General features: G+C 42.2%; 1 protein-coding gene across 1 annotated transcript; it reads right to left on the bottom strand.

Moving 5' to 3' along the window:
• Positions 1-5,209: 5,209 nt before the first annotated feature.
• Positions 5,210-42,953, bottom strand: bco2l (beta-carotene 15, 15-dioxygenase 2, like; the record flags this gene model as incomplete). The annotated part of the gene is made up of 12 exons (XM_079516853.1): positions 5,210-5,326; positions 9,558-9,668; positions 10,008-10,190; positions 15,982-16,119; positions 18,224-18,394; positions 19,926-20,086; positions 22,257-22,397; positions 23,241-23,343; positions 31,729-31,844; positions 36,921-37,132; positions 38,375-38,552; positions 42,920-42,953. The coding sequence occupies 12 exons, from the start codon at positions 42,951-42,953 to the stop codon at positions 5,210-5,212; spliced, it is 1,665 nt and encodes a 554-aa protein (XP_079372979.1).
• Positions 42,954-72,089: the final 29,136 nt, after the last annotated feature.

Below are 72,089 nucleotides of genomic sequence, written 5' to 3' on the forward strand. Positions count from 1 at the left end.
TCCAGGGCAAGGATAGTCTAAGAAGGATGAGACGCGAAGACCGTACGGGCGACGCCATGTTGCTTTGGAAGGAAAGAAACATGCGCAATGGGCTATATGCAGCCAACACTTCCGCGTTCAGCTTCCTTGGTCTCAACTGCGCATGTTTCTTTCCTTCCAAAGCAACATGGCGTCGCCCGTACGGTCTTCGCGTCTCATCCTTCTTAGACTATCCTTGGTCCAGGGTAGGAGGCGGGACTGCGATGCTCTATGACCTCCCCCAACCTCCTTATGTGGGGAATAGGCCTGGCTGTTTCCCCTGGTTTTCCACAGTGTGTGTGTGTGTGTGTGTGTGTGTGTTCAGATTTTTATAATAATAAATATCTTCACTATGTTATAATACCGGTAATTCTATTATTTTGTTAAAATAACTGTTAAATACAGTAGCTCTATATTCTCATGGTATTCATAGAGTCTTTGTTCAGTAACAGGAGTCTCCATGCCTGTCAGACAGAGCCCAGAGCTCTTCAGAAAATGCATTTTCAGGCTGCGATACCAATTTTTTCCAATCAGGATGGAGAACTCACACAGGATACAGATTAAACAATTGGAATTGTAAAGTGACACAATTGGAGCTGGAACACAATTTGAAGCTCACAAATGGGTACTCTCTCCTGATTGGCTGAAATGAAAATGAAAATGAAATGAAAATGTATTTTCTGCTCACTAAAGAGCTGGAGAGACACAAATGAAATAGCAATGATCACTAAAAGCAAAGGAAGCCAAAGTTCTGCTTGTGGTGATGCAGATTGCAGACTGTAGCGAGGGAAAAAAGCAATGATCACTATCAGAGTATATAGTGCTAGATGATAGATGCTTTACGAAAGAAGAAAGAAAGAAAGAAAGAAAGAAAGAAAGAAAGAAAGAAAGAAAGAAAGAAAGAAAGAAAGAAAGAAATTCACTTGCCCTACCTTTATATTATAGCTTGTTGGTGCGTGGTTTTGCCATCTGGAGAGAACATGACTCATTACTACTAACATGGGAACATCCAACATAGATGATAGATCTGACCATGACTGACACAGGGTTTGGCAAGCATACTGTAGATCTGTGGAATATAGACCATCTGTAGATCTGTGGAATATAGACCAGGGGTAGGCAACCTTAGGCACGGGTGCCAACATTGGCACAGGGGAGGGTGATCACTGGCACGCTGGCATACGTGTGTGAGAGAGACGTTTTTTTTCTTTTAAAATTATCAGTTATCTTCAAATTACATCCTGCACATAATTGTGCATTCATTCAAACTCCTAACTCATGACTGAGGAGGGATTCTGGGGGATAGGTGGGTTATTAATTATTGCTTGACTTTAATGATCATTACATCCTGATGTGAAAGAAAATATTTCTAAAGGTTATGTGTATCCTATGGACAATCAAAATCAGTTGGGAATATTTAATTTTGATGTGGTGTCAGACCCCTGATATAGACCATCTGTGGTCAGTATATGTGGAATATAGACCAACAATATGATATACATACAATGATGGTCAGACAATAGGCTGATCCTTTTCCCACGAATTACAACCGCCCACTTGGTGTTTATGTTTGCGTCAACTCGGGTTGTGTTGAGCTGTTCAACGTTGCTAAGATGTATACTACTTAAGTTGTAACGTAGCATATGGTGAGTATTATTTCTACATTGCGGTATTGATACTTTTACTTCGGTAAAACGTGCAAGCACTTATCACTGTTTATTATGTTTGTGATGTCAACTTGGGTCTGCATGGGTAGCGTTGATGCCGCCATAATATGGGCGTTTGCTTGTAGATTCTGATGTGACCTCTCGCAGACTCTCCGGAGGCCATCGACCCGCTCGCATCAATTTGTTTTCCAGCCATTTCAGACACAATGTCCATTTTCTATCACATTAACGTTGACAGAAAATTGAATTTCCTCTGATGCATTTTCGTGTATCCTAAGTGCTGCTCCGATCTCGTCGGGGGTGTAGCGTTTCATTCGGGCTTGATGTTTTTGCAAAAACACTTTAGCAGTTTGAATCATAATAGTAAAAGAAAAAGCATGCATGTGAAAGCGATTCCACTGTAATCGCTTCGATGGCTTTTATTTTTTTCCCCTTTTTTCCACACAATGATTATCCTCCCCACCTAAAGTATTATTTAAACCAATATTTACACTGCTCACGAGTATAAAGCAGGCATTATGTGGGGGGATTTTGGACTCCGTCCAAAGGATGGATTCTAAATCCTTCCACACTTCAGTGAAAACATGCAGAGGACAAACTCAGTGTTAAACCTGCACTATGTAATGGAGCTCTTCATATCTGTCTGTTCTTGTCCCTTTTATGTCCACATATGGAGATCCCTGATGTTAGCAGTAGGCTATGGACATAATGGGCCTGGCCAGGGCATATGGTGTGTGTTTGGGGGGGGGGGGGGGGGGGGGGGGGTGGAAACTGGAAAGTCCATGTGCAGTGGTCTGTGGAGAATGTGTGGAGAATGTCTAAAGAGTGCAAACTGACTGCGAAAAGTGGACTGACTATGTAATCAAATGGCAGGTGTGGGGAGTTCGGCAGGTGTAGGCTGGGGTTGCCATGCCAATCAATTGGACAGGTGTGGGGTCTAAGGCTCATTTGGTCTACTGGTAGAGCTTGACCTTGGTCGTGTATCCGACCGACTCAAGGCCGCGGGCACTGCTCTCCCTGTGGTGGTATGGAGCGCGTGTTGAATTTGAAGTCGGTGGGGTGAACGGTTCTCGAGTTACATGTATTACGTAAGGGATAATGTAGGGCTGAATGGTCATTGTTGATAGATAAATCACTGACTGAAGGTGATTTATCTAACATTATCCCGCTTATTACATGGCTACTTAATACACAAATTAATAAATTAACCCAAAATGAAAAAACATCGAATGGATGCAACTGGGACATATCCTCAGTGATGTATCCCAAGGTCATCGGGGTTTCGGGTCTCGCGAACATCATACCCCTCACTCGGGTGACCCAGCCGGGGTGATCAAGTCCCGACTTACGTCCCAGTAGCTACCCTCGATCAGACCCACTAGGGAAAGACAGGGCCGCACAATCCGTTGGAACCACTCCGGAACTACTATTCCGGGACTGAGAGGTACAATTCTGGCATGTGGAGGGACTAGGCTATGTGGGTTGCCTCCTGTCCGGGCCCCTCCTACGTCTCACCAGGTCCACTCCTGCTCTCACCAGGAGTACCGCGAGGACCTGTGCGTTGCACCAGACTCCCAGCACCAGACACTTCATTCAGGAGTGGTGGATTCTTGAGCCGCAATGGTTCTGCAGGCTCCACCGCTGGGCAACGGTAGTACTGCAGGCTCCACTTGCGGCTCGAATGGCCCTCCTAAAGGCCTCATCGAAGGTTTTTGGGCTTCCTCCTCACGGAGGATGCAGGCTGGGGCGCTAACCCACACTGCTCCCGGGGTGCCGTCTACATTCCGGCTGTCATCCGTCTCTCCGGTGGTCACCAGACTATACCTGGTTGTCACATAGTCTATTCCTATGAGTCACTATAAATAGAACGAAAATACATCGCATGGATGCAACTGGGACGTATCCTCAGTGACAACAAAACAAATATGTCCTTGCTTACGGTAATGAAAGTATTCCAAAGTTGGCACGCAGAGCGCAACGAGTCACCTTGGTAACAAGGAAGTGAGTGTTGATCAGTATCAAGAAATAACACACCGCTGAATTCGGCGATTGACCAATCAGAATCAAGCATTCAACCAAGCCGTGTAATAAAGACGTATATACACACATACACATGTACAGAGAGTTGGTGCATTTATTGTAAGTATTTGCTTGTATTAACACATGAAACATTTGCCATATTGTGCAGTAAGTTAGAAATGTGAGATGCATCAAAATGATTTGTATAATTATTTTCTAATAGAATTGTAACAATAGCATTGTTAAGAGGTGAATTGTAACAATAGCATTGTTAAGAGGTGAATTGTATCGAATCATGAGGTCAGTGCCAATGAACACCTCTACTTTAGAGTGAGTACCAGTGTTGATTTTGACAGCACTTTTTGATTTAGTTGTAGTCATAGTCTTTTGAATACAGATGTTAGTGATCTGAAATGTTTTAGTTTGAGTCTAGTTTGAGTTGACTAAATATCGCCAAATATTTTTGACAGGCCTTGATGGGGTCGTAAAGGCAGCTCTTACACTTGGTTGCATGCTGAAAATATCAGATCTGCAAGTTCGCAACGTGTCACAGCACGATGCGTTGTGAGCTTATAGATCTGCTATTTTCAATGTGCAACACCCAAGCGCAACCAAACCACCAGTCCCTCACTAACATTTTAGTGAAGTTTTTATATGTTGACAAAATTGTCAATAATTTTATTTAGTCTTTAGTTTTAGTCCTCATAGCTTATAGTTTCGATTTAATTTTCGTCATTTTCAAAAGGTAGTCGACAAACATATTTCGTCATAGACAACATTTTACTCTCTAGGCCGAGTCAACACTAGTGTGTACTCTCTAGGCCGAGTCAACACTAGTGTGTACTCTCTAGGCCGAGTCAACACTAGTGTGTACTCACTACTCTCTAGGCTGAGTCAACACTAGTGTGTACTCACTACTCTCTAGGCTGAGTCAACACTAGTGTGTACTCTCTAGGCCGAGTCAACACTAGTGTGTACTCTCTAGGCTGAGTCAACACTAGTGTGTACTCTCTAGGCCGAGTCAACACTAGTGTGTACTCACTACTCTCTAGGCTGAGTCAACACTAGTGTGTACTCTCTAGGCTGAGTCAACACTAGTGTGTACTCTCTAGGCTGAGTCAACACTAGTGTGTACTCTCTAGGCCGAGTCAACACTAGTGTGTACTCTCTAGGCCGAGTCAACACTAGTGTGTACTCTCTAGGCCGAGTCAACACTAGTGTGTACTCTCTAGGCCGAGTCAACACTAGTGTGTACTCTCTAGGCCGAGTCAACACTAGTGTGTACTCTCTAGGCTGAGTCAACACTAGTGTGTACTCTCTAGGCCGAGTCAACACTGGTGTGTACTCTCTAGGCTGAGTCAACACTGGTGTGTACTCACTACTCTCTAGGCTGAGTCAACACTAGTGTGTACTCTCTAGGCTGAGTCAACACTAGTGTGTACTCTCTAGGCTGAGTCAACACTAGTGTGTACTCTCTAGGCTGAGTCAACACTAGTGTGTACTCTCTAGGCTGAGTTGTTGAACACGCCGTGCGTTCCGTAGGGAATGTCAACGGGCACCTCGGCTCTGCCCAGCTCTGTGAAGGTCTTTGCATCCAGAACCAGCAGGAAGGAACTCTTGTCCTACAGACAGAAACAAAAACATACACATTTAAGCTGAGGTTATTTATATGGTTACGGTTAGGAATACGAATAAGGTTAGGTTTAGGCATAGTTTTACTCAGGTTACGTTTAGGAACAAGGTTAGGTTTAGTTAGTTTACTGAGGGTTATGGTTAGGGTATGGTGGTGACTTTTCCGAGGTGGCCAGATTTATTTTTTAATTAAAAATGTCAAATTGATTTCACTATTTTTATTAGACTGGTGATGTATCTGGAAATCACAATTCACATTAATATAGCATAAAGAACCATGTTTTAAACTAAAGTGGATCTTTGTCTCTCATGGCCTGAGAGAGTGACATGACGTGTTTAGACAGAATGCATGGGCAGCTGCAGGAGGGACCCTAAAGATCTGGCTTGCTGATAGTAGGCCAGGACACCTACTGTGCCTCCTGGGCTTGTTTCCTGGTGACCACTACCTTATTTAGACATGACCATTTGGTATAGGGGGGTAGGGTAACTTGGGACCACCTTTGCATTCTTCCTTTGTTGTCTCTGTCTAAGTTGTATAAAGGTCTACAGAAAATGCCTAGTTAGTGTGTGTTAGTCTGGAAGCCGAGAGGCTGAAGGATCCATGGGGCTCTGTCCCCATGGCTGATGCTGTATTCTCCTGAACTCTGCAAATAAAATGGGACTCCGGAACAACTTTCATCTGCTTGCCTGTGCTCCTTCATCTATCTGTCTGCAGAACTTCTCCGTATTTTTGCCTGAGTATTTTCTAGTCTAAGTATCTAAAGGTCTGTGTATGGGCCTTTGATGTTAGTTCAGATTCTTCAAAGTGGTGCCGAGCTCGGTCGTGTTGATGCATTTTTGCGTCAGGCGAGAGAACCAGTGGACAATTGACAATTCAGTCTAATAGATATTTCGGTCGGCAATTTTTTTGGACGGAGGGGAACGGCGACGACGACGGCGCTATGCGCACTGCAGTCGAACCAGCGAGACAATGGCGACGGCCTGCCCGGCGCGGTGGGGGGGGTTTCATCACCACCACGACGGAGGCGACCTGCACGGAGGAGCGGCGATGGGCGACGGCTTGATGCTCTCGGCGATCGTGACCAGAGGGCGATGGACAGCGGCTGGACGGCGGGGAGAGGGGTGCTACGGAGCACAGCGTGCCCCGGCCCGAGGGCGTTCATCGGCGGTCTGCGGTCCAAGGGAGGCGATGGCCACTTCATTGACTCTTCTCGGCGCGTCTCGACTCGACAGGCGCCGGCGGCGAGGCGTCGTGGTTTCGTTCCATTCAGCGGCTCGACAGAGCTGATCTACAAGCTCGCAACGCGGCGAATCGCAAGTTTCTGCCTCGCGGAGGCCTACAGGCTCCTGTGATGACGCTGATTCACTTTCTCGTTTTTTTAGTCATGTTGTATTGTCATGACTGAAAGGGAGGAGGTGATAAAGTGAATTCAGATCAGAATTCAGAATGAAAGTTTCCGGACGGGACAATGGGCAACTCTACAACAGAGCGGCCTACGCCATGCGGTGCATAAGTGTACTGCACAATCACAACCTCGTTTGGCCCGTGTGCGCTGACTGATGACGAAGGTGAGACAAAAGGAGAAGAAACGTTACAGAGGATTTTATTATATCACATGGATATCGTTCCATTTGATTCCAAATGTATGTCTACGTTTGTCTAGTTCAACATAGTAATGGGCATGTATGTTGATTTTATGTGTCAGTATTTAATTAGATAAGTTGGCTTAATGGGGATGATATGCCTAAGGGAGATTTGAAATTCTGAATAGAAATATTTACCGGAGTAAAATTAGTTAGATGTTTCTTTGTCAGGCGAAAGACAGCGCTCCTGTCGTACGCATAAGTGTTAATCGTCCTAATTGTGCATAACGTTCTTATTTTTGTTCGAATAAATTTGTGAATGGGAAAAGTCAACGAAAGTATTTCTGCTATGACATGTGTGGAAAACTCTAAAGTTATATAAATTACTCTAGGATTTTAACGTAAGTGAATAATAGTAGCATGCACGTTTTTTATATGTTGTTTCGTGGGTGTGAATCACAAAGAGGTGGTCAGGTCTCGCATTGGTCCGTCCATGACCTAAGGGGTCATGAAGTGAATGTTGTAAGTGCCGCAGTGCTGTTATTTGTACGAGCCTTGGGAAATCTAGAGTGTTGAAATAATTATAGATGATTTCTGCATGTCCTAAAAAGATGAGTTAACTAAACAAAAATGAATCATTTTATGGATGACTATGGTAAAATTTATCCTTAACATTAACTGATGCTAAGAGCATCAGATGTAAAGTTTGAAGAACCGTAACACACTTTGTATTCAATAATTGGGTGCTTTGGAGTGAAGCAAAAGGGGTTGGATTCAGCGACGGTGTATTGTGTTTAAATGTCAGATATATGTTTACGGGTTATCATTTATGTCAATGATCATGTTTTGAGTTATGTAAAGGTTTACATAACACAGAAGGGAGTTCTATAAGCACACCGATGATAATACTGTAATGGAATGAGAACACTGGTAACAAGTTATGTGATTTGAATGCCTAGAAGTTTGTAAGCCATTTTTCTACTGTAATTGTTGATTTCTTTGTCATATTTTTTATGTTCCAGTCAGTGCCAAAGGGAGGACGAGGGTCAATTGTGTTTCCATATTCGTTTTATGAGGCATGGTTGCCTCAAAGGGAGGTCTGATGTATCTGGAAATCACAATTCACATTAATATAGCATAAAGAACCATGTTTTAAACTAAAGTGGATCTTTGTCTCTCATGGCCTGAGAGAGTGACATGACGTGTTTAGACAGAATGCATGGGCAGCTGCAGGAGGGACCCTAAAGATCTGGCTTGCTGATAGTAGGCCAGGACACCTACTGTGCCTCCTGGGCTTGTTTCCTGGTGACCACTACCTTATTTAGACATGACCATTTGGTATAGGGGGGTAGGGTAACTTGGGACCACCTTTGCATTCTTCCTTTGTTGTCTCTGTCTAAGTTGTATAAAGGTCTACAGAAAATGCCTAGTTAGTGTGTGTTAGTCTGGAAGCCGAGAGGCTGAAGGATCCATGGGGCTCTGTCCCCATGGCTGATGCTGTATTCTCCTGAACTCTGCAAATAAAATGGGACTCCGGAACAACTTTCATCTGCTTGCCTGTGCTCCTTCATCTATCTGTCTGCAGAACTTCTCCGTATTTTTGCCTGAGTATTTTCTAGTCTAAGTATCTAAAGGTCTGTGTATGGGCCTTTGATGTTAGTTCAGATTCTTCACTGGCTCTGTGGATCTGGATCTTCAAAAATCAGCAGGACGTTTTTGTGATGTTATTGTCTGACTCGGCTACTCAACAACTGATCTGCTGGCTCACAGTGTGTCACAATGCAACGCGTTGTGAGTTTGTACATCGTTTATTTTGTAAAAAATCTATAATAAAATAAAAATCGTAATTTTGTAAAAATCTATAGTAAAATAAAAATCGTAAATTTGATCACTGTGAACACTGTGATCACTGTGAATCTCTTCTTTTTGGGGGGTCACTGGCACAAAATCGTTTCAGATGGGGTGTCCAATTTGAGTGTCATAGGCCTATCTCACAGCCCGCTTTTCACGCCCACTTCCGGTAAATAGTGTTGTCTTTAACATTAGCATTTACACGTTTTTTTCTCTGGAGAATCTAAGTACATTTTCTAATGTAAAAATGTGACAGACCAATATTATTATGAAGCAAACAAGATGGTAAATCAGCTCGAACAGATAGAACAAACCTTACCTTGAGAAAACAAAAGTTGTAGACTTCTTAAATTACCTCTGTTAACATGTAGCGTCTATGGAGTGACGTCACTCTATCACCACTAACCCCAAAAGGGGGCGTATTAAGGGGGGCGGGGAAATTCTGTGAGATAGGCTTATTGACATGAAAATGTTTGAGAATAGTGGTCTATAATCTATATCATGTCAAAAGGTTTCATGCCACAATAGCACATGTTAACATGCCATGCTGTACAGTACGTTGCTATGGTTACATACTAGTGTGACATACAGTACAGTAATAATGTATGCACTCATTCATACTGACTAATCAGTCTGCCAAATCAAAACTCTACTTTCTTCCAGCCATTAAGTGGCGCAGACGCACAGAAGAATACCGTACACTCATGGAACAATGTCATTGTTTCAATTTCATTGGGTCGTGACATTGTCGCGCTCAAGGTTTTGGATTGCGATTGTTGTACTGACATGTCTGGGTGTGATGACGACAGACATGACCACTCCGTCATCCTCCTCGGTGGCGTTGGGCGCCGCCACAAACACAGGCTCGGACGGGTACAGTCCCGGGTAGCGCCACGTCTGGACAGGAGACATTAGGGGTCACAAAACAAGTTCTCACATTTGGGGGTATTTTGCTTTAATTAGTTTTGGTTAGTTCTGGAATCTGTGTAACATTAGTGGAGATGGCTGCGGAGGCCCAACGAGGCCTATTAGTGCTTAAATGACTGTTTTCATTAGCAGGAGGCTGGATTAATGATTTATTACGCACAAATCATGCCTATTTCATCTCGTTTTGAGCCATAGTGCCAATAAAGATGGCGTGCACGCACATGCTATTTGGGATCAATATAAATAGGAAAATGAGCCTATGTTATTTAGTCTGGAGTTGTCCTTTAAGCTCTTTGGTGTGTTACGGACCTTAAGCTCTTTGGTGTGGGTGTCCATCTTGAGCAGGGAGTCGCTGAAGACGTGTCCGAAGCCGCAGGCGTAGAAGTAGCGGTAGGGCCTGCCGTTGTGCTTCTCGTAGTTGATGTGAGGGAACTCACAGCCGCCCAGCTTACACAGCTCCTCGTTATACAGCTCCTCGTGAGTCAAGAACACCTGACAGGACGCAAAGCGCAGCAGATTTTATTTGAGAAGCATTGAAACCACATTGGTACAGAATTTCGAGGATTACACATGAGAGTGCTGAGACTTATTTCCATTGTATTTGGTCCTAAATACAATATATAAGCGATGATGACTATATCATGACTATATACTGACAATTCTGTCAACAAATAAAAACTAGGCAAAAATGTTAGGGAGGGACTAGTGTTAGGGAGAACAACAGAGATCCAGTAGAACTGAGACAAGGCATGTTATGCTTGGTTGTGTACGAGAGTCGTGCAGAAATAGAAGAATAGAATAGTATGTATTCTACATGTATTTGCATGTACCAGCTTTGTTACCAGTGATTAATGTTAATTTGGTCATGAACCCCCATCTGAAAATATTTTGTGCCAGGGACCCTGATAAGAGAAGCTTTGTGCTATTATTTTTATTTTTATATATAAATATCCAAAGTATGAAATACAGTAAAGCGGTTAAACTGGTTGGTCCCCGGGCCACACTTTGAGAACCACTGTCATATACTGTACAGTATAGAAAGTCACGCTGATCTGCTGTATCAAATGATATGAAATAATAACACAGATTAGATGGGGATTCACTGAGACATGATGCAATCAAAAGGGGATCTGCGGGTATTTAAGACTCTAGGAGCTGCTTGACATGAAAAGATTTATAGAAGCTTTGCCTGAAAACATTACAAATATCCATGGAATAGTATTTCATTCTTTAGGTTCTCAATGGGTTCCGCAGTGTACACATTTGTACCCTCACAGAGTTAGACCGATGATAGATGGGGGTCCCCGATAAAGAACAACAAATAAATAAATGAAACAATTGGGGTCTGTGACCTACTGGCCTAATGGATACAGAAGTCCTGATGTTTCTCGCTCATCCCCTGGGTCACGTTAGTAATTTCTCTATGGGAAATAACATCTTAGAATCGTCTCATATAAGAAAAAAACTGTCCTGGTGCTATTGTCAGGAAGGTGGCTCTGTATCGTTTACGATAGTCAGTCACTCATATTCAATATAGTCTGTTTCTGTCAAAAAATATATATAAATTCGGCAGCGGTAACGTTTTTTTGTGCAGAAGATCCACAGATGGCAACAAACCGCTCCACTCCCATTGAAAAGCATTGGCAGAATCTGCACATAGAATCAAAGTTCGGTGCAACCGTGGTCAGCTACACATATACATTTTGGGGTCCTTGACATGAAAAAGTTTGAGAACCACTGGCATAAGGGGTTTAAAGGAATAGACTAGTATTTGATCAATACACACCCCATGAAGGCCTGAATTCATGGAGATTTTTGTGGCATTCCTAAGCCAATAATTTAATGACCGGTGGAGTCTCCAGTAGTTGAGCCACCCGGACCGGTAATCAAATTATTGGCTCACGGATGTCAGAAAAACAAAGAAATCTCAAGGCTTCATGGGGTGTGTAATTGATAGTAAATAAGTCATTTTTGGGTGAACTACTCCTTCAAGACCGCCACCATCAGCACACACACACACACACACACACACACACACACACACACACACACACACACACACACACACACACACACACACACACACACACACACACACACACACACACACACACACACACACACACACACACACACACACACACACACACACACACACACACACACACATTTTAACCATTTATTTATGTCCACACAGAGGATATGCATACAAGGACACAAATATTATAGGTGCATTAGAGTTACATCTGCACAATCATGGCATGTGTTTTTATGACACACACACACACACACACACACACACACACACACACACACACACACACACACACACACACACACACACACACACACACACACACACACACACACACACACACACACACACACACACAGGCTCTTCACTCTAAGGCAGCCAGGTAGCCATGACAACCCAATCATTACCTTCCCTTTCATCAACACATGCGTCAATCTGTGGCAGAAGAAATAATCGTGCAACTGTGTGTGTGTATGTGTATGTGTATGTGTATGTGTATGTGTATGTGTATGTGTTTGTGTATGTGTTTGTGTATGTGTATGTGTATGTGTATGTGTATGTGTATGTGTATGTGTATGTGTTTGTGTTTGTGTCTGTCTGTCTGTCTGTCTGTCTGTCTGTCTGTCTGTCTGTCTGTCTGTCTGTCTGTCTGTCTGTCTGTCTGTCTGTCTGTCTGTCTGACTGAATGTGTGTCTGTCTGAATGTGTGTGTGTGTGTGTGTGGGCATTTTGAGGTATGGCTTAGGCCAGGTTTGGGGGTTTTCCCTAGGACCCTAGCCCTCAAACATTATGACATGTCTTCACCCTGTTTTACTTGCTCCGTTCAGATTTCCAATATAAAGTGCTTACCCCGCCTGTGGGCCACAAATTGTTATAATTTTGTTCGGGCGGGTATTAGCACCCGTCCGTGCCTTCTGTATTGTTCAAAAAAAATCATTTTAATCTGATTGTCGGACATTTTCTAAAATGTTTCACCATGTGCTTTCAACTATGCAATATCAGTTGGGAGGTGTATTTGTGTGTGTGTGTGTGTGTGTGTGTGTGTGTGTGTGTGTGTGTGTGTGTGTGTGTGTGTGTGTGTGTGTGTGTGTGTGCGTGCGTGCGTGCGTGCGTGCGTGCGTGCGTGCGTGCGTGCGTGCGTGCGTGCGTGCGTGCGTAAGAGCGTTTCACGGTGGATTGGGTACGGGGACATCGCCAGTTCAATGGCAGTTGTTGCTTGACATGGCAGCACACGTCAAATTCACCTCCCCTCCGAGACATCAAAATTGGCGTCTTTGTGTAAAATTCCATCAGGGAATTATCAAGGAGCATAATTGCATGAAATAAGCAGATAGTAAGGACCAGATTGAGCCTCAGTACAGTCTTTCACTCTGTCACCCCTACCTGTGAGGTTGAGGACATTGTGACATGCACACAGTGGCGTGCACAGACATTTAGAGGGGCAGGTGCTCAAGTTAAAAAAGGGCACCTTGTGCAGCGCGTGGAACCGGCCGGTTGCCTTAATCCATTTTGGGCGGGAACCCCTTTTGGTGTTAGCATTATGTTATCCTTTAGCTATTGAAAAATAGCAGATCTACAAGCTCATAGCGCGCCACCGAGTGGCGCGCTACGAGCTTGTAGGTCTGCTATTTTTGAAAAATCAAAAAAAAAGAAGAAAAAAAAAAGTTTTTTTTCCTTTTTTTTTCAAAAGGGCACATTGCCAAAAGGGCAGGGGGTGCTCTAGCACCCCCTAGTGTCTATCTGTGCACGCCACTGCATGCACACATTATGCACAGTGCAATCAGCGGTGGAAGTACTGTTATTTTCACTTAAAGGTGGGGTAGAAGGGATATTCCTTTGTTAAATTTAGTGTTAAATAACTATATATTCTGATAGTAATCATTGCTATAGTGTTACAGTATGTCTGCCTGTCTCTGCAGCTTTTTAGCAAACAGAAAATGCATAGTTTGGGATGCGAGTTTTATCCAATCAGGAGAGAGAACTCATACAGGATACCTGATAAGTGAAATTGGAACTGTTTATGAAAGAGCTGGAGATATGTTATTGAACAAACCATATACTGTAGCAATCCTTATCCTTTTAACACTTTTTGTTTTGACCAACCAAATCACTTACCCTACCTTTAAGTAAGAGCAGCAATATATAAAATATAATATTTTCCGAAATTGGTCCAACTTTTGGGTAATTTCGAATAGCCCAAGTATAAAACGGGGCTTAAAGGGGCATTCCACTCATTTTCAACATTTTACTATGCCATAAATATACCTTAGAGCTGTTGTGTAGACATAATAAAAAAGTCCCCCTATTCTGTGTTTCCTAGAACTGGAGGTCTGAAAAAAATCATTAACATGGTGAATCACATCTTGATGACATCATCAAGATGTGATTCACCATGTTAATGATTTTTCTAGGAAGCACAGAATGGGGGGGACTAACTCTATTTTGTATTGATTATCTCATACAAGAAAACTAATAACTTGGTTGAGGTGCTGGGTCGGAAAACATCATAAAGAAAGAATACATCTGCAATCATCTGTTACTACTGTATGTAATTTAATGACGTTTTGTTTTGAAGGCTCTTCATCGGGTCAAAACAATGACCTTTGACCTGATGAAGAGCCTTGGCTCGAAGCATTGTCATTAAATTACATTGTGGAGCAGATGAGTGTGTGGGTTTATTCTTTCTTGTATAAATTATCTAAAATCTGCATTGTCACTATAAAGCTTTCAAAAATATTTGTAGAGTAACAATGTTTGCCTCTGAGATGTAGTGGAGTAGAAGTTCAAAGTATCGAAAAACTGAGATACTCAAGTAAAGTAAAAGTACCAAATTGTACTCGAGTACTTCATATGTACAAAACTGTTACTTTTCAGGATTCAAATAAAAAAAACAAAAGATACCAGCGTTGCTGCGTTAGGGTTAGAAAGAAAAGTTAGATGGTTACCTCCCGACAGCAACAAGTGGAATATCCCTTTAAAACGAGCTTGCAGATCTGCTACTTTTGATGCTTTCGTGTAACGCTGTAGTATGATCAAGTAGGGCGACACAGGTGTAAAGGAGTGACTTGGACACTCATGCATGAAGGAAGCATGAGTTCAAGTCCATTGCTCTCCCCACGTTGGCGAAGGGTGTGTAGAGACCAGGATCACATTAGATAATTGACACAGGGGTGAAAAATGGGTTACAAAATCATGGGACAAAAATGATAGAGAAAAAAAGTAGGGCGACACAGAAGGTTATAGAATATGGAGATCAGACGTTTCTGCCTGACAGTGACGAAATGTAGGATACTCAGTAAGTTTGCAGCAGCACCATCCCACCTCTCCAGGTACATGTACTGTAGGCTATACTCAGTAAGTTTGCAGCAGCACCATCCTACCTCTCCAGGTACATGTAATGTAGGCTACTCAGTAAGTTTGCAGCAGCACCATCCTACCTCTCCAGGTACATGTACTGTAGGCTATACTCAGTAAGTTTGCAGCAGCACCATCCTACCTCTCCAGGTACATGTACTGTAGGCTACTCAGTAAGTTTGCAGCAGCACCATCCTACCTCTCCAGGTACATGTACTGTAGGCTATACTCAGTAAGTTTGCAGCAGCACCATCCTACCTCTCCAGGTACATGTACTGTAGGATACTCAGTAAGTTTGCAGCAGCACCATCCTACCTCTCCAGGTGCATGTACTGTAGGCTACTCAGTAAGTTTGCAGCAGCACCATCCTACCTCTCCAGGTACATGTACTGTAGGATACTCAGTAAGTTTGCAGCAGCACCATCCCACCTCTCCAGGTACATGTACTGTAGGCTATACTCAGTAAGTTTGCAGCAGCACCATCCTACCTCTCCAGGTACATGTACTGTAGGATACTCAGTAAGTTTGCAGCAGCACCATCCTACCTCTCCAGGTACATGTACTGTAGGCTATACTCAGTAAGTTTGCAGCAGCACCATCCTACCTCTCCAGGTACATGTACTGTAGGCTATACTCAGTAAGTTTGCAGCAGCACCATCCTACCTCTCCAGGTACATGTACTGTAGGCTACTCAGTAAGTTTGCAGCAGCACCATCCTACCTCTCCAGGTACATGTACTGTAGGCTATACTCAGTAAGTTTGCAGCAGCACCATCCTACCTCTCCAGGTACATGTACTGTAGGCTATACTCAGTAAGTTTGCAGCAGCACCATCCTACCTCTCCAGGTACATGTACTGTAGGCTACTCAGTAAGTTTGCAGCAGCACCATCCTACCTCTCCAGGTGCGGTCTTCACAGCGGTGGCTTTGAGGTAAGGCAGAGTGATGAGGTTCTGGTCCAGGGGCGTGTCCTCATCCACGTTGAGTGGCAGGGCATATCTCCGCGGGAGGTTTCTACACATTGAGTTGTACCACTGAAAAGGAAATGACAATGCTGCATATTAAGTTAACCCTTTAAGACCTGAGGGTTGCTACAGTATATCAGTGGTGCTCAAGGACCCCCACAATTATGTAGCGGCCCTCACATCTACACTGCACCGTTGCACCGATCCAAATGATATGGCCATATAGGCCTATGGAGCTCTCTGTATCTGTCAGTCATTGTCGCTTGTATGGACATAAATCGAGATGGCCATATATTATATGGACATTTCCCCTTTTGTGGCCATATACAGTATGGAGCTGAGTGATTTATTGTGCCTGATGCCAAGATGACACGTTGAGGTTAGAGTCTAACCTCATGGGTTGACAGTGGCGTGCACAGATAGACACTAGGGGGTGCTAGAGCACCCCCTGCCCTTTTGGCAATGTGCCCTTTTGAAAAAAAAAGGAAAAAAAAAACTTGTTTTTTCAAAAATAGCAGACCTACAAGCTCATAGCGCGCCACTCGGTGGCGCGCTATGAGCTTGTAGATCTGCTATTTTTCAATAGCTAAAGCATAACATAATGCTAACACCAAAAGGGGTTCCCGCCCAAAATGGGTTAAGGCAACCGGCCGGTTCCACGCGCTGCACAAGGTGCCCTTTTTTAACTTGAGCACCTGCCCCTCTAAATGTCTGTGCACGCCACTGTGGGTTGAGAATCCCTGGGTTAGACAACACACTCCATATGTGGGCTTAGCTCCATCGGCAACTCCTATATGGTTATGGCCGAGTCATGGTGACATGAGTGTGATGGCGTGGCCTCCAAAAAAAAAAAAACATACTGTATCAGAACTGTTGTGATATTAGCCCATGCACAGTACATCTTAGTCTATGTACTTGAACTTGAGATACAGTGTACTTGATATGTATTGTGTACTGCCGGTACTGTAGCATTCTTTATAGATAGGCTACGAGAGACATCTAGGCGACAGCAAGGTCAGCCTTGCTGCAGTAGGCACGTTCTTCTGTCTCATATCTTATTGTTACGTCATTATGATCCAGCACTATATATGTTTCATGTTTGTGTAATAAACTTTGTGAACCTTAGCGTGATACTGTCTCGTGTCTCGTTAATTTGTTCTCCCGGGTACCCGCCGGCCGCCGCCGTAGTCGCCGTACCAAAGTAATACTTCAACAGGATTGTCACACACCACCCAGCCTGCACACACTACCTGTCTGTCAACCCAGACGAGGGTCCCGTATTTAGATTACAACAGTATGTACAGTAGCTAAATCAGTGGCGCTCAAACGTATTCATGTCATGACCCCCATAATTATATTAATTTGACTGCGAATATGCTGTTCCAGGGACCCCCAGAAGTTTGCTTAAAAAAAAAGTACACACTGTATAGGCCAGGGTTCCCCAATAGGTGGCCTGCGGGCCATTTGCGGGCCGCGAAGCACCCGTTGTGGCCCCCGGAAGAATACAAAAAATAAAATAAAAAAGTTACGACATGAAGAACCAAATGGACCATAACAGGTCCATTTGGTTCCATTTGTACTCTCTCAGAATTAAGTTGACATGGATTTTACGAAATAAATAAAAAATTGAGGTCCCAGATATGAATGGCATTAAATGGGGGTCAGTAGCCTATGCATGTTAAACTGGGCATCCTTCAAATTAAAATTATGAGAATCACTGCTAGAGCCCTGTCATATCTTTTCAAATGGGGTCTTGCCCTGAAAATCAATTCAATTTTACAACCTCAAGAGTTAAAGATCTATAAGGGTCCATTTGGTTACCAACTCTCCATCATTTAGCTGGGGATCACCTGGAACCCCCTCAAGGACCACTGGTGGTCCCCGGACCACTGGTTGAGAACCACTGTTCTACATCTATTCTAAGATTAATTAGTTCATGAAAAAATTAAAATAAACATTTTTTTGCACGTGCGGACTCGGCTCCCAGCCTGGTACCCTAGTCAAAATATGGCCCTTGAGGAAAGTTAATTGGGGAACCTTGGTATAGGCTATACAATTACCTTATGGTGAAATGATACTGACATTATTCTGACCCCCACAGTTTGAGAACTACTGATTGTAGAATGGGCCCTCATGGGGTCTTAATGGTCTTAATGGGCTAATAGTGATTCACCTTGTCCATCTCCTCCCCTCCGGGTCTGCGCAGGTTCTCCAAGGTGAAGTCTGCGATGACCGCGCCGTCGTCACCGCAGCACATGTCCATGACCAGCACGCCGTTGTCCTCGAAGGCGTTGATCTGGTGCAGCGCGAACATCGGCACCCCACTGTATTTCACCTTACTGATCTGTTATAGGTCATGCACGCACACACGCACACACACACGCACACACGCGCACACACACACGCACACACGCATGTGCGCGCACGCAAGGATGGACATGCACTGCATGTGAAAAACAATCTTTTTTTGTTTTTCATTTAGCAGTGTGTGACAAGCTGTTGCACAACTATATCCATAAATCAGGCAAAACTCCAAGCCTACTAACTTAACCTTAATGTTTAATCACAACCCTAACCCCCAACCTGCATTTTTTTTTAATTATAAGCCTACCCATATTTGTTTATTAGTATTATCATTTTTAAAATAAAACAACCATTTCTATGGTGAGTACCAGGAAAATTGTCCTCACAATGGCCCGGTTTCCCAAAGGACATGGTGTAAAAAAATATATAAATACATAGGAGTAAAGAGAGCCTACTGTCAGCTGTCCAGCAGTCCAAATATTATTAAATTAAATTTCAGAATGGTAGACCTGAGGCCTGAGGCCTACCATACCAGGCCTGAGGCCTGAGGCCTACCATTGAGTGGCACATCTATGCACGGAATGTCTATGTTCACAGGCTTCTGTGTGCGGCCTAGAGGGCATCTGAGCATGTGCAGCACTACAACTCTTACACCATTTGCGTTTGGGAAACCCAGCCATTTGGCTATTTCTCAAATACTACTAATAAACATTTAAACATTCTGCGGTGCCCACTCTACTTCCTGTATCATGCATGTAATAAAAAGGCACTTCCTGCTGTTCACATAACACTATAGGCTGATGGAGCTGTCTGTTGGTCCTGGTGCGCAAAAAAAAGAAAAAAAGCCTTTTGAAAGGACATAATTGACAGCTGGCAAGAATCTCCTTTGGTTGAATTGTTTTGGCCTTGCACCTAAAGCCTATCACCTCTATCGCCACTTTATTTTGGGAGTGTCGCATGTAGGCCTACTGTGGTTTCACCAGGACCACATCAAATACCTCGCCTATTTTCCGCACGCAATGGGGCTAAACTGAGTCAGGAGGATATCATCACACTTGTCAGTAAATGTCAGGACAAAACGATAAAGGTTACCTGAGCGTTTTGAAAGACAACGGGCACCAACACACAAAGAAAAGGAAGTACACCTATTTTTTTAAATGTCACATGGAGTCTGTTGTGCCCTGTTGGCCAAGAAGAAATTGCTTTAGCTTTTGATTTTGGCAAGGTGAAATGACACAAGTGTTTATGTGTGCAATGTGCATTTTAATTACATTATTGTCCCGTTTAATGTTACATTTCTCTTTGACTTCACTTTGGAGGAAAATCACATGCACACCGAAGCTCCACTGCTCTAACAAATGTTCAACCTTTCCAATTTAGCGTGCGTGCGTGCGTGCGTGCGTGCGTGCGTGCGTGCGTGTGTTGCTGTCAGGTGGAAACCCTGCAAACTCTGCATGCAAGGAAAGGAGTAGAGGTGGCGAAGGCGAAGGAGTTAAAATACCTGCGTCGCCTACAGTATGCAAAGTAACGGGGAGTGTGTGAGTGTTGCATCTATTTATATGTGGGTGTACCTGACCGGTGTGTCTGTTGACCAGGTGGAAGATGGTGTTGGTGTGGGGCTCCCACACCATCATCTTGTTCCAGCCTTTGTTCTGCACTCGTAACAGCAACGCCTTCAGCATGTCCATCTTGATGGCCTGCTCCACAAACACCACGTAGTTCTCAGACATGACTGCAAGGCAGAGAGAGGGAGAGAGAGAGAGAGAGGGGGGGGGGGGGGGGGGGGGGGATAGACACACACACACACACACACACACACACACACACACACACACACACACACACACACACACACACACACACACACACACACACACACACACACACACACACACACACACACACACACACACACACACACACAGGATCCTTGAACATAGGTTGTGCACGTGTAGGCACATACTGTACTGTGTAGGGTATAGCCTCTGGGCAGGAAGACAGACACACGCACGCACGCACGCACGCACGCACGCACGCAAGCACGCACGCACGCACGCACGCACGCACGCACGCACGCACGCACGCACGCACGCACGCACGCACGCACACAGAGGGATGCACTGACATTTGCATATATATTATATTTTATACATGGTCTTTTCATTCCTTTACTGATTGTGTTCGAGCCGATTTACTTCTGTTTTGATTATGAAGTGCTTCATAAATACATTTTATTCAAGTATTTTATTATTGTACAGTACATACTGTAACCTCCCCCCCCCCCAGTGGCCCGGCCCACACACACACACACACGCACGCACGCATGCACGCACGCACGCACGTACGCACGCACGCATGCTCACATCTACATATTATATTTTATAAATGTCATGGTGATTTTATTCTGTTGCTGATTTTGCTTTATTTTACTGTGTTTACTTTTGTTGATGAGTGGTCCAAAAATAAATGTTATTATATTATCTATTATAAGCTTCAGTACCCCCTTCCCCTCACCCAGCCACACAGTCTTGCTGTGAACCTTGTATTTCAAACTTTTTATGCCCACCCCCTACTTGCAAATGCTTTACTTTGCCATTATAGTGAGTACAGAGAGGGGGAAAAAACTACCAAATTCCTGAAAATAATACGTTTTGTAAATGAAATGATGTGGTGGTAAGTGGTTTAAGTGTGTCTGTGGGTTTTATAAATATTGAACCAATAAAATGTTTTATCTTCTTCTTTTACATTCCCTGAAAAGTACTGTAACAAATTGTGGACAACTTTTTAAGGTTTCCAGTGACAATTACAATATCGTTGCTGTCTGGCAGAAACCTTGTATCTCCATATTTCAACTTTTAATGTTTTGTTAGTAGTGAAAAGGTAGTGAAAATAGCCGATCCACAAGCTCACGACGCACCACGATGCACCACGTTGTCCACACGTTGTGAGCTGACAAGGCAGCTCTACTGTACTGCACTACTGTGTCTATGTTTAGACTTGTGATTGGACAGCTAAACTAATTACAGTTGTATTCTATTGGTCTAACTGGTTGTTCAGCAACAAACAGTTGCACCATGGGAGATTAGTTTGGTGCCAGACAGTCTGACGGTGTACTGTAGACCATGGTCTGGACAGCACAGCACTGCACAGGGAAGGGGGAGTAACTAAGTACATTTACTTGAGGGCAAATCTTCAGTTGCCCTCTCTCCCAATAAGAAGACAATTTACAATTATTTAGGAAATAGCAGATGCTCTTTATCCAGCGCAACTCACACAATAAGCAACGTAAACAGTAAAACACATGCATCAAATTCAGGTAGACTATATATAGTGTATATGTGCCTAAGTAAACTAGGATCACAGGCGAAAGCATCACTATGTAACTTTATTTTTAATGAATAAAATGTAATCGTGTCAAATCTGAGTATACAATAATACAATGTAACGTATACAATTGAGGTGGTTGTATTTTGTCACTTCAAATGTAGACTTTACTGTCCTCAATACCTTAAACAACTTCTAGGATTTGCACCACTCGGTTCACACAGAAACATCATCGTCCGACATATTTTATCATGTTTGTTTACATGCTAGTAGCGCTTGTTGACCATGTTTAGTTACATTGACAAAGACGTCATCTGCTACTATTTACTATACTATACTATACTATACTATACGGACGGACGGACGGACGGACGGACGGACGGACGGACGGACGGACGGACGGACGGACGGACGGACGGACGGACGGACGGACGGACGGACGGACGGACAGACAGACAGACAGACAGACAGACAGACAGACAGACAGACAGACAGACAGACAGACAGACAGACAGACAGACAGACAGACAGACAGACAGACAGACAGACAGACAGACAGACAGACAGACAGAGTGTACCAAAGCTGTGGTAGTAGGAGGGTTTCCGGGGGTCAGTAGAAGGGATGGTACAGATGACCTCTGCCCCCGCCAGGTCCGCTGCGTCCCGGAGCTCGTCTGTCTCGTCGGGCGCAGGCACGCGGATGATGTTGTAGAAGAAGCCTGGCGCAACGCACGCACGCACACACGCAAACATGCACACACACATACACATGTTGGACACAGGGTAAACACATGGCAGGTTGCCATGCAACACAGCTGCAGCAATTTCCGTCTGCCGGAAGCCAAACTAATATAAGTTTTACTCTTACACAAGATAAACAATAAAGAGCAACCTTGGAGTATTAATACTAGTTGAGTTAGATTTTACATTAATTGGCCCTTTTTTATCCCACGATTTTGCACGCATTTCTTCACCCAGTGTCAATTATCTAATGTAATCCTGGGCGCTACACTTCCTCTGCCAACCTGGGGGGGCAGCGGACTGACCTCATGCTCCCTTCTATGCATGAGGAGTCCAATCTGCTTCTTTTCACCTGGGAGAGAGGGGGGAGTTTCCCCAGCTGGACATAACGGAGGAACACGTTATTCTGACCAGTTCCTTTCCCCTCCATCAGGCGCCCCGACTGTCCAGGGGGAGGTAGTTTAGAGACCAGGATTACTATGTTTTTTGTGAGGGTACCTACCCTAGGGGACACGCGGAGAACATGCAAACTCCACACAGAAGGGCCCTTTCACCAACCCCGCCTCGGGGATAGGCACCTCCTATCTGATGACGCGGAGGAGAGAACACACCCCCAGCTCCCACGAACCCAGGACCTTCTAGCTGTGAGGCGACAGCATTACCGACTGTGCCACCGTGCCCCAAACACACTCAGTATTGTCCTGTGTCCCTTAATCCCTTAATTGAGACAGACAGACAGACAGACAGACAGACAGACAGACAGACAGACAGACAGACAGGCAGGCAGGCAGGCAGGCAGGCAGGCAGGCATTAGCGTATACCATTTTTGCCATAGGAGTTGCCCATGTTGTATGTGGCTCCTTCACGGTCGTAGTGAGGGTGAGCCGTAGCAGAGTTCACAGCAATGTACTTGGTCCAGTCCACCTGAAAATCCACATGCGTATCGCCATTAGTGCTAGTGCCTCATTATTAGGTGCCTCATTTAATAAATGAATGCCCTACTTTGTCATACTACAGTGACACACACAAGTATAGCAAAAACAGCCCATCTCCAGCTCAAAATGTGTTGCGATGCGACAAATGTTGAGCTTGTATGGCTTGGCTGTTTTCACTGCTTTTGAATTGGAATCATGGAAGCTTACTTTTTTATTTCTTTTTGGACATATGAGGTTTCCACTCGACAGCTATAACGACTTACAATGTGAGACTATAAGCTCTTCATCCCGGGTCATTCCAAAGCCTGGGGGCTGGGATGTGGAACATTTAAGTGTGAAGTCTAGACGTTATAGGATGGGCCAGGGATGGCCTTGTCTGGATCTGCGGATCTACGCCAACTCTCAGTGAGTTGAAAAGGTTGCCCATATAGCTCGGGGACAGATTTAAACCATATTAAGTGAGATCACCTGACAGGTAATATCCGCGTTAAAAACCTATGGGGAACTTGACTACACTTCCAAAGTGGTTCAGAGTGTAATATAGTGTGTGTGCATTGGTGGACAAAGTACTCAACCCCAGTACTTGAGTAAAAGTATAGACGAATCCACAGAGGGGTGCCCTGGGAGCAGCCATTACTGAGCTTTACACCTCAGCACTGATTAGCAACACCTGGCCTACAGGGCACTGCTCCATGGATTTGTCTATAGGGCATATTGCCGTGGCGGCCGTTTTCTGGTTCCATCGATCCCATTAATTTTTCCCATAGAGATTTCCAAAAATATGTATATAAATTATTTTAACTCTAGAATCAAGCCATCCAGGATCATGGAATCATGACCCATAAAACATTTGATTCTGTGAAAAATAAATAATAATCATTATATGATATTAATACCTACCTTGGCTTAGTAATACAAAAGAAAGAAAAATATTATATTCATGTAAAATATTCAAAATATATTATGGGAAATCTAAAGTGTGCACTCACAAGTACATCCCCTGCACAATGTAAATATCTAATTTGGTTTAGAAGCAATACAATAATTACAATACAAATAAAGTTGAGTACTTTGTTGACGGTCCGTATAGCTTACTAGGCTGTGTATGTTGTGTTGTGGTTACTGTTGAAGGTAGTGACTTATAGGGTACAGTATACAATTGTGCTTTCTTTCTTTCTTTCTTTCTTTCTTTCTTGCATGGTGTTGCTCCCAACCTACTCTGGACATCCACGCAAGCCCTGCTCTTCCCTGCAGCCGGATGCTGTGCCCCAGCCTGGTGTAGAAGCCCACATGCCAGAAAGGTTGATGCTGCCATCAACAACGCGCTCCGGATCATAATTGGTTTCCTCAATCTCACCCCTGTGTTCTACCTGCCAGTCCATCGGGAATTGCCACGGCCAACATGACTGGCATATCCTGCATGACACCACTATGACAGCATTGCCTCTAAACAGATAAAGTCCCACCATCAATACCACAACGCGGCACAAGATATGCTCAATTCTATATCTGAGGACAAAGGCAAGGATGGCGGCATCCTGGAAGCAGGAGTGGGAGTCAGCGGCTCCGGTCTCCGGCGTCATAGGAGAAGACCTGCCATCATTTCATTTTCATTTGGAATAGAAGACTTATGTGGATGGATCTGCAGTATGTCTGCTCAGTGCTGCGTTGTGGCTATGTGATAGGGCTGCTGATTTTGGTTCATGACTTGGCTTGGTGTCAACACTTATGTAGGCCTATTTCTCATTGCCATTATTCTCTCTTATCTTATCCTATCTTCTAAACGTCATTTACAATGATTTTTTTGCAAAAAGGGTGAAGTGTCCCTTTAAGGGGAATCTTAGATCGCTACATATAAGAACTGTGTTCCAAATACCTTGGCGATTTTGAAAAAGTACTAATTCATTCAAATGTGTTTCCTCCAAACACAGACGTAATCAAATATAACTCGATATCATGACACATAGTCACATACTTGACAAAAATACCCGAGTGGTTTGTTTAATTCTGGAATACAGTGCTTATATGACATGATCTAAGATTTGCCTACAATGGGAATTCCAATACAAACCCCAGGGGTAGCAGGAGTGACGTCAGGACTTTGGTACTTTTGTACTCAAGTATACATTTTGAATACCATAGGACTTGTAGGCTACTTTAATACTTTTACTTTGGTAAAAAAGTTGAGTACTTTTTTCCACCACTGCTTATTAGTGCTACCAGAATTGCATGTAGAGCATGACATGAACATATAGATGGCCACGCAGCACAGTACAAATTAAGGGGTAATGCACTGCAGGCAATAAGATATTTCTGGTCTGTGCTGCCTGAGGAAGTGCACTGACCTCAAAACGCATGACTTATCTGCATGTTATATGTAGCCTACAGGGCAGTATGTTCATCACCTGCTCTGCTATCCACCTCTGTTTATGTGCATTTCACACTTCATACAAGTCTAACTTTTTGCAATGAACAATCTCTTGTAACAGGTCAACATGCAAGGGATGGCGGTACCAATTTAGATCAAGCCATGTTTTTATATTATTTTATTTATTTTATTTGGACTGTTGGTACTGCACATGCCAGTAATTATCTATTGCATTTTGTACCGAAGACTAGAAAGAGTATATTTACAAAGAGACCATGAGCAGATAAAAGCATCTCATCTTCAGACTTCTAATTAAATGATGTTTTGAAAATTATTCTCAGCTGAACGAAGCATGACTCAACCACTCTACAGATGCTGTTATCCTAGTTATCCTAGTAACCCCTTGAAGCCCTATTTAATTTAATAGTAAAAAAAAAAAAGCAGATCTATAAGCATGGATATTATTCTTATTACCAGTATTTTGGAAAACAAATCTGAAATGGATTTGAACAATGTTTTATTGATTTTTTTTCTTTTTCTTTCTGCAGAAATAGTAATTTTATATTATTTGTAGAAAACCAAAGGGGATGTTTACTCATATTCATCTTTTCAATTTGTAGGGGCACTATAAGGGCACAATATACATAATATGGTGTTTTTAACCTACATGTCAGTATGATTGGTTACATGCAATCCAACTAAACTAAACAAATCTAAATAGATGGTTAAGGAGTGAAGGACAAGGTTCAAGCAAATGGACGATACGATAATCAATAATTCTCTTGGATCTGGCCTGGTGGGGCCACATTCTTTTATCTTTTGGCAGTAATGACAGCCTTGACAGGTCAATGTCGTCTGTAAGTGTCCAGCCTTTTATCAAAGGCTGTGTCTGACTAAAGATGTTTCATTTGAACTATATTAGCTTTTATGAGTCAAAACATAAAAGTGATCTGCCTGTAGACTTGGGGGAGGTGCTGGACTCACAGGCTCTGCACACTCAGATCAGTGCAAAATCTGATTGCTTTTATTTATTTTCAAGATAACAAGCTTCCCGTAGTTAGACCAGGCATGAGTAAAAACATAAAAATAGAATGTATCTGCTGACGCACAAGCAATGAGCAACTATCGGTACTGTAATTTATTTGACGGAGGCTGAATTCGTCATTCTAGGGGAGCCATTACTCTTTTGAACAATATGAATTGAATGTAATAGTGTATTATATTGCAGTGGTTATCAAAGTGAGGTCCCGGGGTTCTTGGTGGGGTGTTGAATTGGATAATAGTGTAAATTAGGCTCATACACTGACTATTTGAAAACAGAAGATCTACAATAGATGTGCTACTTTCAAAATAATCTAGAACATTTGGGATTTGTTTATTTTTTAAACATTTTAGTGACACAGATCTTATATGGGGGTCCCTGGCACAAAATCTTTTCAGATGGGGGTCTGCGGCCAAGTACACATAGATTAAAACAAAATAAAATGTCACAACCGATTTATTTTGTTGTATATGGCATATGTGCGATTTCTTGTGAAACAGTGTGAAAGGAGGCGCCCCGGCCCACTAGCGCTTTTTCCTAAATAATGGACAGAATACTAGTTAATATTGTTCCTGCTGTACTACATACTGCCAACCAAGTGCAGAAATAAGATTATTTAAAGAAGCTTTAACCTTTGCTTTTTTATAAAATATCCAAGACTGTAAAGATTTTATGGAAGATGCTTCTGAACATAATTGCTAGTTTGATTAGTCTAGATTAGCCTACTTCAAATGATCTAATCTTAAAATAATAACCAAAAATAGCCAATCTTGTAGATTGAATATGTTCGCTGTGCAACATGCTTCCATAGAAGACATACTGGCTTAGCCTGGCTTCTCCTATACTAATAATCCGCCGAGGGCAATATTGTCTGGCCACTGCGAGTATAGTCTTGCCTTGCTTGGCGAAATGAAGTTCTTTCTCTGTATGACACTGTAGTCAACTAAACAAGGCTTAAGATCCAAGATTCCAAACATTGCATTGCCAAAACAATTTTACCGTTGATTTGGACTATACGCTCCAGTGTGCTCGCAGATGTAAACATACAACCACTACAATCTATACAAGAAGTGTTCACAAAAACATACTGTTACAATTATCCGTAAGGGCTTTATATATACAAGTTCTTCACTGATTGTATATAAACCCCTAAAGCGATATTGTGGAAGGAAGATGTTGGAGTCTTTTACCCAAAAAGGATACAACTGAATAGAGGGTTGGCAAGATATGTTCAATCATTCCCACTGGATGAAAATGTGGTGTAATTCAGAAATGGTGGGGAATACACAGCCAAGCAGGATTCCAATTACAGGGTAGGGCTGGGACAATTATGACATTTTACATGACACAAATTAAAGTATGATTAATGTTTTACACTCGAGCATTATGAATAAAAATGTCTCTTTGACCTTTTAGGCTTTGAAGTTGCACAGGGAAAATATGACAAATAACCGAAATATACTATATATATATATATATACACATATATACATACATACATACATACATACATACATACATACATACATACATACATACATACATACATACATACATACAAAATATATATATATATATATATATATACTATTTTATTTTATTTTATTTTTATATTTTATATTGGCTATTTCCACTATATCTTGAAAATGTTTTTCACATGGGAGCGATTACAACGATGCTAAATGCTAAATAATTGCTAGTAACTAAATATAATATATAATTGTGATTACACCATTATGTAATAATTGGGGAGCCACGAAATCTGCCCCTCCTGAATAATTGTGACAGCCCTATTGCTGGGACAATCCATTTCTCTGCTATTGATATCCTCTCTGGTCATTTTTTTTTTTTGGCCAATGTGTATAGGCCAATGTGTGACACAGTCGTGGGTCGGGCAACCTGGCCTGGCGAATATCTTAAATCCAAGGAGCTAATTTCTCTAGTTTCATCTCTGCTTCGGGTCAGACTGAATTTAAATACATGCATTTCCTTTTGGGAAATTTGGTATTTATGTTTGGTAATCTCACTATTTAAGCATTTTCTTTTTCTTTAAATTTTTATCCCACGATTTTGTAACCCATTTTTCACCCCTGTGTCAATTATCTAATGTGATCCTGGGCTCTACACACCCTCCGCCAACCTAGTCCCCATATATGGGGGACATGGGGAGAGCAACGGACTTGAACTCATGCTTCCTTCATGCCCGAGTGTCCAAGTTGCTCCTTTGCACCTGCCCGGGGGGAGTTTCCCTGGTTGGACGTATCGCCTGGAAGGAACACGTTATTCCAACCAGTTCCTTTCCCCTCCATCAGGCGCCCCGGCTGGCCAGGGGGGGGGGGGGAGTTTAGACCAGGATTACTGCATGTTTTTTGTGAGGGTACCTACCCTAGGGGACACGGGGATAACATGCAAACTCCACACAGAAAGGCCCTTTCGCCAACCCCGCCTCGGGTATGGGCACTGATGACGCAGAGTAGGAAACACGCCGCCAGCACCCACAGCGTCCCGAGCGGGAATCGAACCCAGGACCTTCTAGCTGTGAGGCGACAGCACTACCAACTGTGCCATCGTGCCCCCCTATTTAAGCATTTTAATCAAGAAGCTTTGCACATTATCTGTGACAAGCACATTTCGGCACAATATTTGTAAAGTTTTAAATGTAATGTAAATGTATAGGCCATTTTATTTCTATTTGTTGTACAAAGTGTACAGAGGCTTGAGGCTACGAAAATTCCCCCTTTTTCTTCTCTCTCTCTCTCTCTCTCTCTTTCTCTCTCTCTCTTTTTTTTTTTTTTTTTTTAAATCGAACCCTGCGGCCAATTATTCGTGCTTACAACTGTGTCCAGAGTGTTTTCTCGTGGGCAGTATAGTTGCCGTAGCAATACAGTTATTGAAAAGGTAGAGCGCAATGTTCCAATACAGCACCGTAGAGCTGTACCGTTGCAACCCTTGACACCTAAAGGCTGCCTCAGAAATAAAAAAGACTGCGTCAACATTCTGGCGCTGGCATCAAGGACACAGCATTTAATTGGCTTGTCGCACACTCTACGCCGGTATAGAGAACCATTCTCCATCACAATAGGAACACTGCTCAAGGCTCCGTTTCAGGCACCATCCTGTTTTGTTTTTTGTTTTTTCATTTCACAGTACATGCGCTCCCACATGGCCAGATCATATGCATACATTTAGTTTGATTGCTGTGCAGGTGATAACAGATAACCGTCTATTCCCGGACACTAGTGCCTCAAATGGCCAATTTCCACTCAGGAAAATGCCTTCAATGCTGGATTTCACGTAGCATTTTGTTTTTTAAAAGACAACAAGTCGGGGGCGGGGGCACAAATGGGGGGCACCCCTAGTGGCTCACCAGGTATACGTTCATACCACATAAATGAGGCTATATCCTTCCCTCAGGTGGCACGGGTTCCAACGCCACATGTGTCACCTGAACGCCACCCCAGGGCTTGTTCATACATGTCATCTTAAAACATATTTGTTCAGAAAAGCATTCACCCTCCTGTCCTGTTGAATTTTGCATCAATTTTGTTTGTTAGTTTCTCTTGTTGATTTTTATGTTGCATCATTTTAAATTGTGTTTTGTTTCACTGTGTGTTTTGTTTCACTGTTAGATATCTTGTAAGTTGTTGATTTTCTATGTTGCCTCCATTTTAATTGTTTGCTTCCCTTGCTTTGTGTAGATTTTGTGTGCAGCACTTTGTGACTTTGTCTAGAAAGGTGCTATATAAACTCAGTAAAGTTATTATTGTTTTTAATTTTCTTGATAGTCATTGTATGATACGACATCAAAATAAAAATTCCAACTGATTTTGATTGTCCATGTAGATAACCTTTTCATGAAATATTTTACTTTCTCATCAGGACATTGTAATGAGCATTAGACTCCAGCAATAACCCCGCCTATCTCCCAGATAGGTAGGGGTTAGGTAAGTAGGTATATATATATATATACCTACCTATACCCCTGGACTAGAGGTTTAACACATTCCTTATGCCTGAAACATTTATCTGTTTCATAATGAACAATCTGAGAATCCCATCTGCAAATAAAGGAAAAACAGCGCCAACAGTCTGTCTTGAGAGACAACATACATAATGGATAACTACATGTATCTGTTTCATAATGAACGAGCAAGGTCAGAGCATGTGCCATGACGTGTAGTCAATCAACAACAGCCTACATGAAGTGATTGAGGAGTTAGATTAAAGCGAGACAACACAGACAACACAATGGCATGGCTTCCCTGTGCAATCTAGGACTTCAACGTTTTAAGGACCCCTTAGCTGAGATAGAGATGAAGCAGGGCAGGCAAAACCAAACGATCCCGAGCCTACACTAGGACCTACATATTATATAAAATTGCATTGCAACTTAAAAATGTTCATAGATTTCGTAGATATCTTTGTAGAATTGTTTGACAGCATTTTCATCAGTGTTGTCTACAAATCGTTTTCTGTTGATATGTTGCATTCATGTTGTGTATTTTCAGACATTTAAACACTTAAAGCGTCAATACTTGGTAAGGCAGCGCTGTCCACTTGTCCATCTGCTATTATTGGCTAAAGTTCTCCTCAGAATAGGAATTCTAGTGTCATACAGAAAAAGAGAGAGCTTCATGTCACCAAGCAAGGCAAGACAATACAATATCAATTCAATTCAATTAAAAAGAGCAGTTCAGAAGAGTAATATGGCTCCCCAAAGAATGACGAGCCTCTGTCAAATATAGGCCTACTGATCGTTGGTCATTGCTTGTGCAACAAGCTACATAGGAAATACAATTTTGGATGGATGGATGGATGGATTCATGAATTCAGCTTGTACGGTAGATTGGCTATTTCTTTGCTATTGACAAAGCATAGGCCAGAGGGCCTAACCCTAAGTGGTTAAAAAGGCCAGGTGGTATAGCGTTCAGTCTGTGGGGGACAGTGTTTTGACGCAGGCCTACCTTCTCCTTGGTCTCCAGGCTTTCTGGGTCGACTCGTCTCATGAAGTTGGTCTCTGTGCTGACGTAATAGTCTCCCCTGTACTTCACAAAATTCACACTGGCGTTGTCGGTCGGCTCTGTTCACAGGTACAGAACATTTTCAGAGTTTCAATGTTTTATCACATACTGTAGCACTTTTGGTGGCAACATTATTTTGTAATTATTCACTGTTCATGTTTACACAGTTATTCACTCAGTCCAGTCCTTTCTGTACAAAACAAACATTGACCACACTTATACTTAAAGGACACCTTCACCATTCATTTAATTGGTCCTCAATAATTCTCATTATAATATGGTACCATTTTTGTCTACTCACTCTGTCACTGAGAGGTCGGATATGGACAGTTCAGAAACTCTCCTACCAGTGACGATGGGGAATCCAATCGTCCAAGCTAATAGAAACTGCAGGCTTTCTATTCCTGGAAAGTTAGCATGCTATAATGTAAGCCATTGTTCTTGTGTTCATAAAAATTTAAACATATGTTCCTCCTGAACATATGTTCAGGAGGAAGACCACGCTTTCAAGATAAGATTGTTGGTTACCTCTGCCACCTATTCCATGCTAATTCCATTCCCAGGCCTGCCTATCAACTTCTCCACAGCTACAGTTAACTCCACCATTTAACTCCTCACTCATTCATCCAGGCCCCTCGGATCCTCCCACTCATCCTCACCCCCCCCCCCCTTCCGCACCTTCATCCTCATGTCCCCTCATCCCCTCATATCATACATGCACGTCTAATGCCATTCATATGCATCTCATTTCTATCATTCCTTCTCATCGTTTCACACAACGATGTTCGATTGAATGCGTGGTCTGCATGTAGCCTACTAGTGAAATACAAAATAAATGAAATTTAATAAAAAACCTGCCTTATGAATGTCACTGGTAGGCAAGTTTCTGAACTGTCCACAGCCCTCCTATGAGGGTAACATGTCACTGTTAAGACCTCCGTTAGTCCAGCCGATTACTAACACTATCCCAAACCCTAACCCACAGACTGGGCAGATTATTTATTCATCATGAGCATTTAGGACAAATTATGTGAAGATGTGCTGATGATGTGCTGAAAATGTGCGCCACACTGCAAGCTTGTACATCTGTTATTTTTGAAACATTTGTTTTTTAAATCTTGAAAGTGTTAGAAGAACTACTGATTTAGAAGGCATTTGTAGAAAACTGCCAGTATACATCTTCCACCCACTGCACATGCACTTCTCTCTTAGAAAAGATGAATGAAAAGGACACAATGAAGGGCCTTGCAAACGTGAAGCGAGGAACGCAGGCGTTGTTGCCTGGATCAACACAGGTCTCCTCCAGGTCTGTTGAAGAGGGGCGCAACAACACAAGCGTAAAAAAAGAAGCTAAACACAATCCAGGTCTGGTGAGACGCGGGCGTGTGCACGTAACGAGCACGCGTGCAACAAATGCACGGGACCGCGCTCACGTAAATACGCTTGCGTTGTCGCACCGTGACTTCTCTGAGCAAAAACGCAGGTTTCATTGAAAATTAACGTTTAACGCTCCCCGTTTGCAAGGCCCTTGAAACATCTTATTCAGGTTAGGAATTATTATGTTCCTTGTTGTATATTGTATGTTTTTCTATGGACCATGAGTCTTCAATAAAGACATTCATTCATTCATTCATTCATTCATTCATTCATTCATTCATTCATGCTGCTGTAAAGTCTGTACACAATACAGCTGCGGGCAGAAACCTTGTATCTCCATATATTTTGTTCTGCAAATGATTGTCCTCAGTTTGTTGTAAAAGAAAAGAGCGTCTCACTGTGTGGGTTTTACACAGGATACCAGTACACAGTGCACACCATAATAGGTACAAAAAAACATCTTCATTCAGCTGACAACATTTCAATCCTGTTGTGGATCTTCATCAGGTCATGTGATGAATGATGATGCACACCGATATTTTCTTCAGGGAATATTATCAGAAAAATGTTGGTATGCGACTAAATTCCATACCAAATGCATTCACCAATGTGTTTGTAAAGGTGTCTACTACTGTCTATAGTAACACATCTCACAATGTGTAAACATGCCATATGCATTATACAGGCAAGTTTACACATTTCTATTCTCCTTTAAGTATCATGTGAGGCAGTGAGGGGTCAAACTAGGGGGTTTCACATGATTCTGAATCCATTGCAAGCATTTGTTTTGCACAGAAAATAATCATTGGGCTAAAACGGCCATAGCTGTCATCATGCACAAAATGTGATGACCTGGAAAAGTGGCTATGGCCGTTTTTAGCCCAAGGAGTGTTTCTCACATGTTAGTTAAAGCAGAATTGCATTTTGTAAATATATAGGTTAATAATGGTAACCCAACTTTAACTTTAAGCAGCCGTAACAGATTCCCCCAGGGAAACTGAATTAAATTATTTGTGATTTATGTGTTACCACTTACTACTAGACACCTTTACAAATAAACACATTTGAAGAAATGTATTGGTAAGGAATTTATTCTCAGATGTTTTTGATATTCCTTGATGATGATGTACCCCAATTGTCTGACACCCACTTTGTGCCCCCCCCCCCCCCCCCCACAGTCACTGCGTGTGACACAACACCCCTAAGTGACCTAAATGGGACTAGGCGTTCATAAAAAATACCAATACTCGACCAATTAAAAACATTTACTTTGTTATTTCCTTTATCACCAGACAAAACATATGAATGCCCTGTCTAGGTTTGTGAACTACTCTTTTATTTCTATTTCTTAATTTCCCCCCTTTTTTTTCTCCTATTTTTTCATAATAATAATAATTATTATTATTTCAACTCGTCCTATATATTCACTATCACAGAATAACAAATTCATATTTTATAAATATTATAGAATTTTTTGAAACAATGAAAATTATAAACAAGAGCTTGTGGCTAAAATAATAACTACAGGATCCATTGGAACATTTCCAGAAAAGTATCCGTATTGGACATACAAGGTTTCCACCTGACATATGGCCGAAACACAGGAGACAAACACAAAGTTGCAGAGGACACAAACACAAAGTTGCATTCAAACATTTCCTTTTCTCCGACCACCTCCTGCTTTGCCTGAATGGCCTCCAGTAAACAGTATAGCGCAGTCTTGTTGTTACTTACTCACACAATTGCATTGTTTAATAATGCATTTAGCACTGCCTGTGCTATTAGATTGCAGTTACAGTGGTGTAAAGTAAAAAGTACATGTACTCAAGTACTGTACTTGAGTACAAATTTAATTTGCTTTCAATGTTTCCTTTTTTATACTCTATACTCCTACTCAGAATCAGAGTCATTCTAACTAACTGGTCATAGTTAGCTTGCGACCCTGGATAGCCCATCTCCCATGCTCTGGACTATTCTCTCAGGTTACCTCTTGTCCTATGTATATAGCTCCCAGCCTTATATATAAGGATTATTTATTATATGTTCCCTGGTTGTTTTGTTTGTACAGTATGTTTGTGTATAGTTTCATGTTACAAAGTGGACCACAATGGAAACAAGCAAAGGCTTTTTTTGTGTCTAAGTCCATTTGGCGTTTTTTAAAATGATGACATTTTCTGTAATTTTCTTAAACTGCCAATAAAGTATTCTATCTATCTATCTATATCTATAACTCCACTACAATTATTTGACAGCTTTAGTTACATACTTTTCAGATTGTTATTACAAAACATACATTAGCACCCATTATCAGTTCTGAACTCACCAAAATCCGAACTTGGCTTATCGATAACAAACTCTCACTACATCTCGGAAAAACAGAATCCATTATTTTTGGGTCCAAACATGCTCTCAGTAAAGTAAATGTAAATGATTTCAAGGTCGGAGTTGACTACATAGTAATCTCCAGCAAAGAAGAGATTACATATCTGGGCTGTAGGCCTATTCTTGACATCAAACTGAGGTGAAAGCACGTGCTCTCAAGACTCTAGCTGGAGGCGTGGAGCCCTAATTCAGCCCTCCTTATATGCTTGCACCTCTTGGTTCTCAAACATCTCAATGTCACTAAAGACGGGGCGGCAGTGGCTCAGGGGTAGAGTGGCTGGATGGTAACCGCAAGGTTGCCAGCTCAAACCCGGGCTTCCCCAGAGTTAGTGTCCTTGAGCAAGACTCTGAACCCTAATTGCTCCTGATGTGCTGGTTGGTGCCTTGCATGGTTTCCGCCGCCATCGGTGTATGAATGTGCGTGTGAATGGGTGAATGTAATGCACAATCTATGTAAAGCGCCTTGGATAAAGGTGCTATATAAATGCACCATTTACCATTTACTTAAAACCTCCCAAAACAAACTAATTCGACTACATCTCGGCCTGGGGCCATGATGACCCATCCTTTGGCAAACCATTTTGATAGTCTAGCGTGGCTCCGGGTAGAAAACAGAGATAAACAATTGAAATTGGGATTGACATTTAAAATTGTAAATGCAGCTTTTCCCTCTATGCCCTCAGTAGTCGCATACCTGACTAACTATACCTTCTACAGCACTGCCACCCAAGTGTGGAATGCCCTGACTCCCTTCCTCAAAAAATTTAAATCACTGGTGTCCTTTAAAACAGGCCTGAAAATCCACCTTTCAGCATGCCAAAGGGAGAGGAAATGATTTCTCTGTCCTTAGACAAGTGACTACCCCCCACCTCCTTATAACCCCGACTTTTTTCGGTGATCCCTTTGGACGTGTGTTTGACCGTACTCTGTACTGATTACATTTCTGCCAATAAAGTATTCAATCAATCAAAGTTCAGCTATTGACAAAAATGTAAAAGTAAAATCTTGAATAACGTAACAGAGTATATATTTTATTTTTGAGTGGTGTAAACCACTCTTACAACTGGCTTTGTTCGTTTACGTGTCTGTCTGTCTGTCTGTCTGTCTGTCTGTTCGTAAAAAATGAGCATGGTTGCTATGGTCACCCAGTTCACACGGATGACCATGATTTCATTACGTCAGACATTACGTCAGACCACAGCTGATCAGTCTATATAAGACCTTACACCACTCAGTTCACACGAGTGTGATTTTTATATATATTTTTTAATTATAATTTATTTAGATTGTGTTTTTACTACTTTTACTCCATTTAGCCCCCAGAATCCATATTCCAGGGAAAACCTTTGCAGAAAATAGCACGTTTATATACATACTGGGCATCTTGAAGCGCGAGAAGAAGCGAGCGAAGATGTTCTTGCAGGGGTCCGGCAACGCCATGGTTCCGAACTCGGACACGGCGATGCGGTTGGCCTCAGAGTTGAGCACGTAGGAGTCGCTGCGCAGGAAGCGGCTGCTGTACGTCACCTCGCCGTTGCACAGCTGGAAGCGGTGCATCAACGCCATGCCGTCGAACCAGTGGGTGTATCTGTGGACATGGCAAGCACTTGGTATTGTAGGAGTTCATTTTGTTTAACTTGGTTCTAATACATATTGAAAATATAGCCGATCTACTAGTTTGGCTATTTTCAAATACACTGACACCACGCTAGACAGGAACGCCCAAAAACGTCACATCCGGTTTTAGCCTGGGGTAAGAATTTTCTATGGCTGCCAATGCAACTTGGTCCAATCCTTAATCACATACGGACAAACATCTATGCCGATGCTATCTAACTTGCGGAGGTAGCGTGCCTTGTCCACGGGCAACAGATCTTTCAACGTATGGCATTGCAAATACGTTTGATAATCGCTACTCTGCTCAATATTGTTTTTAAAATGCCGCAAATTGCATTGCAGTAAACGAGAGCAAATCACAACTTCCCCGGGTTGTGGGCGGAGTCACAGATTGTGGTGCTGATTACGCGCCGTGGTGTCAGTGTATTGTTTGCCTCTTTATTATAAGAGGCTCCCTGGAGGTCACGTACTGTAGGAGACCACAGTTACTCAAACCAGTGGGTGTATCTGTGGACATGGATGGGACCAGTGTCAGCCACTTAAGCCCTACAAACCTACATAATACAATCAACAATAGCTGATCTACAAGCTCACAACACATCTAATCAAGTCATGTTTAAAAAACGTAGAATTTAGTTACATTTTGAAAAAAACATGTTTTGTTTCCCTTTGGCTTTTCAGAAAACGTCTGTGTCATTTTTGTTTTTAGCCAGTGAGGACATGAGTTCAGGACCTCGGACAGTGCCACTGCCCTGAAAAGTACATTGGTATAAAAATTGCAGATAAGCTCATCGCTATGAGTTTGTAGATCTGCTATTTATATTTAAAAAAAGTACAAATCTTTGAATATATATTTTTATAGTGAACATTTTTTAACTCAAATCTTTGCTTCTGGGGTTCCCTGGAACACAAATATGTTGACAGGCCTGGGCCGTGGCTCAGCGGTCCAGGCACATTGGCTGGTAAGCCAGCTTTACAGCGTGTCGCGGGTTCGAGTCCCGATCCCGACGAACTTTGCTGTGTCCTCCCCCCATCTCTCTCCCCCTTCCTGTCTTACCTACTGTCAAATAAAGGCAAAAAAGCCCCAAAAATATATTTAAAAGAATATATATATATATTTTGACATGGGGGTCACCGGCCAAATACATATATCAGCCTCAGGTCTTAATGGGCCAAGTTGGTGTTTTTGGTGGGAGGAGGGCCATGTTCCTACTTGTCATCCCCAAACTCGAACTTGGCGGGCCCATTCCTGAGGAAGCTGCCCTTGACCCAGGAGGGGATGCGGCCCGCAATGTGGGTGGGGATGGGGTTGGGGGACTCCTCACAGGTCTGCACCAGGGAGGCCAGGCTCTCCAGACCCTGGGCCTGGGGACACCTCTGTCTGCTGCCCACTGGGGAGAGGGTGCAAATGTTAATACATCTAATAATTGATTATGAAAAATAGTTGATAATCAATTTTGTGTGTATATATATATATATATATATATATATATATATATACACACACACACACACACACACACACACACACACACACACACACGTGTGAGTATTGGGTTGTATAATCATGAAACATGGTAGGCTACATAGGTGATTAAGGAAGATAAAACGGATAAGGAGCAACCCATGTGCCGATATGTCGTAGTTGAACTGTCGTTGAACTAAGTAAAACACCTCACACACGCATATACACAGAGGGGTATTGTGTATAACACATTACCCACACACATTCACACCATCACGGTTCTGTGCTGTGATTTCTTTTTATAGCCATGGGATACTGTGTATGTGAGTGTGTGTGTGTGTGTGTGTGTGTGTGTGTGTGTGTGTGTGTGTGTGTGCGTGCGTGCGTGCGTGCGTGCGTGCGTGCGTGCGTGCGTGCGTGCGTGCGTGCGTGCGTGCGTGCGTGCGTGCGCAGTTCATGAGCAGGTCAGGGGACTGTGTTATCTACTCACTAACAGTGGAGTTATGAATTATGAATTATAATTCACTCTCTCTTTTAAGACAACATGTCAAGCCCAGCCAAGTTTTGTTTCATTATTATTATTAAATTTGTACTGTTTTGTGGTTAATTTAAGTTTAGTTCTGGTTTGCTAATTTATTATTACTAAAGTCTTTGTTTTAATTTAGTTTATATTATATCTTTTGTAGTATGAATTATTATTATTGTCAGTGCAAGATTCATTCATGTTTTCATCCACGGCCTGATCGCCACTTTCCCCTGTTTCTTTTTTTCACACCATGTGGTGAGGCTTGTTGTTCCTTCATGAAAATCACGACATTGCAAATACTCACACACCTAGACACCTGTGCTACTATGCACACTTGTGTCTTAGCTCTTATGGGCTAACTCCAGGGCCTTGGACCAGGGAGCCATCAAGGTTCAAGGTCTTTATTAGTGTCCCAGAAGGGCAATTAGGTTTACAGCAAGAGTACTGGTTTAAAACATACAAACAATACAGGACAACAACAGACATGAGACACCATAGCATAAACAGAGGTCTGGGCGCATCTAGTGCAAGTCTAGTGCATGGAGGGTCTTTAGAGTTATACTGTAATAATCTATACAAAGTAGTAGCTAGTAACTAGTAGCCTATCTAAGTTTTCAAATAATTGTAGTGGAGTAAAAAGTACAATATTTGCCTCTGAGATGTAGTGGAGTATATAGAATTTTGAAATTCTGTATTTAAGTCCGACGTCATTTTGTAGTCCTACGTTACGTCCGGGTCCAAGTGGCACCAGCTCCCGTCCGCATCTCATTGTAAATAGAATATCTAAACTATTTTTTTCAGAAAGGAAGCCATTGAGGGTTAAAATGCGTCTTAATGCTTCCAACTCGAGTAGAATTATTAATGTTCTGTACAAGTGTCCATGACAAAGAAAATAACAGTCCATTTGTTCAGTACAATATTTCGGGGGCATATTTAGAATGTGTGCAGGGTTGAGTATGTTGAATCTAGTTTGCATTAATGAGGATTTAGTTGACACAATGAAATAGTATAGTATTCAGTGTGGGGCTGACGGCCTGTCACAGCCAGATTTGGGAAACCAGTAGCTTTGTTGTTGCAAGGAAAGCGGTAAAATGAGACTTTCGTGGTTGTTTTCGTCTCAGATTTAGTCCGACGGAGGGACACAGTATAACTCTATGGGGAAACAAAAGCGACACAAAAGTGTGGGACCCGGAAGTATCTCTGGAGGGGGGCGCTTACGTCACGGCTAAAATACTGAATACAAAAGAATACACCTCCGAATTGAATTTGAGTGCAGTACTTGAGTACATGTAGCCTACTTATACTTTACACCACTGGTCACATGGCATTAGGGCGATGTTCCTTCTATCTGTCATATCTTTCACAGTGAGAACTGAAGACCCCTGGTCATTACGTATTATCACCACATGTGATACTGGTGGTAAAATATACAAGCCATGCAGCAGTATTATCGTATATACAGCTACTGGTTGCATGGTTATCAAACTTTTTCTGTTCAAGGACCCCCCAAATGAGTATTATATTCGGCTGCGGACCCCTGATCTGAACATATTCGCACACATATGGCGACAATATATGGAAAGAAATATGAATTTAGATTACAGTTTGTGATGCTTTCTCATTCATGCAGTAGACTATTACGACAATGGAACACTGTAATGATACTGTTACATCAAATAATAATATCAATCTCCTTCATACCAGGATGCCTGGATGCCTTCATACCAGAACATAATTATTACACACAGAACTGAACCTTGTAACCATGTATTCCAATGACTCTAGAAATGTCAGCAACCACGTGAACCCCACGTTCAGGCACAGACTGTATTGAATTATACAGACTTATACAGACAGAATTATACAATGCACACAGGTTTCTAATGTCAAGTTAACATCCGCGGCTAGAGGGCCAGAACTTTATAGGTTAGGGTTCCAGTGACTACAGGGTGATACAGACCAAGACTATCATACATACGAAAGCAAGAGTTAGACTTGAGATATACATTATGAAGGTCTTGATCCAAGGCTATTATTGAGGGATATACAGTATTAGTAAAAAAATAAATGGCACATTTACAAGCTCACAATGCACATGCACACGCTGTGAGTTTGTATATCTACTATCTTTGCTATTTTTATGTGATACTGTAATAGTATGACAAAGTAGGGCATACATTTATGACAAAAAAAGAAATACATAAAAAGTTGAAATATGGAGATACAAGGTTTTTGCCAGACAGCGACAAATTTAAACTACTGGCTATTAAACCATGTCGGGGCTTTTTATCACTTCGGTTCTCAATAGCAACAGACTTAGACTGTGAAAAAAAAGAAAAAAAAGAAGCTGTTTAATGAAACATTTGTGCAAATTCTCTCACCACCTTTTCTCCAAGACCAGACCTTGGAGGAAAGCACAACAAGTGCCAGTGACTTAATGCAATAATAGATCTATGCTATTTCTCGTGGGGATTGGTTATATGAAATACAACTATATAACACATTACGAACTGCAGCACTGGAGAATTAAGAGAATGGGGAAACAATAAACAAGTATAAAAAGCGATAAAAATCACTCCAGAATAGCCGAGGCATAGTAGTTTTCTGTGTGTGTGTGTGTGTGTGTGTGTGTGTGTGTGTGTGTGTGTGTGTGTGTGTGTGTGTGTGTGTGTGTGTGTGTGTGTGTGTGTGTGTGTGTGTGTGTGTGCGCGCGTGCGTGTGCCTGTGGGTGCGTTGGCTGGCTAATGTGTTGGGTGCAAGTGTACGTGCATTTACAGTACGTGTGTGTGTGTGTGCATTTACAGTACGTGCGTGCGTGCGTGCGTGCGTGCATGCGTGCGTGCGTGCGTGCGTGCGTGCGTGCGTGCGTGCGTGTGTGCGTGCGTGCGTGCGCATGCATGCATGTGTATCTGTGCGTGCATTCGTTTGTTAGCTTGTTTGTGCATATGCGAGTGTTTGTCTTTGTTGGGCAGCATAATTGAGTCAGTCACTAGAGTCAGTCACCCATGCATTTTACAATGAGCAGAGTGATATAATCCAAGCTGCCATAAAGCAGTGCAGCTATAAGAAAATAAACTCTGTATGACTTCAGATAACCTGACCTCCCCCATACAAACTCCAGTCATTTGTTACATAAAACATTATGTCATACTAAAGACAAATTATTGCATAACGCAGGGTTCAATATTTTTAGACTTAATATTACACAGTAAAATCCTCATTGTTATTTTGATTCAGAGGAGCGTGCAAATCATTTATTTTTCTTCACATTTGCATGATCCTCTGAGACAAAATAATTTACAAAATAACACTGATTGCGTTGACCACATTGGAAACAAGTCCCCAGGACATTTTCGTGTTGTCCTTTTTGTTTTTAATGTCTTATTGTGCTATGTGCTACTTATATTTCTGACTAATCAATCAATCAATAAATATTTCAGCAATATTCAGAACTCAGCACTTTAAAATTGTGAAATATGAAAACAAGGAGAGGAAAAACAATCTGTGTCTCTATTCCGCAATGAACATTGGGCGGGGTTTGCTGGGGGATCCCAGCCAACTAAGTGGTTCAATAAATCCTAAACTATTTCCTTGATTTGGACAATTTCAAGTCTGCCTACAGTACTTGTGTACAGTAGCCTATTGTGTACAACTACACACACACACACACACACACACACACACACACACACACACACACACACACACACACACACACACACACACACACACACACACACACACACACACGCACACACTAGACTCACCGCACTGGGCTTGGGAGGCTGTGGTCTTGGACATGGCTGGTGGTCCCTGTGGATTTTGTTTAGACACGCAGAGTGGATATATACAATCAAACTCCCACAATGCAGAGGAGTCAATGAACTTTGAGCCCTATATAGTCACCATGCCAAGCCCAGGCCTAGCAGCACTACAGTTGTAAAACAAAGGGGAAGAAAAGAGAAAAAAGAAAACAAAAAGAAAAGAAACATTACCATTACCATTACAGCGATTCCGTTTAGAGCAGACACATTCTTCAGCTCATCTTATTCGTTACTGTCCTCTTACCGGTTTCCCCATATCTTAACTTTTTTTATTTTTTATTTTTTTCTTAATGTTGACTGCATTAACGTCAAGTTAGTTATGTCAAGTTATGTTGCCCACCATGCCCATAAAATGTTACAGTGCAGTCTTATTTGCAGTGGCGTGCACAGACATTTAGAGGGGCAGGTGCTCAAGTTAAAAAAGGGCACCTTGTGCAGCGCGTGGAACCGGCCGGTTGCCTTAATCCATTTTGGGGCGGGAACCCCTTTTGGTGTTAGCATTATGTTATGCTTTAGCTATTGAAAAATAGCAGATCTACAAGCTCATAGCGCGCCACCGAGTGGCGCGCTACGAGCTTGTAGGTCTGCTATTTTTTAAAAAGAAAAAAAAAAAAAGAAAAAAAAAGTTCATTTTTTTTCAAAAGGGCACATTGCCAAAAGGGCAGGGTGTCTATCTGTGCACGCCACTGCTTATTTGGTTACCAAAATGCTTAGTTTGAAGAGCCTTGGTTATGCCCAAAAGAACATATCTGCAAGCTGTCGACGCGCCATGACACGGTGCATTGACAGCTTATGTCTGTTTTGGTCGGCTGCCAACACACGTTATCCATCGGAACAAGCTATGTACCGGTAGCTGGGTTTGAGAGGCTATGATGCAAACAGCAAACTTACAGTAGGCTGTTAGATAATTGCCTAAGTTGTCAGTTGTCACAATATAGCTCTGTTTTGGACCAATGCACAAAGATGGATAATTAAAAAGGTTCACTTTTCGAATGGGGACACTACTTGGACATAACTGTGTTACTTCAATGGGAACGAAATGGAGAGCTACCTACTTCAGTGACATTAGGCTATATTCACTCCTGGAAATGGAACCATGAGAAGGTTGGAACTTTAATAGTGCCTTTCCTGAAACTGGCTAATTTAGCCTATAGCCATTCCTACTGTCCGTGGTTGCAGAAGCGTTCTCGTTACGCACTGAATACAGCAGTGCATACTTGATTTGATTTATACCCAAACACGTTGACATGTCATGTCTTATATGCATGTCTTACATGACATGTCTCAATAAAACATATGTAGACTAACCTAGCTATAGCAGCTAGTAGCCTTGGTAGGGTCAGGCTGTGTGTGAACCTGTGCGTATACGCAGTTAAGCTGTACTTATTAAGATGCAAAGGAGCCTAAATTAATGTAGCCTAGTATGATAAACTATTATGTACATTTTTCATTTCTGGTTGATTGTGTAGATCATCACAACTGTATTTAAGCAGCCTTATAGGCTATGTATAAATACATAATTTAATTAAATAAAAACTGAGGGGAAAAAAAGAACAAAAAAATAAAATAAACGTTTTTTACTGAGACTCCAGACTTGACTTGGACTCATTGTAATGTTATTTACTGCGTGCACAGGCTTAGGTTACCTATATTTTGTATTTGGGGTGCTAGAGTGGACTCTAGTGGTTGAGGGAGGCACTCACACCTGTTGCGCATGTGCGAACGGAGTGGAATAAGCGCCAGTGGTCAGTCTCCGAGTCACCGTCTCCACACCATAGCGCAAAACATTCTTAAGCTGCGCACTTCTTAAACTGAGCGCAGCTTAAATTCTGAGTTTTTAGACAGCTGGTGGATGGAAAAGAAGCTCCACCTCCGCGGAAGACTTGAGCGGAGGAGAGCGTTTCCGGGAATCTGGCCGTCGCGCAAGAATTCAGCGGAGGTGGAGCTTAATTTCCATCCACCAGCTGTCTAAAAACTCAAGCTTTAAGCTGCGCAGCCGAGAACGTGTGCAGCTCTTTCGACCGTGTGGCAACAGCTAGTGTGTTTGTCTGATCTGGATGTCTTTTGTTTAATTACCTGCTGCTGCTGCTGCTGCTAACTGCTGTTTTATATACTGCTGTTGACGGGTTTGACTTATTTACAAATACTATACAAAGTTTAGTTTAGTTTTAGTTCATGTGTATTATGCTGTGAATGTGTGTGTGCAAATAAATTAACAAAACGAGTATTTGAGTTGCCTCGGTGGTATTGCTGAACTAGCATGCTGTGTGTAGCTAGTTAAGCTGAGTAGTTTACATTGTCCCAGACAGATGATAGCCTCGACGGAGGGCTAAAATATTAGATTATTGATTGAGTCTAGTGATTTCCGTACACTCATGGCTAAAGACTCCAGACTCGACTCAGACTTGTGGCTAAAGACTTGCGACTTGACTCGAGCTCTGAGACTCGTGCAGGGCATCTTTGGATTTACTCAGTCTCTCCATGCTGCAGCTGGATGCTCCTGCTGGCCATTTACCAGCTCACTCATGGATATGACTTCCACCAAGGAGGGTTTGATCCCTCTCCTGGCCCTAGTAGCTGGGCACAGGCAGCTAAGGGGTCACCTGGAAGTGCTTTGGCGGAGGAAGGGAGGTGGACAGGGGGAAGTGCAGGTCTCTGTAGCCGTGCATAAGTCGAGCATGGTACGGACACAGCAACACACTTATCTCTTAGGCCACACCTGCTCGAAGTATATACACGTTCCGTTACTGGAAGGTGCTTCGGATAAAACCTTCACTTACGGTAGATCTGTTTATATAATTTATTATGAACAGAATAGACTGAGCTAACACTATTTTGTTTAACGAATAACCCTGATACTGTAACTCACACTCAAAGTTCTTCCTGTCAACTCTGAGATATAGCAAACATTTATTAGTTGACTGGGTGTCCCAGACTGCTCACTTCTTTGGCATGGAGCGCACCTACATTCCACTAAGTTCCACCCCAAATAAGGATACGTGTTATTACTGATTCATTGGCAACGTTCGACACGGCAACTCGCTGGCATTAGCTCGCTCAGTGGTGTCTCTCGTGGTGTCTCTCGTGCTCCTCCGCGGTCTAAAACGATGGGGCGAAAGTCCCGTCCACTGGGGGAGGAAAAGCTAGTTCGAGGCCCTCACCTCTAGTGCCACGCCATGCCACACCACACGGCGCCGATCTGAGTTATATGGGCATATTTGAGTGGAGTGGAGTAGGGACATTTTTTTTGTTTTTTTGCTTAGTTGCACGCTTGTTTGTATGCTACTAGAGCTACACTGAAAATATCTGATAAGATATTCTCCACTCATCTGTTAACAGGCATAACAGTAGCACCTTTTTTGTTTTATTTCCTTGGATTAATGAGTAATCAAAGTGCTTGAAATGCCACCTCAGTTGTTGAATGTGGTTGTTGTGTTCAGATCAGACGGAACGAAATGAGTCGCTCTGCTGCTTTTATTCCGCCTGTAGCTATAATATTGTTGTTGTCGGGCAGAAACCACGGTACCACCTATCTCCATATTCTGTTTTTTTATAATTATTAATGCTATTGATCTGCTACTTTTGCTATTTTTTCATTTGAATCCTAAAAAGTAACAGTTTTGAGACGACATCCCCTCATATCAACTTCAATCTGATTGCTTGCTGGTTGTTTTTATACAACTTATTAAAGCACGATGGACAGCTGTGTGTCGTAATCTCCCCTTTGATTGTGACCTGATAGTGACTAAAAACCTGCGTTAAATTTGTATTGTGTCATTCTGAACGTCAAGCACCACCAATCCAGTAGTCTGACTACAGCAACTGCGGATCAGTTGAACGGCGCCACTGCCCCAAGTTGGAACGTCAATGGTTTTACCACCTGGATCTGCCAGTGGTGTAACTAAATAAACTATACATTTGAACAAGTACTGTACTCCATTAGTATTCAAATTTTCTGTACTTCTACTCCACTACATGTCAGAGGCAAATATTCTACTTTTATTAATTATTTGAAAACTTTAGTTTATAGTACCACTTACGTCCTACATTTCGGCCAATCAACAAGCTTGTAGATCTGCTATTTTCAAATGTTTTTATACATTTTATTTGAAAACTACATTTTGATACCAATACTTGTGTACTTTTACTCATGTACATTTTGAATGTTCTACATTGCAGAATTGATACATTTACAAAAAATATGAGTAGCCAACTTTCAACCTCCGACATGACATAATTTGTCTTGGAGATTTGTTTCTGTTTCTGGCGCCACACACAGTGGACAAAGTGTGGTGTTATCTCTCGCCACGCCATTCATTAATTGCCATCTGGATGTGTTTGTAGTCACTCAGAGAGGGATTTATCCTCAGCCAACCTTTCTTTTGAAAGACCCAGGAAACCATATAGAGATGCCCCTATAGGAACATCCATAGACATATATACATAGACGCCCCTTCCGGCTCTGAGGCGTGTGTCAAAATTGAAGGCACTATTTTCCCGACATTCCTTGCGAAGAATAGCGGAAGCAAAGCGGAAGCTTGTCAAGCTTCCGCGTGCGTAACATAAGTCCCGGAAAATACGCGCTGTGATTGGCCAGTAGTCACTTGAGTGACAGCGAGAGACATGGAGGAGTCACGTGAGTGACGTCACTCGGGCAGCGACGCAGTCGCCTTCAGCAAATGCCTTCAGCACTTCTAAATAAGAAAGCTGCGGAGAACTGTTGCTTTGTGTTCACTCTTTAATGTTTTCTGTTAGTAATCTAATCCCCCCTGGCTCTGATGTTGTATTGTTAATAACTTTGTTGTTTGTGTTTGTTTGTTTGTCTTGTTTTGTAATGTATATTGTCATGACTGTTATAAAGATTTGTTTAAAAAAAAAAAGCCTTCAGCACTGCACTTCCGCCTTCATTGGGATACACGTCGCTCCAATGAACTGCAGCGGCAAATGAGGCGTCTATGTATATATGTCTATGGGAACATCTCCCTGGTAGGAGTTTGTGGGGGTGGAATCTACGGAGGAAACTGGGACGCTACTTATATGGTGAGGTGAACTACTGACGTAATCCACCTCCGATTAACAGATGCTGTCGGTAGGAAGCCACCTAACTCCATTTTTGAGTGGTGCAACCACTCCCTTACGGAGCTATGTGGGTGGGTGGGTGGGGAAAAACAGCCATGCTGTTGTCGTGCTCAGACCCAGGCACCCACCCACACATAGCTCCGTAGTAAAATGGTAAATGGTGCATTTATATAGCGCCTTTATCCAAGGCGCTTTACAGAGATTGTGCATTACATTCACCCATTCACACACACATTCATACACCGATGGCAACGGAAACCATGCAAGGCACCAACTAGCACATCGGGAGCAATTAGGGGTTCAGTGTCTTGCTCAAGGACACTTCGACAGTAACTCTGGGGGAGCCCGGGTTTGAACTGGCAACCTTGCGGTTACCATCCAGGCACTCTACCCCTGAACCACCACCGCCGGAGTGGTTGCAGTAGTATTTTTATTATTATAGGGGGACTTCACTAATATTTTGCAGGATGACATGTGAAAGTTACACACACACGCACGCACGCACGCGCACGCACGCACGCACGCACGCACACACGCACGCACGCACACACGCACGCACACACACACACACACACAATCTCTCTCTCTGCACTCTCTCTCTCTCTCTCTCTCTGACTCTCTCTCTCTCTCTCTCTCTCTCTCTTTTCCCGTTAGTTTGGCAGAATTCAACAGAATTCCCAGAATGCCTCTGGGCATGCCAATATGTGTTATTGTTCTTGTATTGTGTTATGTATTATGTGTTATTATTGTGTCATGGCTCATAGCTGAAGCATGTTTTCATTTTTGGTTTTGGACCACCGGAGGTCCAAATGGATCATTACGTTTCTGTAACTGTAAGTGTACAAATGGAACGGTTGTACGGTGTCATGAGGATTTACAATGTAGATTGTAAAAAATCACACCTGTGTGAAGTGAGGGGCGCTCTTATCATTATACATCATCATCATCATCATCATCATCATCTCATGAACTGAATTTATGTGATTGGTTGGTTAAATCTACGTCATATTTGGCGGACATTTGACCTAATTTCTCCTTTCATTGTCAATGGCAAATATGAGACGTGTGGGGACAAAAGCTAGCGCCCCTCAAAAATAAAATAAAATGGGCGTGGCAAAATGCAGATCAAACTGCATGAAGACAGCTTTATTGTCACATACTGTACATGTTTACAAGGTCAAAACACATGTGAAATTTGTTTTCATGCCTAGTTCCCATTGTGTCGTTATTTCCGTTATTTCCATACTGGTCCTCATTCACAACGAAAATGTACGCCCAGGTGTAAAGGAGATGCGTAATGATATCGTATTTATCCGTCCGATCAAGCTACGGCAATCCCTCGTGTCATTCAGCGAAGGTGGTCTAATGAGTTAATTTGTGCGGTTCGCCCGGTGTACCTTTTCCGCCTCTTTCCCAAGCGATTCGCCTGGTGTCGCCTGGTTTGATGGAACATCCACCCCTATTCCACACCATATAAGGCAACAGGAAATATCGAAATACGTCATCATAGCCTGCACAGATCAAGTTATACAGTTCACAACAGTGAACCGCGATGAGCTTGTAGAGCAGTTAATTTTAACAGGCGGGTCTCTGCACGGACAGATGTTCAAGCAAACAGCGTGAATTATATGTATATAATTATAAACGAAACTTGGCACGCATTGCTTCACTCCTTGTTAAATGTCAGAACGTTAATAAGTTAACTGATGTTACAGTTACTTTTACATAATGAGAAAGAAGTTAATTTGTACAGTTCACCACACGACCAAATGCTATATTAAAACTTGGCAATGATAAAAGCCCCTATTGATTACTGGGGTGATTGATTCCCTGCCCTGCACTTGGAAAGCAAATATATGGACATGCATGGACACAGGACATATTTAATCCACCGGACCATGCAGTTTTGTCTTTTCTTTTCTTTCTTTTTTTTCTTGTGGGATTAATTCGTTTTTGGACTAGGAAAGGCTATATTTCATCCGATCCAACTACGTTGTATGTTTCCTCATCAAGCCTGATCACGGTAAGAGTTGGCTATTCTGTGTGGCGTCCGCATGTGATCAATATACAGTACATTATTATAAATTAATACCACGACGCAAATGGAGGCAGATATAGGTGCTTGCAGCAAAGGCATTAGGCCTACGTGAAACTTTAATTGGCTGAGTCTCTGTCAACATGCTGATCAGCGAGTTACTGTAGGTAGTGATGATCATCATGAACTGCCTTTCTTATGTCTGTCTGTCCGTCATGTTTGTGAACAAGCGCGAGTGGAGGTGAGCTGTCTTAAAACTATGATATGACTGGCCGACTTTCAAACACGCTGATGCCATAATGTGGTCTTCTATTTTTTTATATACTGTAGCCGATGGCCGCAGTAACTCGCGTTGCACTGCGAGTAGAAGGCTGCCGAGAGTGAGCAGCGCAATCGCGCATGCTAGAAATATCCTAATAAATAAATAAAAAGGTGTCGGGCTTGCGGGGGCAGTTTCTGTATAGGATCATAGGTTAACTTGACCAATATATGCCTCTAGAATGCATGCATATAGGCATACAAGTGATACTCTGTTTTTATATAGGCCTAGGCTATAATTTTGTGCTGACCAATGTTGGGGACACATGCCTACATATTTTATCTGAGGTTTGGGAACTATTTATTGATTCAGCATGAAGACTAAAGCCTTCTAAATAAATATACGCAAGCCGTATGCCCTATACACAACACCACCCTGGAGCAGACGTCGATATGTGCAGAGTTTCCGACCAACCAACGTCAACGTCAAGTTCACGTTCACGGCCATGAATTCCCACGTAATGTGGGAATCCTCGTAAATGCCTGTCCGCTCACGCTCCGCTCACGATATGAGCGTAAACGCTGTTGTGAATGAGGTCCACTATGTCTACAAGAAAAGGTGCGTGAGCATATCAGCAGATATAGACATACTGTGCATGAAGGTGCTAGAAAACAAAAAAGACAAGACAGTGTGTTGTAGATGGGATTAAGGTGCAAAATGTCAGTGCGCATCAACCACATAATCTGCATCTGCGTATAATCTGCAAGTAAATCTGTGAGGGAGAGCAAAGAAAAAACATTGTCCAACATTGCAATATCCTCAAAGTCCATAGACTTGGCTGGAAAACGATTGACATCATAAGTGATCTAAACAAACATTGTAATAGGCCTATCGTCAAAGACCATATAGTCTATATGGTGATATGATATAGACTTGGCTGGCAAACAAAGTGCTCTAAACAAATTTAAAAATCCCAGACTTGGCAGCCATGACGTAATCTTAAAAATCCAAACTTTTGATTTACGGCAAAGCTTCAGTACTACTATAGTAGGTTTATTGCACCATATACGGTATGTGTGTCTATATGTGTGGCATGCATGTGCATATAGCCATGATAGTCAAAGTAATTTGGTCTGACTGCTACACCAGTGCAATTACACATGGATGTGAGAATCAGTGAGTGTTCATTCTGGTAGCTGGCAACTATAATAACATTATATCAAATCAAATCAAATCAAACTTTATTCATAAAGCACGTTTTAAAACAACCAAGGTTGACCAAAGTGCTGTACAGATCAGTGGCAAAACAGAGACAGGCAAGAGAACACAGAATGTAAACAAGAAACACAATCAGAAATTATGACAAAAATATAAGCATGAAAGGTTAAAATAAGCAAAACAAAAAAGAGCTAAGATAAAGCAAAACCTAAAATGGACTCAAGAAGGATTGAAAGCCAGGGAGAAAAGATGAGTCTGAAGGTGAGACTTAAAAAAAAAATAGACGGGGCAGATCGAATATAAAGGGGCAAGCTCTTCCAGAGCCTGGGAGCTGCAGCCGCGAAAGAGCGTGCGCCCCTAGTGCTCTTCTTGGTTATTATAGAATAACCAACAATTATAGAAGCATTCATGATGTGTTCATATTAGCCTAAATAATACTTTTGAAGTTTGTGACACCTATACAGTAGGCTATAGCCTAATATGTCTTTTTGCAGGTTTGCCATTCAGTTTCAGGTTTGCCATTCAGCCTAATTTATATTTGTTGAATGGCGGTGTCTTGTGCCGAAAGCAGATCTACACACTGACACGCTCACAACGCGTTTCGGACGTGACACTGTAGCTGCTATTATTTTCAGTGCAGGACTGGTTGTAGTTAACTCTCACCCGATTTTTATAATTTCCAGTTCTCTTAACTTCTCTATGGTCTGCGAAGTGTCTATTATCATTGATTGTATGAATCATGTTTTTTTCTATGCCGCTATTAAACGATATGGAGAGGAGATCAAGCTCGAGTGTCGGGACTTGGAGAGTTTACTCAAATCATGCTGACAGCAGTTAATGCAAGAAACATATTTCACTTCCACTCACAATTTAGGTGGCATTTAAAATGCGGTACTTATTCCTTCATTAAAAAAACATTATATATGTATTTGGACCCACCCTCATATATAAAATAAATGTAAGCCTGCTACTGCAGTGATTCTCTCCTGTGTAAAATGCGTAAAATGTGTGGACACAGATATCTTTGTCGTGTGGCCAGGGATTTTCTTTTTTAACGGATGTCAAAAATATCCGTTTTGAGAAATATCCACACACGTGCAGCCTTGGTTGGTTTTCACAAGATCCCACTGCACACCTGGACTTACATCACACCATTACGGAACTGCTGTAGGCTATACTGTATTATTGCTTTTATTACACTAGGTGCTTTGTGTAAGGATACACTACTCACCCAGGGGCATTCATCGTAATGCAGGAATTAGGATGCAGATTTAACATGACTTTAATCAAATTCCATATTGTCTATGTTCAAAACTCTATAAGGACTGTTACGACCCTTAGTGTCTAGGGGCAAAGACCCGTAACATATTGAAATGAGAAGCAGCAGCTTGTGCAAAATAGCTTACATGAATTAATTAAATAAATGTTCAAGAATGCAAGACTCAAATCAGGCTAACAAGCAACAGGAATATAAGCTACAACTAAACCAAAATGAATCCTTTCCAAAGGGATCAACTCATAGGCAAACTCATAATCAAAGTCAGTTGGTTGGGGTTGGGGGAAGGAGGATTGCCTCCTTTGCGATGGTCAGGTTCAGACTGAGGAACCACCAATCCTGTGAGGGCGATCAACTCCTCACAGGTGAGAAGTACCAGAGCATCAATTACCAGTTGATTGGCAATGAAGCAAACACTCAAGCCTCTTTCGGCTCTCGGCTCTCCACCTGGACTGAAGACAACACACAACCCAACACAATCCTACTAATAATAACTATCATTAACCAAAAGTATAATAATGTACCATCATATGGATATACACTTATATACACATATAACTCTTAAGTTTTCAGTATTCAAATTCAAAAATAAGAATAATGGAAGATCCACAAGCTCAAAATGTATCACTTCAACTCGCTTGGCGCTGCGTTTCGAGCTTGCAGATCTGCTACTTTTGATGCGTTTGTATGATCAAGTAGGACATTCATTTACGGGGAGAAAAGAGATAAGAGATAAGAGTATGAGGTCACCGATATACTATACATAACAGAGCAGTATTTCCTTAGATGGAGCATGTCCTTCAGCCTGGTTTGTGTGTTTGGCGCCAAAGACAGGTTGCAGTGCATCATCATCAAGATGGCGGGCTGAGTCATTGGGTGTGAGCTGATGTCAGCTGCACAGCTGTGCAAAGGGCTCATTCTGAGAGGCGCTGTGTGCATCTTCAATGAACCTAATCACAACTTTGTGCAGAGGGCTATTGGGCAAATGAAGAGTTCTGCAAAGGAACGTTTAAGCCCTAACTATAGTAACCACACCAAAGCGTCAAGACGGTTTTAGCGTTGTCCCTGCGGTGTGATATGTCTTGTTGCACGTTGACCCACGTTGACCCTAGTGATTCAACGCATGGAATTCAATGGCCCAAACCACACCAAAGGGTCAAGACGGTTTTAGCGTTATAAACTCCTTGCAACCGTTTGGACCCAAGGAGTTGCATGGTGACCCTTTGGTGTGGTTATAGGGCTTTAACCAGATTCAGAAAGTTTATCTTATTTATTTTTTCCTTCAGCAACTAACCACAAGCCCTATACTGTAGCCTAATACTGTAGGTCAGCGGTTCTCTCTTTGTCAAGGACACACACACATGTACAGTTGGGTGCCACCGATATTGTCCCTTATCATTTGACCCATTTAGGCCTGACCTCAAAATTTTAAAAAATCCTACTAAATCCTCCAGTTTTCTGAAATAAATATTTTCACGATTTTTCAAAAATAGCAGACCTACAAGCTCGTAGCGCGCCACTCGGTGGCGCGCTATGAGCTTGTAGATCTGCTATTTTTCAATAGCTAAATTATAACATAATGTTTAAAACACCAAAAGGGGTTTTGCGCAGATCACGCAAACCTCAGCAAAAAGAAAAGGACAATATCGATGGCCTCCAACTGTATGTATTTGGCCACATATCCAAAATATGTTGTGCCAGGGTCCCCCAGAAGACCCCCAGAAGAGAAGATTTGTGTAAAACAAAATGTTCCAAAATATCAGATGTGCAAGCTCGCACCGTGGCACAAAGTGACACACTGTGACTATACGCTATTTTAGAATTGCCAACGTATAAATGGAAAAATCACACACGTTTGAAGTGAGGGGTGCTAATATATTAAAGTCTAACTCATGTTGATTAGGTGATGTAATGGCGATGTAAAACAAACGGTGAAAACACAAACATTAAATGCCTTTAACAATAAAGAGACAATATGACGTAAATGACACATTATGACGTAAATTTTCCCTTCATTGTCAATGCGTTTACAAAACAAACAGTGAACTAAAGACAAACATTAAACCTGTGTATAGGAGGGGCTAGCGCCCCTCAACAAGTGGCTCTATACCTCCTGAGCCATTGCCGCTCTGCCCGGGCGACTGCATACTGTGTATATCAGTATTTATGCCTGTATTTTTATGACTATTTTTGTTGTACTTCTGCACCTTGACCAACTGAACCTTGACCTTCCCTATCTGGGGATGATAAACCTGACCTAACCTTATATCGTCGCTGTCGGGCAGAAACCTCTCATCTCCATAACATTTTGTGTTTTTTCGTAAACTAACGGCCCTGCTACATCGTCACACAAAAGCATCTAAAGTAGCTGCAGATCATCAAGATCGAAATGCGGCGTGAAGCGACGTGTTTTGGTGAGCGTATCGATCTGCTACTTTTGCTGTTTTATTAAATCCTGAAAAGTAACAGTTTGGGACATATGAGGTTTCCATCTGAAAGAGATGATATGTATGCACTCTATACATAACCACCTGGATTTGAACCCTCATCTACCACAGGCCATGTTCATCTTCACATCATGCCATGTTGTTTTGATGCAAAATTACTTGGATATGATTGATTTAATGGTTTTCAACTCAGGTTTATGGGAGAATGCGACAAGTGTCCATGTATCTTTAGGTGCTAGTCTGATCTCAAAACCTTATGGGTGTGAGGAAGAAATTTGCACACCCACAAAGGTCCAACTATCACTCATTTCGCTGAGGGGACCCACTCGACATTTTGCTGAGGGGGACCAACTCGACCAACCGGCCCAAGTACCCCTTGGGGGTCCCCAGCCCCCACTTTGAGAACTACTGACATAATAGCATTAGCCTATTACCACAGCTTTTTGGATATAGCATCCAGCCAACTTTCATTTTAATTGACACTCATGATTTGCAACGTCCACATTTATTTCTGCTTTGCTTATGCACGTACAGTATATTCAAATAGGGGTGCAGCCAGTCAATAATGTATAGTTAGGGGAAAACGTTGGTGGCAGATAAAAGCAAAGCTCATCAGGCTGATTATTACCCACTGGGCCTGTCACAGGTCGACTTCACCTTTCTTATATCATCAGTAGGCCTACAGAGATGTCAGGCTGCACTCTCAATGACCTCCTCCCCCTGTCAACTTTATGGTTGAAAAATAATAATAACTTTGAGTTTGTTGGCCACCAGTGAGCACTACCGCAACTTTAACCTAAGCATATGCAGAAGCAACTATGTATACAAAAATGTAACGATATGGTCAAAATATGGAGGCCATGTGTTTAATGAATGTATGGTTGAAAAAAGAAAATAAGTGGTGTGTGTGTGTGTGTGTAAATAAATTATCTGGGGGCGCGCGCACGCACGCGCGCGCGCGCACGCACGCACGCACGCACGCACGCACGCACGCACGCACGCACGCACGCACGCACGCACGCACGCACGCACGCACGCACGCACACACACACACACACACACACACACACACACACACACACACACACACACACACACACACACACACACACACACACACACACAGCATTTTGAACAATAAACTTGTTTTGTTTTCACCAAGAAAAATGCAACTTGCACACTACCGCCAAACACCCAACGTCCTTAAAGAACAGGGCCTTGATGAGGTCGGTGCACACTTCATGTGCGTGCGGTATAAGGTATTGTTTTGGGTGTGGGCGGTGCGTGTTGTACACAGATAAGCACAACCCCAAAGAGAAAGGGCTGCTGCTAGCTGGCCTGGAGCCAGAGGAGAGAAAGTCAGACTGAGCTTCTCTCTCTCTCTCTCTCTCTGTCTGTGAAAGCCTGCAACGGATCAGCTTATTAGTTGGAGCACCTATCTTGACATTAAAACCCGGAACGCATCTGTGTCATTTTAGATTTTAGCTCTATTATATACAGTAAACTCCTTAATTGGATTAAGAAGGCATTTTGTTGGTGTCAGGCATAGGAAACAAAGTCTTATGCACACCTGGTCGGCTCAGAGACGGGTGCGTAGGCAGGGATCAACGTATTCAAAAAATGCACAAAAAGTACCCAATGACCCGCACACCGTCTGCACTTGCAATATGAACACTTTTATTATTTAAGCAACGTTTTGGTGCTAGTAGCACTACAGCTAAATACAGATCTAACAACCAATGAGCGGCAGGGGCGGTATTGCAGTCGCTGTACCGCACTGTTGTGACGAAAAGAGAGTTGAGCCAGAAGGCAAAGCTCTCTGTCTACCAAGCAATCTTCGTTCCTACTCTCAGCTATGGTCATGAAGTGTGGGTCATGACCGAAAGAATAAGGTCGCGAATACAAGCGGCCGAAATGAGTTTTCTTCGACGGGTGGCTGGCATCTCCCTTAGAGATAGGGTGAGAAGTTCAGTTACACGAGAGAGACTCGGAGTAGAACCGCTGCTCCTTCGCCTGGAAAGGAGCCAATTTAGGTGGTTCGGGCATCTGGTTAGGATGCCTCTCGGGCGTCTCCCTAGGGAGGTCCTCGACACACGTCCCACTGGGAGGAGACCCTGGGGAAGACCAAGGCGCAGTTGGAGGAAATACATTGACCAACTGGCCTTGGAACGTCTCGGGATCCCCCAGGAGGAAGTCACTAATGTTGCTCTGGAGAGGGAAGTCTGGAGCACTCTGGTGGAGCTGTTGCCCCCGCGACCTGAGTACGGATAAGCGGTTGAAGATGGATGGATGGATGGATGGAACCAATGACAATCTCCATCGTTGATGGGGATGAGACACAGCAGGTGGTGGTTCTCATTTGATTAAGTGATCTTGTCTTCACCGTCAGTCTGTAGGCCTATACAGTAATTCATACACATATTCAGTTCAAGAAAAATAAATCTGATTTTTTTAAGTAAAGGAATAAAAATACACTCAGGCAGTGTTCAGGCAGGAGATTTTGTCCTAGGACTTGAGTAGAGAAATGAAAAACAACAATTAGAATTAATTTGATTAAAGCATCACATTAAGTAAAAGTTCATCATTAAGTCCCCTGGGTGTTAAAGTTTGTAGTTTGTGTATCCAAAAACACTTCACGCTGTTTAAGTAGCACGTCAAGGTTGCCCTCACTCGAAAACTTTTCAAATCATTAAAGTGGACTTCAATGGGATAATCCCGATCGTTCCTCCGAATTGAACTTTTGTGTTCACTCATTCTGTTTGAGTTGTCTGGGCGTTTTGCCTAAAGTACGTAGGCCATTCCACAGGGACGTATAAGGTATACACAACACTAGTAGATGCACAGGTAATAGTCCGTTTGATCTTGAACTGTTTACCACTGTGCGGATGCTTAAAAGATGTGGTTTTGATCATGCTGTTGCATTGCGCACAATGCCCACACGGATAATTTCCCTTAGGGATTGAGCCAGCTGAGAGTCTGCAGAAGCGCAGCAGGGCCCTGAGAATCAGAATCAGTATGAACCAAATGGTCCCTGATTCCCTCAGGTTTTTGTCTGAGGGGAGAAACAAAGTTATGCCAATTCAGGGTCAGACTTAAGGATGTGCCAATGTTTCTTAAAGATAGATTGAATCTTGTGCGAGTTGGCAGAATAAGTGGTGACAGATGGTAACAGACAATTTCTTAAATTTGTTGTTGCTTTTTTGTAATAATTCTGAGCAGGGTTTGTTTATGGCCAGTGTAAAGGCCTGCTCAACACACTCAAAATCGTCTTTGCGTTGGTGCTGGGCAGAAACAACACCCTACTTGATCATACTATAAAACGTCACACAAAAGCATCACAAAAGCATCAGATCCACAAGCTCGAAACGCGGCATAAAGCGACACGCTTTTAGCTTGTCGTCGATCTGCTACTTTAGCTTTTTTTTAATCCTGAAAAGTAACAGGACATTATGAGGTTTCCACCCGCCAGAGATGATTTGTGTAATTGGCCTCAGGTATTAATACCTGAGGCCAATTACACAAATCTTAAAATAGTGAAGAGCAGAGGAAAACGAGAGAGGCCAATTGGGCGAGGAGGCCTTAACATCATCATCACAACAACAAATCATTAGCAAAATACCACTGTACCACACGCAAGGCTCTGGGTATGTGAAATGTCAAGATCATTTGAAATGTGTGTACAGTTTACTACAGTATATTGCTGCGTTCGCACTGGCAGATATAAAATATGCTACCATTATTTTTCAATGGCTGGCTTCCAACATGAAGATGCAACGTCTGTAGCTGCTACAAAAGCTACAGCTACTAAAATGTTGAGCTGGATGGTTTCAACTTGAGCTACGAAGCTACAAATATTCTGTATGGAGCTCTGTAGCTTTTGTATTAGCCCTATTATTATTATTATTAGATTATTATTATTATTATATGGACTGAGTGTTTGAAAGTAGTACAAGAAAACCAGGACAAATCGGCTGCGTGATTGCCGATACCGATATCGTCAAAATAGTAAAATAATTGCCGATACATTGGCCAGACCCACCGATACATCGGTCGGGCTCTAATTTTGTGTCCCCCAAGACAAATCTCCGCACCATGGGGGCCATCTAACCTTTGTTTTTAACAAAGCATTTGTCTAGATGGACTGATTGCTGCCTTTGTGTGTTTTTAAACTTTAAACTTTTTATTGAAAATAGCAAATCTACAAGCTCACAATGTGCCGCATGTAACAGAGTAGAAGTAAAAGTATTGGAAATTGGAAATACTCAAGTATTTTATCTCAAGTAAAAAAAACATTGTACTTAGTAGTAGGCTACAGTAGGCCTACTTAAAAGTAGGACAACAATGGCAGGTGCGCACCCGTACGAGTGCATGGGCACCCGGACGGGTGGGCACCTACGGACATGTGGCCACCTGGACGACTGGGCAACTAGGGACAACTGGGCACCTGGATGAGTGGGCACTTTTTCCCCTCTTTTTTCATTGAATTCCTTTTCTTTTTTTGTGTGTGGCGCAACTAAAAGGTTAATTGAAGTAACAGTACTGTAGCCTTCCTGTAACCTGTTTTTTACAGGGAGGGGGGGGGGGGGGGGGGCTGTTGTTGAAGATGATACTATAGCGTGAGACTTTATTATTATTAATACTCACCTAATGCCGCGGAGGATGATTTACCATGTTTATCGTAATTCCAAAGTGTGTATACATTGTTTAAGTCAAAGATGCATGGTTTTCATATGGTAAATATATGAACTTTGACTCAAAAGCACGTGTTTAATCCACCACCACCACTTTCACAACTGTCATGGAATCACAACTGTCATGGCAGTTGCTTGGCTACAACCGAAACAGACTCCTCTTCCTCTTCAAAATAAAAGCCACTGGTAATGATTAGTCAACACTAGTTTTATTTAAGTGAACGTACAGGACGTAGATAGACATTTGTATAGCACCCTGAGAGATAATGTTTTGAATGGGCCCGCTGCCTGGCTTGCAAAGTGCAACCAAGTAAAGGTCTGTGAGTGACTGAGTATATAACGATGCGTGATCGTGATCATCTGACATGCCGGGCCACTTTCTTTTTAACTTTTTTTGTAAAAGTATCAATAGGCCTATTGCAGTATAGAAATACTCTTTTACACATAAAAGTCTGTAATTCAATATGTACTGTTTGTACAAAGTACAAAAGTATTGGCTTCAAAATGTACTGTACCAAAAGTAAAAGTAGCCTACTCATTATGCAGAATGTCTCATTGAAGTTATGAAATTTAATCTTTTGAAAATAGCAGATCTACAAGTGCCTGTAATGGAGTAGAAGTAATACTCAAGTAAAGTATTACATATACAAATACCTCAAAATTGTACTTAAATACAGTAGGCTACTTGAGTATATGTAATTAGTTACTTTCTACCACTGCCTAACGTGGACCCTGGCGGGGTCCCTGTGGTGCCACATGGGACCCCTAGCTGATATATGTGGCATTAATGAATGCAGGTCAGTGTGTAACAATCCCTATATTTTAAGAGATTTTAAGAGAGATTTAATTGAGCTGTGTCTCGCAGACTGTAACCACATGCCAGCGCACCAAGGATAACTGGTCGTAGAGGCTAGCTTGCTGCCTGTTTGTGAGCTAGTAGATCTGTGTGCGTGCGTGTGTGCGTGCGTGCATGTTCATGCTCATGTGGCCTATAGTCACTTCTCTTTTGGGCTTTGTTTTCGTAGTGCTGTCTGCTTGTTTATCTCACAAACGGCAACAGCCCACCAGGACCAATCAAACGGGTATAAACTCAAGTGATCTCACCTCCGCTGCCCTTAACAGCTAGGGTGCATCCAGGGACAGTTGGTACAGTAAAGTGTGTCAGAACAGAACCATATCAAAGGAGAAGTGTTGTCAGCAGAAATAAATAATGGGACAGTTGTGGTGCCACAGGGCAGATGTAGCCTCACAGCTGGGCGCACAGAGTCACCATTTATGCACATCGTAAAATCTGGCCAGGTTGATCTTATATACCACTTTCCTGTCATCACGTTTGCAGAGTGACGTGTAATACAATGTAAATTAATTAGTCTAAGTCCTAATGTGCAGGGAATTGTGAAATAGTATGAAAGGAATTATGTGTTTCCTAAACAATTAACACAATATGTAAAAATGTGATGTTTTAGACATTGTTGTTACTGCTTGTTACTGCCAACCATGTGAAGAAATCACAGATCGAGGCTTTAACCGTTGCTTTTATATGAAATATCCGAGACTATTACAATTTCATGGAATATGCTTCTGAACGTTATGGCTAGTTTGACCACTTCAAATGCTCTTAATAATAACCTAAAATGGCCAATCCACAAGCTCTCAATGCGTCACAGACTACTTGTACAGATTGGCAATTTTCTGTGCTTCCATAGAAGACATGCCTGCTTCCATGGAATCCAAATGACTCGTGGACTGAGAACTTTAAAGGAGTAGTAGTAGTAAAAATGACTAATGATATTATTATAAAATGAATGGTAGACTGTATCTTTGTATCTGCCAGTGTAAACGCAGCATTAGAGTTATTCAGCCCTTTGTACTGCTGCTGGTGAATATTTACAAAGATGACATATATAGCCTCTACATTTCTGATGCAAACGGTAGTCATTTCAGTGTAAGTATAATTCAAAAGGGGAAAACAGTCCAAGAGCTAATGAAGACACTGACCATAGAAAACAGCATGCATCGTTCGCTGCACGCTTTTCTGAACAATCACAGTGACAGTGGCATCAGCCCCAACGTTCCTTTTCTATATTGAAGCTGATTAAACATTAACCAAGAAGCTCAAATGGGCAGAGTTGTAAAGTATAAACTCATACATTTACTCAAGAACTGTACTTAAGTACAATTTTGAGGTAATATTACTTGCATAGTATAGAGTATTTCCAAGTTTCAGTACTTTTACTTTACTCCACTACATCTTTGATGGCGGCAACGCCGGCAAGTCAAAACTTGTGACGGCAGTTCCGAATAAGCCTATCTCACAGAATTTCCCCGCCCCCCCCTTAATACGCCCCCTTTCGGGGTTAGTGGTGATAGCGTGACGTCACTCCATAGACGCTACATGTTAACAGAGGTAATTTAAGAAGTCTACAACTTTTGTTTTCTCAAGGTAAGGTTTGTTCTATCTGTTCGAGCTGATTTACCATCTTGTTTGCTTCATAATAATATTGGTCTGTCACATTTTTACATTAGAAAATGTACTTAGATTCTCCAGAGAAAAAAACGTGTAAATGCTAATGTTAAAGACACCACTATTTACCGGAAGTGGGCGTGGAAAGCGGGCTGTGAGATAGGCCTATTGCAGTCACCTGTAGGTGTTCTTTTAGAGCAGTTTTGAAAGAGGGACACTTCTTCATGGCTGCTGGTATAGAGGGTCGCAGTCCCGCCCCCTACCATGGACCAGGAAATGAATCCCAATGCATCTTTCCCATAGACATTTCTATTAGTATTTATTTAAAGACTGTTACGCCGCGGACAAAGCCAACTCGAGTCGTGACAACTCATGACAACACAAACAATATTTTGGACCAAACAAATAATTACAAAGAAGAAAAACAACAAAGAAAGTGTTGTAACCTGCTGTTTTTTTCTTCTTTCTAATTATTTTGTTGTCATGTTTTGTCACGACTCGAGTTGGCTTTGTCCGCGGCGTAAACGTCTTTAAATAAATACTTTCTGAAATGTCTATGAGGAAAATGAACGGAGAATCATTTCCTGGTCCCTGGTAGGAGGCGGGACTGCGACGCTCTATAGGGCATTCCACATTTTGGTGGCATACCAGAAGAACGAATAGAAACCCATGTCTGTGCCAAATGTGGGTTGAACGTGATTTGTGGAGTTCCCCCTGGTGTTGTGATTGTGGACTTGATTGACATTAAGAAGTAGGTAGATCTACAGGGTATTATTGAGGTGTAGTCAGTGTATCTTGTAGACCAGGCCCATTGCAAGTTTCCCATTGCAAGTACTCTGTCTTCTACCCTGTCTTTTTCGTGTAAAATTGAAAACCTAATAAGCATCGAGTCATAAAAAAGTGGTTAACCTCATCCACACGAATAGCCATTCCTCGAGCTTTATGCTTTGTCGCACGATGGTGTTAGCCTGACACTCAGTCTGAATTTTCATTTCGCCAGAACATCTTTTTTTAATGGGCGTGGCTAGCGATTCAGGGCTGGGGCCAGGCTACGATGGTGTAGTTACACGCTGAAATTAGCCGATCTACAAGCTCACATACAGTACACGTCGTGGACATGGCGTGAAGTATTCTCTCTAGCTACGTAAGAGGAGGTTGCTGGATATGTACATGTGCACCTCTACACCAGCATGCCTGTTAGAGCATGGATCATGAACCAGACAGTATTGACATGTCACAGAGATTTATTCAGGCTTTGCAGATATGGCATGATGGCAGTGGTGAATGACGGATGATGGGTGATGATTTTAACTGAACAAGAAGAGAAATAGTAGCAATCAGTATTGCAAACAGTCTTAGATATAAACAAATGAAACTACAAACAAACATAGGCATAAACACATTAAGCAAATCAAATACTCAAAGGGGCATTTGGCAAATAGCAAGGAAACTTACAAGTGATGCATCAATATAGGCACAGAGCAGAGGTGCTACCAGCACCTCTCCAGTAAGGTACAAATGTTTGTCTGTGGCTTCTAGTTTGCCTATATAGTCCCCAGGTGTGCCAATTGGTGGCCCCACCCAACACCAACAAGGCAACCTCCTACTACTCCACCCCACTCTCAGCTATAGAGCGTCGCAGTCCCGCCTCCTACCCTGGACCAGGAAATGAAACCCAATGCATTATTCTCATAGACATTTCTTAAAGTATTTATTTAAAGACGGTTACGCCGCGGACAAAGCCAACTCGAGTCGTGACAACTCATGACAACACAAACAATATTTTGGACCAAACAACAACAAAAAAAGTGTTGTAACCTGCCGTTTTTTTCTTCTTTCAAATTATTTGTTTGGTCCAAAATATTGTTTGTGTTGTCATGAGTTGTCACGACTCGAGTTGGCTTTGTCCGCGGCGTAACCGTCTTTAAATAAATACTTTAAGAAATGTCTATGAGAATAATGCATTGGGTTTCATTTCCTGGTCCAGGGTAGGAGGCGGGACTGCGACGCTCTATAGTCCCCAGGTGTGCCAATTGGTGGCCCCACCCACCACCAACAAGGCCACCTCCTACTACTCCACCCCACTCTCAGCTATAGAGGGGTGGGGTTTTCTACATGGCGCATAGGCCTATGTGAGCTTGTACTGTAGGTCAGCTGCCTATTTTCGGCGCTCTATGCCGTTGTGCGCCGTTAGTATAAATGGGTCTTCTTATCCTGCTGTGCCTGCATATAATCAACAGTGTCACATCGACAATAAAAGCATGTTCAAATCCATTGGCAAAGGCAGAATCATTGGCAACATTCATGTTGTGCTTTTTTCTCTTTTTTTTTAACGCTGTGTGTATAATTTGTTGTCCCTGCCAGGCCTGGTTGGCATCATGGATAAAAAAAAGACTGCATTTTATCTTTATAGGCAGGCTTTGCAGTTTGCACTCTTGTTATTTTCTTCTTAATTGTATTCTACATAGCTTTATTTTCCAGTCTTCACTACTGCTGCCCCTGATTTGAATAACTAAAAAGAAGTTGTACAGTGTGTTTTAATTTGGGGGAATGGTTAAGTCATCACAGAAACAAAAATGTGTGATCAAAGCGATGCCGGTCGTCTCTCTGGTCCAACTGTTTCACTGTCCGGGCCTTTTCCCCGTCGCAGTCATGGAGATGAACATGATGTCATTGTTTGAGGAAAATTGTTTTTCTTGCCTACATTATCTCTTCATGACTATGGTACAAGATTGCACATATCCTTATTGAAAAGATCATGCTGTTCCCATCCCTGTAGTATAATGGCCTATATGTGAAGAGTGTGACCTATAGGCCATTTTATTTTGCCTAAGTCAAAGACAATGTGACGGAAAACTGTCTATAAGTCGTGTAATGTGTAATGTGATATAATTGACTTCGATATTTGTTTGACAATACAGTCATATAAACCTTTTTCTGCCCCAACAGCGAAGGTATTTTAACCCTCAGCTTTTCTTTTCAATGTGTTGCAGCCATACGGCACGAATCAATTCTACAAGAACCTGACTTAATCATCTTATTCCATTTGCCCGAGTCAAATTAACGAGTACAACATGTTTAATCGGGTCTTCCATTTCCCCTGATTTGAAGCATTTTTTTAATTAGGTACCAATTAAATAACTAGTACAATTGTGGAGTGTGCATGTATTGTACAGCATACACGCATGAGCGCATGAGCGCACGCACGCACGCACGCACGCACGCACGCACGCACGCACGCACGCACGCACGCACGCACTCACAGATAGAGAAAGAAGCTCATATTTTCATGAGCTTCTGTCTTGTCTTTCATTTAATTTGTATTCCAGTGTGTGGACCACAGATGGTGAGAATGATTGTGTGAACTCCCTGTGAGGGAGGGAGGTCTACACGGGGGAACGGCAGCCCTGCCCCGCCCCCCCCCCCCCCCACTATTCGTTTTGCTCAGTGGCGTTTTGAAGCACCCGGAAGAGCGCTCTACTTCCGCATTTATTCGGAAGAGCACCAACAGTTGGTGGTCAAAATGCGGAAGTGCTAACGAGCTCTCAATGTTAATCGCCGGCTGCACAGGGTTTTCTCACTCTATATGCACGGGCCCGCCTGCAGTTCCAGCTTTGACCAGTGTAGGCTCGGTCGCTTCAACGTTGGCCAGCCACTCTGGGGGCTTGGTATAGCCTCTGTAGTGTGCTACATTTAGGACTACATTTCCCTTGATGTTAAGTGCGGCCGCGACGGACAGATTTCCGGAAACGCTCTCCTCCGCGGCAGTCAGCCGCGGGGGTGGAGCTTCTTTTCCACCCACCAGCTGTCTAAAAACTCGGAAATGACGTAAAACACAGCTTCTTCTGACTGTCGGCTCATGTGCCCATGCTGTAACAGTAGGACTACAATTCCCTTGATGTCTATCTACTATGTAGTCACTGGAATGTTGGACTCAGGTGTCTTACATTGGTGATCAAAATGATAACACTGCTCGTACAACTTTGACAAATGTGACCAAACGAACCCTTATGGAGGCCTACTGCCACATCCCTTTGTCCCTGTACGCCTGAAGAAGATCACACAACCCGAAGCTTGCATTAAAACTCTGCATATCTGTACAGTTAATGAGTATCTACAAGCCTGTGAGCTTGTAGATCTGTTGTTTTCACTTTTGTGTGACTCCCTTGTACGACGACAAAGTAGGGGCATGAATTTACGAGAGAAAATATATATAAAAAGTTGAAATATGGAGATACTGTACACGTTTTTCTGCCAGACACAGCGACAATAATGTTGAGTATTAGATATATGTAGAGCTCATTCTATACCGACAGTAAATCATTAATTTCCCCTCTGAATGACTGAGAAACTCTCCTTTCTCCCTATTGCAATCATAATGTTTTTTTTTATAAAGCGGCTGTCTTCAGTTCACATGAGTGCCAGCTCATTGTCTGCTAATAAAAATGATCTTATAAACATTAGATGGATAGAGCCCTCATGTATAGGCCTAAACCCATTACATAATGTTACATCTCTCATTGTAAGGCCTCTCCTCCCATAACGTAATGTTACATTCCCATTAGTCTCTAAAGAAAGTGTCCCATCTAGTGGTGAGCTTGAAAACTAAATCATTGATGTGCACATGAACCCTGAAGAAGGCTTTTCCAAAGCTATAAACACAGACACAGATATGAACCATTTAAGACACAAATTTCTACCGTATATTTTTTATGGCATAATATGGTGAAGTAATAATAATAATAACTTTATTTATATAGCACCTTTCTAGGCATGAGCCACAAAGTGCTGTACAGGAATAATAACAAGAAAATACACAATAGAAAAATAGAAAAACAAATAAGTGACATGATCTATCATAATGAACGCAATAAACAAGAAATACCCAAACATTAAACAAATCAAGATAACACAAGATCAGTAAAAGGCAGGGGGAAACAAAAAGTTATTTATAGGAATGCTTTTTGAAACAAATGGGTTTTTAATGTTTTTAAAACGTGTGAGGGAGTCAGTGAGGCGAATTAATTCTGGAAGCTCATTCCAGAGCTTTGGTGCTCGGATGGCGAAGGCCCGATCACCCTTTGTGACGTAGTTCGCAGTACGGATTTTTAGGAGCCTTGCCTACAGACCTCAGGCTGCGAGGGGGGTCGTGAGGGGGCAAGAGCTCCGCGATATAGGTATGGGCAAGACCTCTTTGAGCCTTAAAAGAGATTAAAATAATTTTAAAATCAACTTTATAGTTGACCGGAAGCCAGTGAAGCGACATAAAAACAGGGGTGACACGCTTTTTGGTGTTGGTTAAAAGCCTAGCGGCGGCATTTTATACTAATTGCAAACGGGAGAGTGATTTTTGTGTTAAACCTGAGTACAGAAGGCATATCGTTGCCTCTGTGCGGCAAAGCTTTTATTGTATTTTATATGAATAATACCATAGTTTGTCATACTACAGTGTCCCACAAACGTAGCAAAATGTGTATCACAACGTGAACTTGTAGCTTGTAGTTATTAGCTATTTTTTCCTATTTACTATTTTTGCTATTTTTTTGTTTGTGAAAGTGGTGCCTGTGAGTTTTATAAATATTTAACCAATGAATAAAAAGTATTAACAAGAGCTTGTAACTAAACAATTATTTTTTAACATATTACAAGCTAACACAAGCATTGGGTTAAAGTGCACTGCATGTTGATGCTATGTTGAAAAATTGTCCCTGCGCACACGCACACGCACGCACGCACGCATGCACGCACGCACGCACGCACGCACACACACACACAAAACATAACTTTCACCTCCCCGGAGACAATGAACCACTTCACGATCCTCTGGATCTGAGTTGTCTCTTTTGGATCATTTGTGTTTGTCTACACAAAATCTCTTCACCCAAAAATAGCCGATATACAATCTCACACCAAGTTCTTAAGCTTAATAGATATTAAGGATATTTGTGGCTTAGGTTCCCCCAGAATAAGCTGGCGGGGGATTGCAGTGGTTAAGGGCAAATTTAATTCCCAACAGGACAACGTGGCTTTGCTTCATGGCAAACAGAGTCTGAGGGAAAAGTAAAGACTGTCCTCATGTTTACATTCATAATGCTTGGTCACATACAGACAGGCTTATGCCTATTGATCTTAAGTCTACATTCATAATTTTGCTTGGTTACATACAGACAAGCTTACATATGCCTATTGATCTTAACTCTACAACTGTTCTCAAAGGGCTTCCCCTGAGGACAGGAAAGGATTAGCTCCTCACTGACAGTGGGCGATATACAAGACTTGCCCAGATGGAGTCCATAGCTTTGGTGTATCATAGATTTTTTGAGATTGGAAAACAAAGTGTAGCATGGCAATATATATACTGAATACATATAAACTGCACTGCACTGCACAACGCGTCACTGCACTGTGAGCTTGTAGATATATCTTTATTTCTTAACTGTGTTAATAACATTATGTAATGCAAAGAAAAGGCTCTTATAAGCCATGGTTTTCTCACCGCGCCATGCTCAGAGGAGAGAGACACAATCTGCTGAAGTGATCAGTAATAGCCCCATCCTGCAAAAAATGACTATCTCCTATTACTGTGGTGCAATGGAATATAAATGGTTGGACAAGCTTGCAACCGTGAGCTGTGAGCAAATAATGCAAAATTGCATCCCTGACATTATCCAACTAAAGTGAAACTCATTTGAAATGCCACCAGGTAATATAACTCAAAGTGTTGCAATTGAACACTTTAGTATTGAAATAACCAAGACAAATGCACATGAGGGCTGTGGAAAGGATATCAGGGAGTTGGAATTTTAGATGAGAACTCAATGTTCAAAAGTTATGTTTAATGAGAATAGGTGTTCTGGGAACTGTTCTGTTGTTATCACTTTTCCCCCCTTCTGCCTCCAGAAGGATACTATAGATAGAAGATTTAGAACAACTCAAGTGCTTCTCATTTATTGTACCATGTGTTGACTCAAATATAATAGCCTGAAGGTTGCCGATATAAAGACAATCCTTAGCCTGATAGTTAGATGATGTGTACGCACCAGTACATACAATACAACTATACCATTTATACATACATATAGCACTTTTCTAGGTCAAATTCGCTTAAAGGAGCATTCAGTGATTTGGGTGATTTGGAAAACCCACCGGTCTCCCGGTAACAAGATGTGCACATGCACGCTCTACAGTGGGGGGAACACGCAACAGGCCAACAGCACGCACACCAAGGCCTGCCCCCGCTCGATCATGATTGGCGGAAGGCCCCTCTTTATCCTGATTGGATGAAGGCTGGGCCACCTAGCCAAAAACGAAACCTACGGTTTTTTGACCCCATGGGTTTACTGGGGACAGGGAGGAACTCCTTATATGGTCAGCACACTCTATAGTAGGGTGGATTATCACAACAAAACAAAAAAAGAAGTGATATTTGAATTAAGTGAAATCCCTGAATATACCTTTAAATATGGAACTATTAATTTAATTATTGACTGGATCTCCCTCCAGTCCTCTCGGCACGCTCACTGAAGGCCCTCCAAATCGTTCACAATGCTGCAGTGCACCTGGTTGTCAACCTCCCAAAAATGTTCACGTCACTCTCCTTTGTTGTCGTTCCCTTCATTCAGAATTGGGAATTAGAAAATATGACGATGAATAATCCTTTCTGCTGTGTAGAGCAGAGCAACCTTCGCTTTATGTGCAGAAAGTCACTGAAAGTTTAATTGTTTAGCAAACTGTAATTGCATTCTCCATACCTCCCTCCCCCAAGGATAACCATTTTGCTTGTTACTGCTGTATCACAACGGCTGACTTGCTGACCTAACGTCCAGACCCAGTCACATATTACCCCTGTTCTGCCCTCACTGGCCACTGATTTTAAAGAAGGTATTGTTTGTTTTCAAAATCACTGAAAATTACCTTGCACCTGCCTATACATCTCTGACTGCAATCTTAGATCTACAGATCAGCTATTACTCAGGGTCCCCATGCAGGACAAGGCTGCTAACAGAAGAGAATAGAGCATTTGCCACATTTGTGGAATAAACTCCCATTGGAAGTTAGACAGGCTACCTCAGTGGCCACTTTTAACCACTTAAACGGAAACCCCACAATATGGATTGATTGATTGATTGATTGATTGATTTAAGTATTTATTAACAGTTTGGAGAATTACAGTACATTTCTAGTACAACTCAATACAAGACTGTGTTAACTGTGGACGACACCATAAAGCATTACACTTGTTTACAATAGGGTCCACCGTGTTCAAATTATCATAACATTTAGAGACGTACAAATATACACTTCTATCCAAAAACAAGAAATCATGATAGAGGAGGTAAAAAGGGAAAAGAAACATATACAGTGAGGGGAAAAAGGGGTGGGTGGGGTCTTTTTAGGACTCATGATTGAACAACTAGACGTGAAACTGTGTTCATTCCTAAACGTGTATTGACTCTTTGATGTTGTTTTAATTTAACTACTGTAGGCCTACCTATATATTTATCCACACTTCCACACTTTGTTTGTGGTTCATGTCTGTGAATCACTTTGTAAAGTTGTTTTTGAAAAGAGTAAAGTTTATTAGTTTTGATTATGATGATCATGATGATTATGATGATTATTATTATTATTAGCAGACCTCAGCAGATGTCCATCCGGGCATTATAGTCCAAAAGGCTCAAGAAGATACAGTATCTGACTGAAATCAAGCCTAATGCTGTGGGAGCATTTAAGAGCCGCAGGAAATAAATTGAGGTGCAAAACAAAGACATTAATTTAGGAAAAAAGAAAGTATAAGTTAAATGTAATCAAAGGATAGCTTACATGCAGGGCGTTGCTGAAAATGAGCACCTGTGCTCAGCTACTTCCCTGGGTAAATAAAGAATAAATAAATAAAAATGCAGTGAAGCAGTGAAGTGTAACCATGGTGGACACTCACTAATTTGACTGTACTACTGTAATTTAACAACTATAGACTCACAATTCCCCCAGGGAATAAAATCGGTCCCTGGAAAATGTGTTTTTGCAGCATGTAATTCTTATTTTTTTTTCTTTTTCTTTCTTCTTTTTTTAAAGAAATTAGCTTGAATGAGGGAATGGAGAATTAAATATATTGTTTTTGGAAGATGAAAAGAACAACAATGATTTAATAAATCCAAAAGAATTATTCAAAATAAATTGAAAAAGTAATTGAAAAAACACGGACACCTCACGTATTTGAGGGACAACATCGGTCACCAGAACCAAGGACATAGCAAATATCTAAAAACTGAACCGAGCAACTTAAAAACTGTCTGGGGTGTTCTGTTCACATATGCCTGAGGTGACGTTAAAATGACCTAAAGATTTTTTGAAAGTTAAAGCTGCTATAAGCAATAATATGTCAAAATTGTAATGACTGTCAGGGTCTGTCTCTCCACAGACCATGTAAGCCCTGGCCACTCCCACTTTCCATTCCACACTGCAGTCCCATTTACTCACCTGTCTCCAACTCCCTCGTCATCCCACCTGTGAACAATTCTACAATCAACCTTCCCCCTATAATACTGGACTCATTGCAAACATTCAGTTGTCAGTTCATAGTTTGTTGTTTCCGATGCATGTTCCTGGTTTCGAGTTGTTCCTGATTGGTTAGTCACTGCGAC

This window comes from Electrona antarctica, assembly GCF_951216825.1.
Source record: "Electrona antarctica genome assembly, chromosome: 12".
In the NCBI taxonomy this organism is placed as follows: Eukaryota; Metazoa; Chordata; class Actinopteri; order Myctophiformes; family Myctophidae; genus Electrona; species Electrona antarctica.